This window comes from Petromyzon marinus, chromosome 22, assembly GCF_048934315.1.
Source record: "Petromyzon marinus isolate PM22_M1 ecotype Great Lakes invasive population chromosome 22, UKy_Petmar_22M1.pri1.0, whole genome shotgun sequence".
Lineage (NCBI taxonomy): Eukaryota > Metazoa > Chordata > Hyperoartia > Petromyzontiformes > Petromyzontidae > Petromyzon > Petromyzon marinus.
In genome coordinates this window covers 211,626-283,714 of record NC_133688.1, presented here as the reverse complement: position 1 = coordinate 283,714, position 72,089 = coordinate 211,626, and the positions used below count along the sequence as shown (strand labels likewise).

General features: G+C 48.1%; 1 protein-coding gene and 1 long non-coding RNA gene across 4 annotated transcripts; one reads left to right on the top strand and one right to left on the bottom strand.

The window, feature by feature from the left end:
- Positions 1–12,120: 12,120 nt before the first annotated feature.
- LOC142925614 (uncharacterized) lies at positions 12,121–58,000 on the bottom strand. 2 transcript variants are annotated; one of them, XR_012942558.1, is made up of 4 exons: positions 57,646–58,000; positions 23,853–23,975; positions 17,332–17,453; positions 12,121–13,531 (listed from the first exon to the last, which is right to left on the bottom strand). It is a non-coding gene; the product is annotated as an uncharacterized LOC142925614 (long non-coding RNA). The 2 variants fall into 2 exon arrangements; XR_012942559.1 differs by lacking the exon at positions 57,646–58,000 and adding an exon at positions 27,560–27,955.
- Positions 58,001–63,722: 5,722 nt separating this feature from the next.
- On the top strand, positions 63,723–71,153 carry LOC142925612 (uncharacterized). Of its 2 annotated transcripts, none has more exons than XM_076068661.1 (5): positions 63,723–64,842; positions 65,564–65,752; positions 66,230–67,670; positions 70,145–70,297; positions 70,754–71,153. In XM_076068661.1, exons 3-5 carry the CDS (start codon positions 67,497–67,499, stop codon positions 70,856–70,858), a joined length of 432 nt encoding a protein of 143 aa, XP_075924776.1. In that variant the 5' UTR covers positions 63,723–64,842; positions 65,564–65,752; positions 66,230–67,496; the 3' UTR covers positions 70,859–71,153. Both variants share the same exon structure in this region; 1 of them encodes a protein (XP_075924776.1).
- Positions 71,154–72,089: the final 936 nt, after the last annotated feature.

Sequence of the window (72,089 nt, the reverse complement as noted above, 5' to 3'; positions counted from 1 at the left end):
CACCCACTTACTCAATTTCCCACTCACCCAAGCAGTAATGTGATGGTTTATAATGTGCAGTCAATGGCAACCGCGCTGAGACCATTAATTCACCAGACTTGAGAACCTGCTTTAATCGTAGGTGAATGCCTGGATTCAACCCCATTTTAGTGCTCTGACCTCTGAGCCACTGGACCATTTCTAAACAATCAACACTCCCCCCCCCCCATGTTAAATACATAAGCAGCCTGTTTAGTAAGAAGCATTATTGAAATACTTTGCCAAGACAATTGGTATTGTGGAGCAGTCCTGCAATTGCTTTCTCATGCCTCTGCTGGCAAGAATAAATTACACAATAGAGACCTCTAGAAAGGCGTTTGAACGATATTTTGGTCTATTCTTCCATACTCGTCAGATGATTTTGAAGAGGAAGGAGTACCCACACTTTTACCCACCACACGCAACTTGCCACTCGATTTTGGTGTACCCAGTTGTACTGTTTGGCGGACAGAGGCAGGGGAACTTCAGATACTCGACCATTTGTTTCAACTGCTGTGCCAGAAGGTGGAACCAGCAATCTCTCTATTGCCAGTGAAGTTTACGAGCCATTGCATCACAGCAGCCCCCTCCAGTATGCAATGCTAAACGAGGGTCTCTCTCTCTGCGTGCACATCAGGGTAATATTTAATGAGGTGGTATGGACGTCTCGCTGCTTCGTGATGGATGTGATGGCAGTGGGAAAGTGGAGCAATGGAACAGCGGGGCATTAGGGCAGAGTGGCATCAAAGCAGTGGGGCAGTGGAGCAGAGGGGCAGTGAGGCAATGGGGCAGTGGGCAGAGGGGCAGCAGGACAGCGGAAGCAGCTTGGCAGAGGGGCAGTGGGGCAGTGAAGGGGTGGATGTGTCAGACGAATCGCCTGATGATCTTTTCCCACCACTGCTTGTACACGTTCTGAAGAAGGGCCATTGCCTGAAACTTCTCTCATGACATAGTTGTCATTGTACCGCCGCACACACAGCCGGGACACTGCACACGAGCCAAGGCACATTGAACCAACCCAGGCAGCGCTCACAAGCAATGCAAAGTTACATTGTTTCCTCATAGGTTTATGTCATAAAGTTTATAATAAAAACAACAATGATAATTATTACTTAATGCATTGGATTGATGCTAACTCTTAACAGAGTTAGTCTGTTGGCAGCAGTCAGTGTCCAGTACAGTCCTGGCATCTGCTGCTCAGTTTCCTTCCCCGGCTGCGGTCCCAGTGGCACCTCCATCACCCCAACTGTGCGGTCGACCGGCCGCAACCAAACAGCATCATGCTGCGGAAGAGCGCACGGATCGCGTTCGCCACACGAGCCAGGCCCTTTCGTTCCTGCACTACCACCGCCTCCTGCCACTCTGTCTCCTCCTCTGTCTCCTCCTCTGTCTCCTTCCCCGTCGCCTCCTCTGTCTCCTCCGTCTTCTCTTTCTCCGTCTTTTCGACCTCCTGCATCACCATCTCTTCCACCACCACCACCATCACCACCACCACCATCTTCTCCTTTTCCTCCTCCACAGCCATCTTCTCCTCCATCTCCTTGTCGTCCTCTTCGTCCTCCACCGCTATCTCCTCACTTGTCTTCTCCAACTCCCTCTCCACCTTCTCCATTTCCTCTTTCACCTCCTCCTTCACTTCCTCTTTCATCTTCTTCTCCACAACCTCTCTCTTCTCTTCAACGGCCTGCGAGGATTGCTGCGCTGACTCCGCTCTGTGAAGAGACGCGCATGACACCGTTCAACCTTCCTGCTATGGCAGACATCGCAGTCGTCTCCTTACAATCTGTAGGTGGACTGTGTGGCGGATTAATTCGAATTTAATAACCACACAAAACATCACAATCAGTGAGTACGCTTGGCATTGCAGCTGTCATTCTCTCAATGCAAGGCTAGCACGAAGAAAGGTGCTGCTGAATCAATCACAGACTGCTGTAGTTTCACAGTAGTGGCTGGAATTGCTGTGTAAATCCAATAGAATAACTTGCAGTGACATTTGTATATGTGTACTATAATTGATCCCTGGTACACAATGGCATACTCATTTCCAATGACATCAGGGGAGATTTTTAACGTGTGCTATGAAGGAGAGGGTGTGCGTGTCTTTGTGGTTTACGCAGCAGCACTAATACCCAGGGCAGGACGCCAGAGCTGAACTGTAAGCAGTGAGTGATGAACCCGCTATCGCTGGCCCGCTTCACCCATGCACGATTGTGGAAAAATATCTATAGTGATTCGTGGTCGACTAAGTTGCCCCCTTTGACTTTGATAGCATCTCAGAGCGCTTTACACGTGATGAGCCACTCACATCTTGCATTTCTCGTCTCAATGCATTTGAAAGGGGGCACCCCCTCCTCCCAATGGCAGCTATCCTTGTGCAGTAAAAATACACTTGGTAGTTGGCCATGAAACGGGCATTAGTCTGGCAACAATATAGTGGATGTAGGGTTACATGGTGAATATATTACCGCATTGTTACGTGGTCTCACCCAGAAAGCAATTATGGAGAACATTTCTATCGCCGAATGTACATGTGGGGATTGCATTGTCTGTGTGTTTGTGCGGGTGGCAGAGCTGGAACATCTTTGCCTCATAACTAGAGGGATCTGGGTTCGATTCCCAACTGGGCCACTTTCTCTGTGTGGAGTTTGTTCTCTCCCCCTGTTCTGGGTGGGCTCTGCAGCTTTCTCCCCATAACTCAACCCACATAAGCAATGCAAATCACTCAATTAGGATCGCAAACAACAGTCATTTTGTTCCCGATTACTAACAAAACTTGGCAGGACCCTGCTGAAAAAAAGGTCTTGAGACTCACTGATGCTTATCCTGCGTAAACAATCATAATAAATACACACAGGACACACGCAGAGTTGCTTACCCTGGCTCAGCGGCTCCTTCTCTAAAGACATCTTCTCCAATGTGCAGTGTGATTGGGCCCTGCACAGGAGTGGTAGTGGTGGCGGTAGCGGTAGCGGAGGAGGTGGCGGCGGTGCTGGCGGCGGTGCTGGCGGTGGTGCTGGCGGTGGTGCTGGTGGTGGTGCTGGCGGTGGTGCTGGTGCTGGTGGTGGTGCTGGTGGTGGTGCTGGTGGTGGTGCTGGTGGCCGTGGTCCTGAGGCAGTGGTGCTTCAATTTGGTGAAGCGCTTCTCCTCCTCGAGAGGCTTCACCTCGCCGAGGTTATTCACCTCCCGAATGCTCCTCTGGTTTTTGGGGCGCCTACACTTGAGCTGCTTCTATTCGTGCATATGCGCAACGATAAGCACAGGAACATTCAAACATGCACACACATGCACAAAATAATACCCACACGCACGCAAACATGCATTTCCACCCATACACAAATGCATACTCACACACCTATGCATGGACGCAAACATGTATATTGACTCATCCAAATATGCTGAGCACACACATACATATACACAATCACCCGATGTTAAAACAAACCTTTACCAATCAGTACTTTTGAACACAGCATTAATGTAGCCCTAACCACTAATTCACCTAAACCCTACAAACTAATGATACATGTTACACCCTCATATATTCCCACAGACACCTATCGACCCCACAGACCTCATGAACCCCATTGAGGCCTTGATCAACTGCGATAATTTAATGGCGATTGTTATTAACATTCATCACGGGCAATAGGTGCCACAGAATGTTCCATTGAAAGGATCTAGCTGCCCATAATCTGGAAAAATCTAACAGCAGCACTCATCGTGGGCAACTGGAATAACACCTTCCAATGAGCTCACAGACAGAGGTCGCGTCACTGCCTGAAAAAAAGTCCAATTTATGTGCATGCACGAGTGGGATATGGCGTGACATGGTGGCAAGATGGGGTGATGTCGGGAGATGATGTGGTGGTATTTAGATGTGATGTGTTGGAATGTTATGGAGAGATCGTGTCATGTGATGGTGTAGACACATGGTGAGGTTCTGTGATGGGTTATTGACTGGATGGTGGGGTGGTATGATGGGAAAGGTGGTGTGGAGAGATGGTTTGGTGATGTGATGTGTAGTCATGTTGTAGTTTTATCGTGTGGTGGCATGGTGTGCTATCGTGTACATACGGTGTCCTTGACCCTCACCGACCACATACACACCTTTTGGTCGCCATTCTTGTCACCTTGGTTCGGGAAAGGGTCAACTCTGTCCATAATGTCCCCCCACGTGGTCGTTTGGAGCTGCGACTTCCGGACTAGGGAGCACAGACATTTCATTCAAAGGATGAGTGATGGGTTAGAGAACGAAGCACATGGAGATTTCACAGAACTCATTCTGAGATCCCTCTAGTTACCTCTTATCACACTACAGGCCCTGCTATTGAGAAATATTCATCACATGGCATTAACACTTTACATGTCATATTTTTGTGAGCATGTTAAGATCATTCATTCCATAAACTTGAGACCCTAGTTTAATTATAGGTTGCTGAAACCCAGAGCTTAATAAACGTTCTCTGCCATGCTGGATCAGTGTCTAATCCCTTACCCACCAAGCCAGTTCTGCTGAATGCCATTATTATGGAGTTCTCCTCTGCATTCCCTAGTAATTTGTGAAAAGTAAGTTTATAGCTCATCAGAATTCTCCAGAATATATAAATATTCTGATTCTAACAAACTATTTTATGTAGGTATATGTAACTTACTCTCATAGTGCTCCAAGATATCAGCCCACTTAAGTTGTCTGTCCATGTTGTAGGTGTTGTGTCTGTTTGATGGTGGTGGCCTGGAGGGGTTAGAACAAGGATCAAATTTATCAACTCAATTAATCACTCATCCTCTCAATTATTACCATTTTCCACTCACAGTACCAGTTCACTCACTCTTGTGCATGTTGATTTACAAGCCCCTTCATTTACTTGCTTACTGCCAACTCACTCACTTGTGCACCCGCTCACTCACTCATTCACTCACCCACTCACACATGTTTATTCCAATCCATTATTCCATTGAACATGATCGTCAGACTTAACCATGTTCATGTAGAACCCATTTGTATTAATCCACTGGTTGATAAAGGCCTCTCAATGCCTCATGGATGATGAGGGTTATGTAACCATACTTAAAAACGCTGGTCAGTGTGGGTTGGTGAAGGTCGGGGAGACTGCAAAAGAAAATATATTTCTGCACTGCCCTCCAATGCTCACAATGGCTATTACACCATTTATAGCACGTGGTGGCCACCCAATGCTAGGACATCCAATCACTCCCCAAGCTAGACCCTGCTTAGCTTCTGAGACCTGATGAAATCAGGAACATAACGGGTAATCTATTCAGAGGTCAACCAATCGAATTACCTGAGCAATATCCCTCGCCCAAACATCAAAATACTATTACTCAAGCATAACCCGAACACCTGATAGGCAACCCTAACCCGTCATACCGAACACTAACCCTTAATACACAAACCCTAATACACAACCGTAACTCTAAGTTCTAAACCGTAACTGTATCACACTTGCCCGTATGGCAAACTCCAACCTCTAATTATAACTGTGAACTCTAACCCTTCACTCTATCCCCAAACACTAAAACTCAGCCTGTAGCCCATAACCACAACTTTTCACCCCTAATTATTAACAACGATCCCTGATCATTTTTAAAACGCCCATGTCGCGCTCACTTTTCAGATGTGATGAAGACCAGGCTCACAACTGACGAGATTAACTTTACTTTTATCACCGGTTGTGCATCTTTTAAAAACTAGAATGCGAAATAATCGCGTCCAGTTGCACATTATTTAATTGTAAATGCATTTACATAATTTTGCTTTACAAACAATGTTTTCCATCAATTAAATAATTGTTGAATAACAAGACAAAATGCAGGAGTATCTGCATTATTATGAAAAAACTATTGTAACATTTACAATATTATAGAAATAAGAGAGAAAATAATAAATTGTGTCAAGCAGACGATCATACACTGCAACACGTAAATTAACAATTGGGAATTGTTTAATGATTAATGTTCACCTCTTTTGCATGCCGTTTCTGCTTGAAACTAATTCTCACAACAATGTAAGAAATATCTACATCAATATTAATTCTACCGTCAAGAAGCCAAAGATCACAATATCCACGACATTGTAGTTTGATTTTATAATAACATTTGCTAAAATTATATATTTAAACGTATTTGTTACAACACGTTACCATAAGCTGAGCTAAACCCCCAAACCCCTCATGCTCATGTAGTGAGTGAGACCCCCACACCCTTGAAAGCCTCAATAAAAACCCCATTAACACGCAAACAATCCTTAAACCACCCCTTTCAGGCTCACCGGTTAAATGATGTGCAGGCTGACAACTGCTGAGATTAATTTCAGTTTCATCAACAATAGTGGAGGCTTTAATAACCACGAGGCTAAATAATCTCACGCTTATTTTAGCTGAGACAAGAAACACAGCGACCAATAAACACAGCTCTTCCAATATGAATGACACGTGGTGCATGACGTCATAGATATCATGATGTCAAAGGTACCACCCACATGACTGTGACATCACAGACTGGAGACAACTACGTCATCATCCAGGATCTGACCTGAACAGCAGACCCCTTCCCAATGTCAAATGTAATGTAACTCAGATTATTTCGGGCACAATTGTCCCAGTAATAAGAAAATGATGATTGTGTACATTTTATTCGTAATCTAGATGACTTAAACAGGCTCGTTATCAACGTTTTGAATGGTTACACGGTTACGGTCTAAACAATGTTAGAAACAGCAATATATGAAGTGATATTCAAAGTTACGAATCTAATTGTCTTAATTTGATGGCAGACAATCCAATTACACAATATTATGAATATTTGAGTCTAGTTTGAGGTGACAATGTAAAATTATATTTTTAAAATGGCATCTTATGAAAAAAACTATTGTAACATTTACAATATTATAGAAATAAAAGAGAAAATCATAAATTGTGTCAAGCAGATGATCATACACTGCAATACAAATTAACAATTGGGAATTGTTTAATGATTAATGTTCACCTTTTGCATGCCGTTTCTATTTGAAACTAATTTTTACGTCAATAATCAATCACATAAAACGACAATGTCAGAAATATCCACATCAATATTAATTCTACCGTCAAGAATACAAGAATCACAATATCCACGACTTGCCAGTTTGATTTTCTGATAACATGCTAAAATTGTATATTCAAAAGTATTTGTTACAACACGTTACCTTAAGCTAAGCTAAACCCCCAAACCCCTCATGCTCATGTAGTGAGTGAGACCCCCACACCCTTGAAAGCTTCAATAATAAACCCGATTAACACGCAAACAATCCTTAAACCACCCCTTTCAGTTTGATTTTATAATAACATTTGCTAAAATTATATATTTAAACGTATTTGTTACAACACGTTACCATAAGCTGAGCGAAACCCCCAAACCCCTCATGCTCATGTAGTGAGTGAGACTCCCACACCCTTGAAAGCCTCAATAATAAACCCCATTAACACGCAAACAATCCTTAAACCACCCCTTTCAGGCTCACCGGTTAAATGATGTGCAGGCTGATAACTGCTGAGATTAATTTCAGTTTCATCAACAGTAGTGGAGGCTTTAATAACCACGAGGCTAAATAATCTCACGTTTATTTTAGCTGAGACAAGAAACACAGCGACCAATAAACACAGCTCTTCCAATATGAATGACACGTGGTACATGACGTCATAGACATCATGATGTCAAAGGTACCACCCACATGACTGTGACACAGACTGGAGACAACTATGTCATCAGCCAGGATCTGACCTGAACAGCAGACCCCTTCCTAATGTTAAATGTAATGTAACTCAGATTATTTCGGGCACAATTGTCCCAGTAATAAGAAAATGATGATTGTGTACATTTTATTTGTAATCTAGATGACTTAAACAGGCTCGTTATCAACGTTTTGAATGGTTACACGGTTACGGTCTAAACAATGTTAGAAACAGCATAATATGAAGTGATATTCCAAGTTACGAATCTAATTGTCTTAATTTGATGGCAAACAATCCAATTACCACAATATTATGAATATTTGAGTCTAGTTTGAGGTGACAATGTAAAATTATATTTTTAAAAAGGCATCTTATGAAAAACTATTGTATCATTTACAATATTATAGAAATAAAAGAGAAAATCATAAATTGTGTCAAGCAGATGATCATACACTGCAATACAAATTAACAATTGGGAATTGTTTAATGATTAATGTTCACCTTTTTTGCATGCCGTTTCTATTTGAAACTAATTTTTACATCAATAATCAGTCAAATAAAACGACAATGTCAGAAATTCCACATCAATATTAATTCTACCGTCAAGAATCCAAGAATCACAATATCCACGACATTGCAGTTTGATTTTATAATAACATTTGCTAAAATTGTATATTCAAAAGTATTTGTTACAACACGTTACCTTGAGCTAAGCTAAACCCCCAAACCCCTCATGCTCATGTAGTGAGTGAGACCCCCACACCCTTGAAAGCTTCAATAATAAACCCGATTAACACGCAAACAATCCTTAAACCAGCCCTTTCAGTTTGATTTTCTAATAACATTTGCTAAAATTATATATTTAAACGTATTTGTTACAACACGTTACCATAAGCTGAGCGAAACCCCCAAACCCCTCATGCTCATGTAGTGAGTGAGACTCCCACACCCTTGAAAGCCTCAATAAAAACCCCATTAACACGCAAACAATCCTTAAACCACCCCTTTCAGGCTCACCGGTTAAATGATGTGCAGGCTGATAACTGCTGAGATTAATTTCAGTTTCATCAACAGTAGTGGAGGCTTTAATAACCACGAGGCTAAATAATCTCACGTTTATTTTAGCTGAGACAAGAAACACAGCGACCAATAAACACAGCTCTTCCAATATGAATGACACGTGGTACATGACGTCATAGACATCATGATGTCAAAGGTACCACCCACATGACTGTGACACAGACTGGAGACAACTATGTCATCAGCCAGGATCTGACCTGAACAGCAGACCCCTTCCTAATGTTAAATGTAATGTAACTCAGATTATTTCGGGCACAATTGTCCCAGTAATAAGAAAATGATGATTGTGTACATTTTATTTGTAATCTAGATGACTTAAACAGGCTCGTTATCAACGTTTTGAATGGTTACACGGTTACGGTCTAAACAATGTTAGAAACAGCATAATATGAAGTGATATTCCAAGTTACGAATCTAATTGTCTTAATTTGATGGCAGACAATCCAATTACCACAATATTATGAATATTTGAGTCTAGTTTGAGGTGACAATGTAAAATTATATTTTTAAAATGGCACCTTATGAAAAAAACTATTGTAACATTTACAATATTATAGAAATTAAAGAGAAAATCATAAATTGTGACAAGCAGATGATCATACACTGCTACACAAATTAACAATTGGGAATTGTTTAATGATCAATGTTCACCTTTTGCATGCCGTTTCTATTTGAAACTAATTTTTACATCAATAATCAGTCACATAAAACGACAATGTCAGAAATATCCACATCAATATTAATTCTACCGTCAAGAATCCAAGAATCACAATATCCACGACATTGCAGTTTGATTTTCTGATAACATATGCTAAAATTGTATATTCAAAAGTATTTGTTACAACACGTTACCTTAAGCTAAGCTAAACCCCCAAACCCCTCATGCTCATGTAGTGAGTGAGACCCCCACACCCTTGAAAGCTTCAATAATAAACCGGATTAACACGCAAACAATCCTTAAACCACCCCTTTCAGTTTGATTTTCTGATAACATATGCAAAAATTGTATATGTAAGAGTATTTGTTACAACACGTTACCTTAAGCTAAGCTAAACCCCCAAACCCCTCATGCTCATGTAGTGAGTGAGACCCCCACACCCTTGAAAGCTTCAATAATAAACCCCATTAACACGCAAACAATCCTTAAACCACCCCTTTCAGGCTCACCGGTTAAATGATGTGCAGGCTGACAACTGCTGAGATTAATTTCAGTTTCATCAACAGTAGTGGAGGCTTTAATAACCACGAGGCTAAATAATATCACGCATATTTTAGCTGAGACAAGAAACACAGCCACCAATAAACGCAGCTCTTCCAATATGAATGACACGTGGTGCATGACGTCATAGACATCATGATGTCAAAGGTACCACCCACATGACTGTGACATCACAGACTGGAGTCAACTACGTCATCAGCCAGGATCTGAATGTAATGCAACTCCTATTATTTAGGGCACAATTGTCCCAGAAATAAGAAAACGATGATGGTGAAAATTGTATTCATTTTCTAGATGACATAAACAAGCTAGTTAGCAAAAGTTTAAATAGATACACGCTTGCGGTCTAAACAAAATATCAGGGAATATGCGAAGCAACGAATCTAATTGTAATTTGGTGGCAGAAAATCAAATTATCACAATATCATAACCATTGTAGCCTAGTTTGTGGTGAAAATCAAATTATCACAATATCATAACCATTGTAGCCTTGTTTGTGGTGAAAATCTAATTATCACAATATCATAACCATTGTAATATAACCATAACCGTTGTTTCTCTTCAACGTGAATTTACCGAAAAAACTAAGAATATGAATTACTGCAGTCACGAAAGCTTTAAATCAAAATTCATTGTAGCCTAGTTTGTGGTGAAAATCTCACAATTTTTTTTCATTTTATTTTTATAGCACTACTGTAAAATGTACAATAATATAGAAATAAACGTGAGATCCTCAGAAATTGAGTCGAGCAGACAATCATACACTACAACACATAAATCAACAGTTGCAAATTGTTTCATAATTAACTGTAACCTTCTTTGCATGCCGTTTAAATTTGAACCTTTTTTTACATCAATAATCAATGGCATGAAACGAGAATATAATCAATATTCGCAATAATATGAATTCTACCGTCAATAATCCAAACATCACAATATCCACGACATTGGAATTCGATTTTTTTTAAATAAAATATGCCAAAAAATAACCCGTACCCATGACCCAAGCCGAAACCTACAACCCCTCACTCTTATGTACTGAGAGAGGCCTCCACTTCTTTGAAACCCTCAGCAACAGACCTCATAAATATCCATGAAATCATATTCTTTGGGTCTTTCGGTAGTCACGTAGATAAGTTGAAAGAAAATAATTTTTAAAAATAACAAAAAAACTACGACGTTTTGATCGTCATCAGGAGGAGAAAAGAGGAAAGCTGCTGAGGCAAAACAGTCTGCGACAATTCTGTAAGCAGCCAGGCACTTAAACGAAGGGCAGACCCCTTCCCAATGTTGAATGGAATGCAACTCGTATTATTTCTGGCACAATTATTCCAGAAATCAGAAAACGATGACTGTGGACATTTAATTCATATTCTAGATGCGAGTGGGGACCGGTGGCGCAGCGGTGAGCGCAGTGTGAGAATGTGGAGATTGGTGGCGTAGTGGTTTGCACATTGTGTGAGGGGGGAGTGGTGGCACCGCGGTTAGCACACCGAGTGAGTGGGGAGCGGTGGGCACGGTGGTTAGCTATAAATGCTCCGATACGTGTGGCATTGCCTTTGTACTGTTCGCCTTTTGGCGATCTCTGGTCTGACACTGGTGGTGAGACTGGGTCATAAAGAAGGCTGTCTCTGGTGTAGGCCAATCAGTTTCAAAGACAATGCAAATATTATCAGAGCATGTTTGTTTGCATATTCACCACAAGTACCGTGTGTGGTTAATGCAGACTTGATTCATTGCAACAGGTTTCTAATTGGTTGTTTGAACATTTTAACACCACTTCCTGTTTTACTGCCAGAAAGGGTAAAACCTTTTGTTATTTTTCACACTGATTCTGGAAAAAGGTTCCATGATACAGCTTGTTTGGCTGGATGGGGCTAAATGGATGTGTCATAGGCTAGAAGAGAAATGGAATGATGTGGTACAGAAGGATGTGGATGGAGCTAATTGGACTTTGATGACTTGTACCAACAGTGTCAAAATCGGCCTCTGTGGAGGAGGTTTTCATATAAAGTCTTATAACTGTTTTCACAAGATCCCTAATCTCAAGCAAAAAGCCACCAGACACGAACATGTGACACATTTCAATGTTTATTTACCCGATTGCTACTAAGCATGCATCAATTTCCAATTGCAGTCGACAGACATATTATGGTTTGATGTGGAAAATAGACTGTTGCAGAGTGTGAATACGATCTTCAAATATATATATTTTTGAGAGCAGCTTACAGTCTTTTACATGATGAAGGATCATTGCCATTTATCATCCCGACCAGTAAACCATCTTAACCAATCAAATATGCTATGATTTTTGGAATACCATGAAACACTATTAAAGTGTTCATTTTTGTACATATTTTCATGAAATGTTTCCAATAGATGTTTATATAGTTTTCTTACACGCGTCATGTAGTTCACTATAATAATGGTTTTGATATCACGCCATTTACACAGGAGCGTCTCAGATAAGGGGCGTCTCAGATAAGTGCCATGCAGCACATTTCATGAGGTTATCTAAATTAATTTTTTTGCAGGCTCCTTGTGCAAACCAGTCTTGTTTTCACGTCGTTAGTAAAGCAAAACTCACAAACTCATGGACTGTGTTGACCGGGGGAGGTGAAGATAATCACCAATAACCTTGCCATGGACATACTCTAAGACAACCTCTGTAAAGGACGTTCTCCCTGTGGAACTCATCATCCCTTCTGGATGCCCCGATCATTGCAGTGGTCCCCTAGAAGGCCAATAGACCCCCTCTGAGTACCCCGACTGCTCAACATCCATAGCAATTAATGTATGGGAGATGCGAGTTGATGACCCAGGTGAAAATAAAACAAGAATATAAATGTATCATACGTAGTTTGGACAACACTCACTTTGCTATCATGTATAATCAGGTTGGGCCAAATATTTAGACAGTGCATTCATTGTCCATTGTGTCAGTTTTTAAAGAATTAAGCAACATTGAAAAATAGCAAGCTCTGTCTTCATCTTCTGCCAATGCCAACATCATGCTCATGTTTGCTTTGCCAGGCCCGTTGACATGTGTGGCAAACCCAAAAGTTAAAAACGCTATTGACAACGCATGTAAAAAAAATACTTTTCTGATTTGACCCAAAATCCGTGTTCACTTGGAAATCATTTTTGCATTATGGTGCAGTTAAAATATAGTATTCAGCTCATTAAATTAACCTTTAAACATTAACTTTAAATCAGTTTTTGAAAAATATATTTATTGCCTTAATTAATTATTTTGATGTATAGTTCCCATAATATTTATATCCCTGGTCTATAGTATTCTGCTTGTGCAGAAATGTGTAAGAGACTACTGCATGTTCTGGTGAATCCAGTCCATGAACTTGGCGACGGTGCGCTAGACACCTGGCTGGTAAGCCCGTGCACAGCCAACGCCCCAGCTGGCGATTCCAGAAAGGAACCAGCGGCCGTTTGAGTCCTGGCAAACAAAGGGCCCCCCAGAGTATCCCTGCAACAGACACACACGACACCAATGTTAGAAGTTTACTGACTGACAAGGAGGCATGATGGAGCGCTGATTACAATGACCCAGTATAGGAAATGGCATGTCATGATACCAAAGAAGGCATATCAGAAGGTCCAATAAGTAGGTTTAAATGTTCAGTGCAAAGAGCAGTAGAACTGAGAGGCAGGCTTGAAATGTTGTGGGACTGGGATCCTGAATGAGGACTTTGTTGTGGAAGGCCCATTCAGGACATGGCATTAAAACTCCGCTCTCCTCTTACTTAAAAACAAACAAATGTCACAAAGGGTGATTAATGCACTCAGCAGTGACTTATCTGTGTGCTCCAGTTTCCTTCCACATATATACACTCACTAATTGGCTGGCAACATCTGGACATATATAGAAATGCAGGGCAATTGTTGGCGCAGGCTCACCTCCCTTACAATATTCCAGCTTGGTCTTTGGCTTCTCAGCAATTCTGAGATGCAATTATCATGAACGACGCTATATAAAATGAATCGCTATATATACTTTTAAATAGCTTAGCAAATGTGCTAAATTATCAGTGACAATTTGCTTCATTCGGAAAAGCCACATAGATCAGAAGGCTGGGAATGCGTTCACGTCATGCTGAACAGGGAGCTGTGCGAGTGACTCGAAGCGTGGCTGCCCCTGTGGCGCCCCAGCTGATGCCCGCATCGCTCGTGCCACTCTCCTGGACCACCGAGTCGTGGAACTACCCGCGGGACCCTGAGTCAATGCGACTCGTGTCATTGAGGGAGTGGCCGCAGGGCAAGTGAATGTCGGGTGCCCACAACTTGATCAGCATTATTTTCTATTGGCAAGCTTTAGGCAACCCTGTGATGAATTTGTATGTTTGTCTATAGGATACATTCATCATAGTAACAGGACTTTTCTTACCAAAATTTGTTCTTAATTATCATGGGAACTCAACACGTTCGTAAATAACAATGACCTTAAAATTAAATAAAAATGGAAAAATGTAGACTTTTGGGCAATGGCCCTTTTTCATTGTACAAATGGGAGACGGACCATTGCCCGAAACGTTGCATATAATGTTGTGTCTATTGAGGCCACAACATTACTGACTAATGTGTTGAGCTTTTTAGTTAATTGTTCTTGGGCACCACTGCCAACGCAGCAACAGCATTGCCAAATAATAATGTATCATCGGGTTAACTTATTAGTACTCCATACTGCTCAGTCTGGGTCAGCGAAGCATTGAACCAGTTCAGATTTTGCTTTCCACTGATACTAGCCATGACTGGTTATCAAACTCATGTGGCTGGCTTCCACAGCAGAGCACGCTGAACAACACTGCCATTGCCGTGAATATTACATGTTTATATTATTATTATAACATACGATACTTGTTTCCTACCACGTGTGTTGATTTCGATTTAAAGCTTTCGTGACTGCAGGGATTAATCTTCTTGGTTTTTTCGGTAAAGTCACGTAAAAGGGAAATAATAAAATAATAATAAAACATAATAAAATAAAATTATCACGACGTTTTGACCACAACACAAGCAGCCGTCCTCAGGGGAAGAAACAGAGCTGTCGGAAAGACAGTGCTCCAATGAACACTGCTAAGCTTGGCAGCGTATTTTAAGCTGGATGGGAGGAGCAGAGCACCTTGACAAAGGAGTTTACATATCAACAGAATAATTTTGCATTGAAGTAGCTATGTTAATGTGAGAGATTAGCAGGATGTTAAAGTCAGAAATTAGCATGTAACTGGGAGATTAGCATAATGTTAATGTGACGAATTAGCATGTAACTGGTCACGGAAGTGGCTATGTTAAAGTCAGAGTTTACATATCAACAGAAGAATTTAGTATACATTGAGGGAAAAAAGTATTTGATCCCCTGCTGATTTTGTACGTTTGCCCACTGACAAAGAAATTATCAGTCTATAATTTTAATGGTAGGTTTTTTTGAACAGTGAGAGACAGAATAACAACAACAAAAATCCAGAAAAACGCATGTCAAAAATGTTATAAATTGATTTGCATTTTAAGAGGGAAATCAGTATTTGACCCCCTCTCAATCAGAAAGATTTCTGGCTCCCAGGTGTCTTTTATACAGGTAACGAGCTGAGATTAGGAGCACACTCTTAAAGGGAGTGCTCCTAATCTCAACTTGTTACCTGTATAAAAGACACCTGTCCACAGATGCAATCAATCAATCAGATTCCAAACTCTCCACCATGGCCAAGACCAAAGAGCTCTCCAAGAAAGTCAGGGACAAGATTGTAGACCTACACAAGGCTGGAATGGGCTACAATACCATTGCCAAGCAGCTTGGTGAGAAGGTGACAACAGTTGGTTTGATTATTCGCAAATGGAAGAAACACAAAAGAACTGTAAATCTCCCTCGGCCTGGGGCTCCATGCAAGATCTCACCTCGTGGAGTTGCAATGATCATGAGAACCGTGAGGAATCAGCCCAGAACTACACGGGAGGATCTTGTCAATGATCTCAAGGCAGCTGGGGCCACAGTCACCAAGAAAACAACTGGTAACACACTACGCCGTGAAGGACTGAAATCCTGCAACGCCCGCAAGGTCCCCCTGCTCAAGAAAGCACATATACATGCCCGTCTGAAGTTTGCCAATGAACATCTGAATGATTCAACTCGCCGTGTTTGGAGGAGGAATGCTGCCTATGACCCCAAGAACACCATCCCCACCGTCAAACATGGAGGTGGAAACATAATGCTTTGGGGGTGTTTTTCTGCTAAGGGGACAGGACAACTTCACCGCATCAAAGGGACGATGGACAGAGCAATGTACCGTCAAATCTTGGGTGAGAACCTCCTTCTCTCAGCCAGGGCATTGAAAATAGGTCATGGATGGGTATTCCAGCATGACAATGACCCAAAACACACGGCCAAGGCAACAAAGGGGTGGCTCAAGAAGAAGCCCATTAAGGTCCTGGAGTGGCCTAGCCAGTCTCCAGACCTTAATCCTATGGAAAATCTCTGGAGGGAGCTGAAGGTTCGAGTTGCCAAAAGTCAGCCTCAAAACCTTAATGACTTGGAGAAGATCTGCAAAGTAGAGTGGGACAAAATCCCTCCTGAGATGTGTGCAAATCTGGTGGCCAACTACAAGAAACGTCTGACCTCTGTGATTGCCAACAAAGGTTTTGCCACCAAATACTAAGTCATGTTTTGCAGAGGGGTCAAATACTTTTTTCACTCATTAAAATGCAAATCAATTTATAACATTTTTGACATGCGTTTTTCCGGATTTTGTTGTTGTTATTCTGTCTCTCACTGTTCACATAAACCTACCATTAAAATTATAGACTGATAATTTCTTTGTCAGTGGGCAAGCGTACAAAATCAGCAGGGGATCAAATACTTTTTTGCCTCACTGTATATATAAATAAATAGTGCATATTTAGTGTATCATTGAGTGCATGTTTACGTGCTCTAACCCAAAAATCTCGATTATGGACTCAAAAAACCGCTGGGAGACTTCTCACTCAGACCCATAGCAAGACGATATCTCCCCAATATTCAAATTGTTCAAATATCCCCCGAACCAGCCCAGGATAAATTTAAAGATCATACTCGGCATTCTGAAGGTCCACCGTGTCCTGACAATGATCACGTTGCCATGTTTACGCTTCTTACAAATATTTTTGCCCTGTTGGATCGATCACCAAACCCAAGTGACGGTAATGTTACGGTAAAAAAAACTCAGTGGGTGACCTCTGGGCACAGCATGACCTTGCTAACAGACGACCAATCGAGTGAAATAAACATGGGAAACGCACCTCGATGAACAGGCTGACTTCCCTGTGTGTTCGGACAAACTCGCAGGCAAAACGAACATGTCCCGAATGCCCACGTCCTTCAGGAACTGCATCTGGAGGTGTTGGCACACCAATTGCATCACCTAGCAAAAGAGGAAAACAGCAGGAACGACGTGAATACATCATCGCCATGCAGCAGTCTACGCCCGTCAATTTCTCACAGCGGTAGTAAGGTCCTTAGGTGTCTGGGAGCACAAGGCAGGTGCAGGTGGGTGAGTCATAATTTCCATCCCTGACGCCAATACTTATTTCAGGCTGTGCAAGAGATAATGACATGGGTTGTCACACAAGCCAATTAGAAAGCTGCCATGCTGTTAATGGTTAGTAAACTGAACTCACAGACCAGAGGTCGCTAAATGGGTACACCACAGTTAGCTGATCGGCAAGTCGTGTGTGATGCAGCAAAGTGTGGCTTTCAGCCGGCTCTTCCAACACATCTGGTCAACGTGGAAAAGTAGAATATGGGACCTTCCTGGTGTGGACTAATCAGTTTCAAAGACAATGCATATATTATCAGAGCATGTTTCCATGTTCACCACAAGTACGTGTGGTTAATGCAGACAGGATTCCTTGAATAAGGATTCTGTTTGGTGTTTTAACATCTTGACACCTGTTGTATTGCCAGAAAGGGTAAACCCTATTGTTAAATGGAAAAGTAGACCAAATACTCGTAAAGAGTTCGCTCTCATGAAGGTCTTTTCACCAGCGGTGGTGTGACCAAGCAATTGCAGAGCTGCACTTTTATATAAGTCAGGTCAGAGCCAGATACACATTGGAGGATAAACATCCCACGGTGGCTGGGCAATTGTTGTGCAATAATGTCAGGTCAAACTTACTTAGAATATTTACAGGTGCATTTTATTCATGCCGTATATATTAATGCACACATTGTGTAGTGGTATTATTATTAAACTCACCTTTAATGACGATGACCATAAACATGATTAAGAGTGTGACTATTAATGAATGTGCGACTGTACGATGTGGACGTAGCGGAGGGGCCCCCCACGGTGAGCGGTGACGCAACGCGCGCAGTGGCCCGCGTCACGTGGTTGACACCTCACGTGCACAGAGCGAGGCAGGCAGAGCCAGAGGGGGGCGGCGTTGCCTAGGCGACGTTGGCGTCCTCGCGGTCTACTCCACGGTAAAGCTGCGTGTCACTTGGTGACCCCCCCACCGCCTCTTACTGGACACCTGTGAGTGAGAGCTTGATAGCGCTTCGGATTTCTCCAGGGTCAAAACAGATTTTGATTCCGAGTACAGTGCACAGCACCTGTACGGCGGGTCCTCGTTTAACGCAGTAGATGCGTTCCTGAAAAGTGCCGCGCTAAGCGAAAATATTTCCCCCGTAATGAATGTCCACGCGCAGTCAGAATTGGGTTACAAATAACTTGGGGGGACGCCGCCGCGTTACCGTCTCGTCTCGCTCAACCATGCAGCTCAAGAAAGTAGTTCGGCGTCGACCGCTCACAAGTCGCCTTATGGCGGTGCGCGTTCCCTAAATGAAGGCAACCGCGTTATAGCGTGAACACGCGGGACAGACCCAGTTGTCGTGTGCGGGTCAACTCCCTGAGATAAACTTGCTGCCGACTTCATGCGTTGTATACGCCCAGTGCTCAGCCAATTGTTGTGAGCGTCGCTCCTCTGCCCTCTGTTGTTAATGGAGGGAGACTGCACCCAACTGCCAAGTATCATCCTTCGTGAGCCTCTTCAAAACGCTGATCTTGACACCGCTGGAAGCAGTCATCGGCCTTGACCTCACCCCGCTTGCACCAATCGCACAACATCACAGCGTTGACTCTCAACTGTTACTTGTGTAGAGGGGGTCAGATTGTCCAGACATTCGGTTGATACTAATAGGGTTTATTTGCCAGTATTGTAGATTATTTGAATTACATTTGTTTGGGCGTCAGGGTGGTGCAGTGGTCACGCCCGTGCATGGCATCTTCTGAAGGAGTGCCTGGCTTCGCTTTCCTAATTCTGGTCCCTTTCTCTGCAAGGGTTTACTCCCATAGCAAAACAACAACAAAAACATACACTGTAACTGGTACTAGTCAAACATCTGGGATTGTTTTTGTTATGCTGCCTTGCCCAAAATGGCATTTGGTGATAAAAAATTTTTGGCAGGAATTGATGCACTAATGCAATTTGAACTCTTATATATTTTTATTTCATGACTTGCTTAGCGTTCATATTCTTGGTTCTTTCCGTAAAGTCACGTAAATAGAAAACAAGAAATAAAATTCAAATTAAATAAAAAAATTCAATAAAAAAACAAATAAAAAATAAATTGAAAATAATAAAAGCAAAAAACCCAGGACGTTTCAATCGCAACACAAGCGGTCTTTATTTTATTGTTCTTGTTTGGTGTTTACGTGACTTTACCGAAAGAACCAAGAATATGAATTCCTGCAGTCACGAAAGTTAAGTCAAAATTTGCTTCGCGTTCCTTTACTTTGCCCTCCTATCTGTTTGTATTGTTGTTTGTTGTTGTAACTTTCTGACTCGCCCCGACTGGACATCTGTGAAAAAGAGCTTAATAGCTCATCAGATTCGTCCAGCCTAATTAAAGATTCTGATTCGGACATTAACTGACCCAGTTTTCGCGTGGAGATCACGGCCAGGATGTGGAACAAAGGGACCCCCGGTCACACTCACGTGGAATGCCTAGGGCATTGCACAGCATTTAAATGGACTAGTTTTGTGAGATTGAGTGGTGGCTTAGGGAAGGCCTTTATTCAACAATGTATATCATGGCCGATAAGAATTTTTATAGTCATACACCATAGCCCACGATTTCCTGCACCGTTCATTCACTTGAGGAGACTGCGCATGGTGGAGATGGATGACCCTCGGTATCCTGTCCCAAAGTGATTCCAGTGGTTCAGGTAGTGGAAGAGTTGCTAGAGCTTCTGGTTCTTGCCGAAGCCTTGTGACTTTGGGATGAGAGCGTGGTAGGATGAGTGAAGCGTAGAGCTAAAGCTCCTGGAACATCCTGTACCCAAACAACACCAAACATTCAAAATCTTACAATGCTGCTGTTCCAGCACGAACAACATAACAATGAACAACATATTCTTAGTTTTTTCGGTAAAGTCACGTTGAAGAGAAACAACAAAATAATAAAATATATATAAAACAATAAAAAATTCTCACGACGTTTCGACCATAACTCAAACGGTCGTCTTCAGAACAAAATTCTACTCACCTGGTATCGACAATCAAGGGTATTTCCCTGTCCCCAGACGACCTGCTTGTCAGTTTTGATGTAGTTTCCTTATTCACCAAGGTTCCTGTACCTGACACCATTGCAATCATTGAAGACTTAGTTCATCAAGGACTAAACACTGAGGTACCCCCCCTGGTGAGACATTGTTTAACCAATACATACTGCACTTGGAATGGAACTTTCTACAAACAAACTGAGGGCACCCCAATGGGCTCCCCCCTTTCTCCAGTTATAGCTAACATTTTCATGGAGAAATTTGAGACTGACGCCATCCAGACTGCCACTCTGCACCCAACCTTATGGAAGAGGTGCGTGGATGACACTTTTGTCATGTGGCCACATGGCCGGCCTGCTCTAGACCAATTCTTCGACCACATCAATTCCATACACCCAGCCATCAGATTTACCATGGAAGTCGAAATAGATGGCAAGATACCTTTTTTGGATGTCCTAATTAAAAAGAGACCTGATGGTTCAATGAGCCACTCTGTCTACAGGAAAGCTACCCATACGGATGCTTATCTGAAACCGGATTCCCACCACCATCCATCACAGAAGAATTCTCTCATCAAGACTCTGTATCATAGAGCCCAATGCATATCCGACCAGGAACACACAAGCAGTGAACTCAAGCACGTACACCAAGCTCTTAGGGCTAATCGTTACTCCGACTATACAATCCGCAAAGCTATCACTCAAACCATGAAGAAGAACCCTCTTGAGGAGCCTTTCAAAACCATCACATTACCCTACATTGCTGGGATCACAAAAAAGATCTCCAAAATCTTGAATAAACACAAGATCCAGGTCCGTTTCAACACATTACATAAAATCCGTGATCTGGTTCCGTCTGTAAAAGATGTGATTCCGGACATACAATACCCTGGTGTCTACAAACTAAGTTGCCTCTGTGGTAGTAGTTACATTGGAGAAACCAAACGCCATGTCTCGGACCGCATTCGTGAACACAAAGCAGACCTTAAACACGGTAGGACCAACACCTCGGCCGTGGCAGATCATTGTTCTAATTCAGTAGGCTCACATGCCATTGACTTTTCCAAGACAGAGGTTCTTTGTAAGCCATCTGGCTTCCATGAGAGATTCGTTCATGAGGCTATCCACATATACAAGCACAGAGACAATTTCAACCGAGAAGATGGATTCTATCTTAGCAATCATTGGAAAGATTTGATAAACCATTTCAGGTCTTAATTGATTGTTCACGCTTACAGTGGCTTTCAGACAGCATACATTATACAAAATTTCGTCTCCCCCCTCCTCTTTTCAGAATATAGATGGACTAGTCCTGGGTAAACTGCCAAATCGTTGCGCGTGGCGCTAACGGTTTTTATAAATAAATAAATGCGCCGTTTAAAAATTAATTTATGCGAACCAACACACCTGAAGACGACCGTTTGAGTTATGGTCGAAACGTCGTGAGAATTTTTTTTATTGTTTTATATATATTTTATTATTTTGTTGTTTCAGTTCAACGTGATTTTACCGAAAAAACTAAGAATATGAATTACTGCAGTCACGAAAGCTTTAAAATCAAAATGAACATTTTCACAAATTCAACGTAATGCAGGTAATTGAGTGGCTCGAGGTTAATTTCAATGTCAGAGCACCGAGCCAATGCCATTGAGGTCCTCCGTTCAAAATCCAGTAAGCTATCTATCAACAAACGTTCCTGCGAATTGAGGGCAGGAATGCTGTGGTCTCAACTTGGTCACCAATGGCTGCTCAGTAAACATAATGTCAAATGTGTTTTTGTTCACTGAAGCATATCCCAGCTCTGAGGGTTTGAATTCCATTTGACGTGTAATGAATTATCTTCAGCTTGGATTCCTGGTAAAGCACATCAGTGGCAACTTGTCTCTGAACCACGGGTTCCTTGTTCGACAAACTGAGTTTCTGGAACATTCAAGCATCCTCAAGCGCCGTGGATAAATAAGAGTTTTATCGTTCCACTATTGTTTTGTGCACCGTATCAGCTTTAACAGGATTTGCCCAAAAAGCCTTAGCAAGGAAGGATGAGTCTTTGTAAGTTAGCGAATATAGAGGGTGGAGACCTCAGCATGTAGAGATCTCAACCACAACTCTACCTGGTCTCTGTTATTTATTTAATGAGCCAGCCCTTGCCACAGAGGTTATACGAATGAACCTTGCATGCCACAGACAGGGCAGTGAACGGCAGTTGCTGCTATTGTTTTGGTTGTTTGTAGCTTTTTTTACCCAGCGATGGCAAGCTCGTACTCCGAGTGCCTATAGAAGGAGGCTGGGTCAAAGATCACGGGCCCTTCATTAATCTCTGCAGCGTTCCCAGTCCATAGGTCACCGTGGAGCAGTGCCGGAACCACCTCTACATCCCGGAAAAAAATCCCCCAACCGAAGCTGCACACCACGCAAAAAACAACACCACTTTATTCATGATAACGTTGTTTTCGAGTTAGATCGCATAAATTTACATGCGTCGTACACCCACCTCCAATTTCCATTAGGCAATTGCCAGAAGCCAGAACGCTTCTGGCAATTGCTTGATGATGCTGGGTGTAATCACCAGCGAAAGGTCGTACTCGTTTGAAAATGTTCTGCGTTTCCTCTCTAACACACCAGAGTGCCGAAGCAATAACATAAATGGCACGTTCTGTTCATGTCAGAAACATTACTAATGGGCTGTGTTGGGTGGATGTGGGTGTACGACGCATTTACACTTACGCGATCTAAGCCAAAAAAAACTTTATCATGAATAATATTGGTCGCGAAAGCCTGCGTGTGAAACACCACTTTACCTTTAAAGTCCCCTCGAAAACCCACTGCGATCAAATGGGTTTCCCATATGGCTGTGCACATGATGAGCTACACTGCTGCATGTATTAACTCTTTCCTGTTCCGAGATGACTGCAAGTTGCGGGGTGCATCCCGTTCACCGCTGAATCTCGTGTACGTCATCGGAACGTAATAGGAAGTAAATATTAAATAACTTTATCGGTACCGAGGATCCCACAAGGCCGTGCGGGAAAGTGTGTAGCACAGTTTGGTACCAGCTATAATAGAGTGCTGTCCTGTCGCTACGGTGCTCTGCGGCGAGTACAATGTCTTTAAAAACAACGGCGCTATGCCTCTCTAAATAAAATTACCGCTGAACCGCTTGCGCGTTCCGAGATTCGGTGGTGAACGAGACCCATTCTGAAATGAGCAGTCGTCTCGGAACGGGAAAGGATTAAGGGCGAGAGTGAAACAGCTTACGAACCTGAAGCCGAGACCAGAGCTCGTGGGTTTCCCGTTCACCGTAGTCCTTCTCTATCATGTCCAGCTGAAGCTGCAGTCGCTGCCGTGAGAAGAACGTCACCCAGTCCTCCTGCCACTCATTCAGCTGGTGGCATAAATATAGTTTTATTACGGACATTTAGAAACATAAGCAAATAATACCTACTTTATTTGGCCAATCCTTGACCTAAAACAGTGATATTCACTCATTTTCGGAGGGGGGCCACTTTCGCGAATAAGACATTATCAGTGAAAGAGCCATCTCACATTTGAAACCATTGGGGGGTTTGACAGCATGATGGGGTGTTTTCACTTGTGTGTATTGTCGGGGACTGCACGTCAGAGGTCGCAGTAAAAAGGACACCAGGGACTGCCACCGGCCCGCGGGCCTTGCAATGAAGAACACGGACTTAAGATGTCACCCAGAAACGTTGAATTTTACGTACAAATGGCTGGGTAATTCTTAAGACATAATTCGACACTCATGTTATGTACCGATTATCATGCTGTAGTCTTTGAACATCTCATTTCAGCCACCAATTGATATCCTCATAAAAAAATACAACAGCATTGATCCTAACGATAGGTTCTGCGCTTAATTCCCGCAACTCCGCTTAGCACGGTTGGCTATGTACGGTGGAAAGGAAGTTCAACATACATTCATACAAGTCTGTCAAACCCGGCTCTGAGTGTAATTGGTAATTAGCGAAAACATAACTAATTATGTGAACACTGGTTATGCAAGATCGATCTCTGAGGGAACTTCAGTGACATCTGGTGATGTCAGTTGTAACTGTGTGCCCTGTTATCAATGGTACAACTGTGTGCAATGGAAGAAAATATATGCATTTTTTAATCAGATATATTGTTTTATAAATTTGTGTACTTATGCAAAATTCGTGATCTGATCCCATCCGTGAAGGATGTCATTCCTGATTTACAGTACCCCGGGGTTTACAAATTGAGTTGTACCTGCGGTTATTGCTACATCGGTGAGACAAAGCGACATGTCTCTGACCGAATTCGCGAGCACAAATCAGATTTGAAACACGGCAAAACGAATTCTTCTGCCGTAGCTGATCACTGTTACAACGCTGTGGGGGATCACGATATAATTTTTTCCGATACCAAGGTTCTTTGCAAACCCACGGGCTTTTATCAGAGATTTGTTCATGAAGCAATTCAGATCTACAAACACAGACACAATTTCAACCGAGAGGATGGTTTCAAATTAAGCAACCATTGGAAAGATGTTCTAAATCGAACTAAACATTAAACTAATTTCAATGGTACAGTATATTTTTCGAGTAGTGGTACCCCAAACTTTCGCAGCTCTTATAAATTCCCATTTTCACACCATCAACGGGTAAAATCCCCCTCCCTCCTTTCCCCCCCCCCCCCCTCGCCAAACTGCAAGTCCACCGGCACGTACACCACCTCTTTGCTCGCACACAGGTCCGATGTCTGAGCGTGGTTGTGTTTCGCTAAATTCTCCTGTTTGATGAGTACTAGGTGCCTCGGTGAATGTATATACTCTGACTTTAACATAGCTATTTCTGTGACCAGTTACTAGCTAATCACTAAACTATTTAAATGCTAAATTCTATGCTAATTTCCTTTGTCAAGGGGCACCTCTGCGGATGTGTATACTTTAACTTAGCTATTTCAATGAGCCATTTCAATGCTAATTTATATGCTAATTCCTTTGTCAAAGCCCGTGGTCTTCTTCTTCTTCTCACACAGCTTAAATGTCGTGATCTAAGCGTGGCTTCTTCCACTCCAGCGCTGTCCTCCAGACAGGCTCGTCCCTTCACCTGATGAAGGCCGCTTGTGTTGTGGCCGAAACGTCGTGATTATTGTTGTTTTATTATTTACCTACGTGACTTTACCGAACAGAACCAAAGAGTATAAAATGTACGCCAATCTAGTTCTTCTTAAAATGTAACCTTAAACCAATGTTACCATCATCAGTGGTTAATAGACTATTACACAAAGGACTCTCATATTTCTACGATGTAATACTAATTAGACTGACATCTGAACAACAACTGATTTCACCGCTCCATGATAAAACTAATTTAATCAAGTAAACATTATTGCCGTTCCTATAAAACTTTGGTCACCTAGGCTGTCCTTCAACAAAAGGGTATATTAAATCTATAATATAGTTTTTCTGGGTTAGATCGCATAAAAATAAATGAGCCGTTAAACCCACCACCACCTAACAGCCAATTAGTAAGGTTGTCACGTAAACGGAACATGCCAATCCGCTACTTGTACAGCAAACCGAAGTGATGGAGAGAAAATCCACAACATTTACAATCTGAGTATGACGTTTCGCCAGTAATTACAACTATCATCATTAGGTGGACAGCCAAATTCGTAGAGAAATCCTCCTGTTTCATTCCTTGGAGGGATAGATGTGATGACGTCACTTGTGAGCCCTTCACGAATTGGAATGTTCTGTTTACGTGACAAACCTTACGAATTGGCTGTGTCGGTGGTGGCGGGTTTAACGACAGATTTATATTTCAACGATCTAACCCAAAAAAAACGATATTATGGATGATATTGGCCGCGAAAGCCTACGTGTTAAACGGGTATATTAAAATTTAAATGGGCTACAACCAGTTTCATGACTTTAAAGCGGAGATCACATGTGGGATGTAACCACAGCATATAGCCGTATGAAACCCACATACTCTACACCTCCTGCCCAGGGTCCATACCTGTTGGGAGAAATTAAAGACTGAAATTTTTATCAAAATCTGTAAAGCACATGAGAACCTTAATTTAGCAGTCTCAAACTGACTGGGACCCCTGTCGTGACGGAGCAGCTGAACAATGCACAAAATCATCAACGCATATACAGATATATACCAAGGGTGACCAACCAACAAGCAGACGTCCTCAGATGAAGAAACAGAGCTGTCGGAAAGACAGCGTCTTAATGAACACTGGGCAGTGAACACTGGGCAGTGTTCATTAAGACGCTGTCTTTCCGACAGCTCTGTTTCTTCACCTGAGGACGGCTGCTTGCGTTGTGGCCGAAACGTCGTGAAAATTTTATTATATGTTTTATTTGTATTATTTTATTATTTCCCTTCCACGTGACTTTACCGAAAGAACCAAGAATATGAATCCCTGCAGTCACGAAAGCTTTAAATCGAAAAATAATGCGATTAGCAAAAATATAAAGGGACGCAATGTTGAATGCTCTAAGTCTCCTTTGCAGAAGAGTTTGCCCTGATGGACTTAAATACAGATACTTTTAATAGCCATAATTCATATATTACCCAACATAATTCATATTCTGAAAAGTACATTGCACACACATGAACAATACAGTTCCCTTCATCACAAAGATGGCTAAAACAAAGAGATGAATGTGATTAGGTGTGGAAAATCATGACCGCTGGCTGGTTGGTTGTGTTCATGTATGAAATAATGACAGCATGTGTCTATCTCATTCACTAGCTCAATCACTTGATTTTTACGATTAATAAACAGCTGTATGAAATGTGTGTTTGTTTACACACACATCGCCTGTTTACACATATTCATTAGATCCGATTAGCATGCCTACTCTCAGTGCGAAGGAATGTCAACATAATACATAGTTGACATGATGCTAGGGTTGGATCGGTGGGATAAGTTTTCCACATGTTTTACATTTTCATGATTCAATACCGATAGTTTTCTCTTCCTTGTGAAGCCTCTCTCCAATCTTCCTGTTGTGAAAGTGCATTTCAGCCAGATGCTGCCCCAACAAGCCTGAGCCCCTGTCAGAGTGTACAACACAATAGACCTGTCAAAGAAAACATTAACTTTATCATGCCAACAAACCCCAAGTAATAATTCATATGCAAACTAAAGTACATCATATTTGTCCAGGTGGTCTGTGGCCGAGAACCTCGCTTGAAAATACGAATATATCAGTTCACATTCTGGTTTGGGTGACTCAAAACAATATTCTTCTGGGGTTTATACAATGAGTGTTACTTCCTGGGAAGTCAATCCTATGTAGACTATAAATGAAACCATTTTTTATTTTACCAGAGCTATTTTTCAGAACCGACCTGGCCACAAATGATAGCCTAACGAAGTGGCTTATCACAGGGAAATTTATAGCAGCCAAATGCTCAAAATACTCCTGTTTCTAAATGTGCAGGGAAAAACTGGAGAAACTGGAGAAAAACCTGCACGACCACGGGGAAAACATGCAAACTTCAAAAATACAGCAGGCGTCAAGGTCGGGATCGAACCTACGAAGTTCAATATACCAGGCGAGGTAGTTAACATCTCCTAGCCACCATGGCGCCCCATTCTCTGACTTATCCACCCACCCACCCACTCGTAAAGCCACCCACCCACTCACTCACCCTGCCACGTACCGAATCTCTAAACCAACAACTCAACCACCCACCCACTCATCCAACCTCTCACTTACTAAACCAGCCACTCACCAACCCACCGACCCACTCATCCACCTATTCACTTAAAATAGTTCAACTACAATTGAATTATTTAAAATTCACCAGGTAAGGCCCACTGAGCTATATAGATCCTTGTCGGAAACGACGTGGCAAACAAATGATAGCTCAAAGAAGTGGCTTATCACGTGGACATTTATAGCAGCCAAAGCCTCTAAATGTATATTTCTAAATATGCATGAAAAACTCGGAGGTCCCAGAGAAAAATCCATGCAACCACAGGGAGAACATGCAAACTCCAAATATACAGGCGTCACGATCGGGATCGAACCCACGATGTCTTATACAAATGGCGAGGGAGTTAACATTCCGCTACCCTGGCGCTCCACTCTGACTCAGCCTCCCACCCACCCACTCAAACACCCAGCCAAGCACTCATGAACCCAATCACCGTGGCACCCACTCAATCGCGAAACCCACTCACTCATCAACACACCCAGCCACTCACTTAACCACTTACCTACGAACCCACCTGCATACCCCCCACTCACTAACTCAACGACCCACTCACTCAACACTCCACTAACCCACCCAATCACCTATTCATGCCCCAAATCACACACTGACCCATTCACCCACTTAATCTATAACTCATGCACTCACCCACCTACCTGCTCACCAGCCACTTATCTACTCACCCACCCACTCATCCTGCCACCTACTCAACCTCTAACCCACCCACGCACCGAACTACCCACCTACCCAATCACCCATCCAATAAACTACAACTAAACTATTTTGTATTTTACCAGGTAAGCCCCACAGAGCTATATAAAACATTTTAGAAGTGATCTGGTTACAACTGATACGTGAACGAAGTGGCTTATCAAGCTGACATTTCTTCTAAACAAATCTTGACTCTAAATGCGGAGGGATAAATCTGGAGGACCCGGAGAAAGATCTACGAGGACACAGGCAAAACATTAAAACTCATAATATACAGGCAGCAGGGTCAGAATCGAATACACGATTTCCTGTATACTCAGTGAGGTAGTTAATATCTCACCATAGTGGCACCCCGCTCTCTGACCCACTCACCCAATTACACACTAACTCACCCACTCAACCTCCCACATTAACTTACCCACCCACCAGTCACTCCCCCATTCACCCAACCACCCCCTCACTCACCCAACCACGCACCAACTCACCTACCCACTAACTCACCCACCCATCTTCTCCCGCACTCAGCCAGCCACCCGCTCAATCACGTGCCGACTAACTTACTCACACACTCACCGACCAATACACCCATTCACTTACCCACCCACAATCTCACTAGCCAAGCCAACCACCCAGCCCCTCACTCACCCACTTATTCAATCACTCACTACCCCACACACTCACCCAACCACTTGCTCACTTACCCATACGCTAACCCAACCACTCACTCACCGAATCACCCACCCACTAACTCATCAAAATTAATTCTCAACCACTCACCCAACCACCCACGCAATCTCATACCCACTAACTCACTCACCTACCCATTTATGCACTCACGCACCCACTAACTCACTCACTCACGCACCCACCAACCAACCCACCTACCCATCTCTTCACTCACTCACCCACCCACACAGTCAATCACTCACCTACATACCTACCCACTAATACTCACCCACTAATACTCACCCACTCATCCAACAACGAACTCACCAACCCACCCGCCGACTCACTCACTCAGGTACTAACCCACTCAACTTCTAACCCACACACTAACCACCTAACCACCTACCCACACACTCACTCACTCACCCACACACTCACTCACTCATCCACCCACCCAAACATCCACTCACCCACCCACTAATTCACCCACCCACTCACTCCCTCATCCATCCACTCACCTACTCGCCCATCCACTCACTTACTCAATGAGCCACTCACCTTCTCACCCAGTACTTACACATCAACTGACCCTGCCACCCACTCAATTTCTAACCCACCCACTCACCCAACCAGCTGCCCACTCCCTCAGCCACTCACCTACTTACCCACCCCACTTACACATCCACTTACCCTGCAATCCACTCAATTTCTAATCCCCCACTCACCCAACCACCCGCCCACTCATCTACTCACCCATTACCACGGAATTATTCACCCACCCATCAGTCAACCACCCAATAATTCAACCACTCACAAACTAAATCGCCTATTAATTAAAGCACCCACTAACTTAACCACAGAGCCACTCACCCACTCAGCAAGCCATCCACTACTATATCTCTAACCCAATATCTCACTCACCCACCGCCCACTCACCTACACACGTATGCACTCACTCACACGCCGCTCACTCACCTACACAATAAATTATGTTTATTTTACCAGGTTAGGCCCAATGAGCTACATAGCTCGTTTTCAAAACAACCTTCACCACAAATAAACCGACCATTAAAATTATAGACTGATCATTTCTTTGTCAGTGGGCAAACGTATAAAATCAGCAGAGGATCAAATACTTTTTTCCCTCACTGTACATTGCGGGGGTCACAAAAATATCTCCAAAATCCTGAATAAACACAAGATCCAGGTCCGATTCAACACAGTACAAAAAATCCGTGATCTGGTTCCATCTGTAAAGGATGTGGTTCCAGACATACAGTACCTGGGCGTTTACAAACTAAAGTGCCTCTGTGGTAGCAGCTACATTGGAGAAACCATACGACATATATCGGACCCCATCCGCGAACATAAAGCAGACTTGAAACACGGTAGGACGAACTCCTCTGCCGTGGCAGATCACTGTTATAATTCAGTGGGCTCACATGACATTGACTTCTCCAAGACAGAGGTTCGTTGCAAGCCAACCAGCTACCATGAGAGATTCGTTCATGAGGCCATCCACATATACAAGCACAGAGACAATTTCAACCGAGAAGATGGATTCTGGCTTAGTAACCATTGGAAAGATGTTTTAAACCATTTCGGTTCTTAATTGATTGTATTTTATGGTGATTTTCAGACCGCAGCCCTTTCGCTGGCACTGCCTCTTAATACTTCTCACACCACGGTCAATGGTATGGTTTACAACATGTAGTATAATAATTAATAGTATAACATTGTAATGTTTAACATAACTCATAAGGCAATATATAGCATCGTAATTGCATAATGAATATACATCAGTGTGGTATATAGTTGGGTTCATAGAATAAGACAGTGTAATATCACAAGTCTAATAGTTTATAATCTAAAGTATAGGGTAGTGTAAAGTAACGCATTGTATAATTCAAAAGTGGAATTTGTCTATGATGTGATGTTATACCATGTAGTTTAGATTGGAAGGTATAATATTGTATTATATAGTAGTCCAGTTTACAGCATAGTCATAAGGCAACTCAGGAAACAACAGCGCACCTTGGCTGTTGCACTTGCCCCTTTTCTTGTTTCCTCTCTGCCTGTGTTCCCAGCCCCCTCCCTCCTCCTCTCCGGAGGTGATGCAGGTAACATGCAAATTCATATTTTAACTCCGCCCACACAGCTTAATAGACGCGGTCCTTGCATGTCAGCGTTCATTCAAGCTCTGTCTTCCGGACAGACCTGTCTCTTCACTTGAAGAAGGCCACTTGTGTTGTGGCCAAAACGTCGTGATAATTTTATTGTCTTATTTTATTTTATTATTTTATTCCCATTCTACGTGACTTTACCGAAAGAACCAAGAAGATGAATCCTTGCAGTCATGAAAGCTTTAAACTGAAATTTACTTTTTATTTCACCAGGCAAGGCCCATTAAGCTATATAGATCCTTTTCAGAATAGACCTGGCTACAAATGAAAGATATACGAGTGGCTTATCACAGATACATTTATTGCAGCCAAATCCTCTAAACGCATGTTGCTTCTAAATGCAGAGGGAAAACCCTGAGGATCTAGAACAAAATCCAGGCGACCACGGGTGAGAACTTGCAAACTCCAAATATACAGGCGACAGGGTCGGGATCGAATCTACCACCTCCTGTATACAAGGCAAAATAGTGAACATCTCACCACCTTGGCGCCTCACTCTCTGACTCAACCATCCACTCACTTACACGCTAACTTACCCACTCAATTTCCCATGTTAAATTTCGATTTAAAGCTTTCGTGACTGCAATGATTCATCTTCTTTGGTTCTTTCGGTAAAGTCACATAGAATGAGAATAAAATAATAAATTGATAAAATAAAATAACATAACACAATAATATTCTCACGACGTTTCGGCCACAACACAAGCGGCCTTCATCAGGTGAAGGGACGAGACTGTCTGGTAGGACAGCGCCACTCCACTGGCCGAAACGTCGTGAGAATATTATTGTGTTATGTTATTTTATTTTATCAATTTATTATTTTATTCTCATTCTACGTGACTTTACCGAAAGAACCAAAGAAGATTCCCATGTTAAATTACCCACCCAGCCGTCACTCACCCATTCACTCACTCACCCAACCCGTCACTCACCCCTCCGCTTACCCACCCACTCACTCATTAACTTGCCCACCTATCTTCTCAACCACTCACCCAGCATCCCACTCAATCTCATACCAAACTAATCTACACACACACACCCACACACCCACTCACTGACCCACTCACCCAGCCACCCACTCAATCTCGTACCCACCAATTCAATCACTCACCCCCCATCCAAGCATTCAATCACCCATTCACTCACCATTTAAATCTCCCACTCATCCAATTACCCTCCCACTCATCCAATCACCCACCCACTAACTCAAACATAAACATCTATTCACTCACCCAATCCTCCGCTCACCTACTCAATCACATAACCACCAACTCAATATCTAACTCAAACACTCACCAACGAACTCTCAACCTCCCACACTCATGCACTCACCCACCTAACCAGTAACTCAACCACACAAATCCACTAATTCACCCCTTTGCTCAGCCAATCAATCACACAACCACCCACTCAATCTATAACCCATCCACTCACTCAACGACCCATCTTCTCACCCACTCAGACAACCACCCACTCAACCACACACTAACTGATCAATCCACTCATTTACCCACCCACCAACTCACCCAACCTCTCACCTCCACCCACCCAACCACCCACTCTCACCCTACTACTCAATCACCCACTCAATTTACAAACTCAATCACCGACTCCATCACCCATCCACCCATATTGACCCACCCCCTAACTCACCCGGACACCCACTCAGCCACCCAATAATTCACCCACTCACTCACCCCAATTATCCAACAACCTACCCACTCAACTCCCCCACCCCTTCACTCATTCACACACCCACTTAACTTCCCACGCTCACCCACCCATACAACCATTAAATTACACATCCACTCACCCCCTCAACCTCCCACAATCATCCACTCACCCACCCACTAACTCATCCACACACTCACTCACTAAACCACAAACACTCATTCACCTACCCCTCCGTTCAACCATTCAATCACACGATGATTGATTAAATCACTAACCCGCCCACTCGCTCCCCCACTCACTCCCCCACCCACTTACGCACTCCCCAACCCACTCACGCACTCCCCAACCCACTCATCCTCTCACTTACCCAGCCATGCACGCACTCACTGACTCACCGAGCCATTTACACAATTAACAATGCACTTACCAAATCACCCACGCATCCACTCACCCACTCAAACTCCCCCACCCACTCACCATCCGTCTCACTCACCCAATCGACCCCCCTCACTCACCCACTCGACCTCCCACACTCACCCACCTACTCACCAACCCACTCTCTCATCCAACCATTCATTCACCCCCTCAACCTCCCACATTCACCCACTCGGCCACCTACCAACTAACTCAACCACATACACCCGCTCACTCAACATTACCCACTCACCCTCTACCCACGCAATCAATCAATGCCTCCTTCACTCACCCAACCTGTCACTCACCCAACCCCTCAGCCACCTACCTCCGTCTCAAGCCTCGTGCAGTTCAAGCTCCAGGAGGGCCTCCTCCTCCTCGATCCCGCCGAGGTTGGGTCCCGTGTACGTGCCCTCGTGGCCCCGCACGCTCACGCGCACACGGGGTCGCGCGTTTGTTCTCGCCACGCGAACCTCGGCCGTTATCTCCCACCCGAGTCCCCGCCGACTGGGACCCCATTAGGGTCCCCGTCGGGGGGAACAATGAGGTGTCCATCCGCTGTGTCTCCTCCCCTCTCGACCCCTCTAGGACCCCCTGCGCCGCTCACGATATCCCCCCAGGAGGACCCTGTCCCTCCTGTTTCCATCTCGCGGGGTCGCCTCTCCGCACTCCCGCGCTTCAGCAGGCTCAGTGCTTGCACCACCATGCGGCGCTCCTCAGAACCTGCGGGGGTGGACGAGGGTGGGGGGGATCATCATCGTCAGCAGCAGATGCAGCATCATTATTATTATAAGCAGCTACAGCAAGTCGCAGTATCATAATCATCATCTGAATTACCACCACCACCAGCAGGAGCACTATCATCACCATCTTCAACTTGCCAAGCCATCATCATTACATCATCACCAGATTAATAGATCTCTACCATCACCATGCATAAAGACATTAGCATTATATTCACTATCTCCTGCATATGCTAATCTCAACATAAGTATCGTTAACATTATAATCAAGATCATATCGATCAACGCACCGGTGTAAATTGTTCTAGTTGTATTCAATACAAATCAGTTAATATTTGCATCACTCGAACGTGCCACACCACTGCTCCACTCCTCACTGCCCTTCTCCATCCTCCCCCTTGCTCCTTGGCCCCTTACCATCTGCCAACTGCCCCCTTGCTGCCCGGGCTCGTGGGTACCCTCAGAGGATTTGTATTCAGCTGTAATATCGAGGCTAGAATACATTTCCGCGTGATAAGCCACTTCGTTGAGTTATCATTTGTGATAGCCAGGTCGCTTCAGAGAAACATCTATGTAGCTCAGTGAGCTTTACCGGGTAAAATACAAAATTGTTTAGTTTTTTGTCTGATGGTAAGGTACCACGCAAACCACCACCATCATGACTGCTGTCAGGCTCCGTAGAGCAGGGTGCGTGTTTGTTGTCATCGTCTACAAGAGCTACACGTGGCAAACCGGGGGTGCTGTCGCATGGCTCGGCGATTGCGCATTTGCAGAATTAATCTGGCAAGGGTCACATGATCAGAAAAGGGGCAGTCCAGCAACATGAACCCTTGCACTGTGCCGCTCCCCACACCTGCAACCAACCAGCGTGGTGAAGTATGGTCAAATACACCGCAACGATCCGCTAGGTTGTGGCGGTCCCCATACAGCAGCGGAATCGTGAAAGGGCCATAGCGTGGTCGCACATCCATCGTCCCACGTGATACCACCTGCGGGGCACGCCTCGCAACGCTCAGGTGAGCGTTACCTGCACTCGCTTCCTGCCGGATAGCTTCAACCACCTGCCAGCCATCGTATCCCGAGGGGAGGTCGGGTCGCTTCATTTGCTCGTCGCTCCACAATTGGAAGTTCCTGGCAAAGGTGCGCGAGGTGGGTGAGCTGGAGTCCTGTCTGTGAGCGTGTGGGTTTAGCACGCTGCGCTACAATGAATCCGGCGACCCGAGCTCGATTCCCGCTTACAGCCACCATCACCAGTACGTCCTGGATCTCGAGAGGTCGGTTCAGCCTTAAATTAGTATCTGGTACGATGTGTACACATCGCAACTCGGGAGAAAAAGGCAGCTGAGGGTGGTCCCGGCCACCCACACAGAACATTTGTGAAACCCAGAGATTATGCGTGAAACACGTGCAGATCATTAGAAAAACAGGCAAATATCTGGAGTGATATCAAATATGGATCATGCGTAAAACACATACCGATCATACGCAAGAAACACACACTCAGGCAATGTATGAAAACACACTCATATGCTGCTGTAGGATACGTTGGTTCAGCAGATGTACAGGGTGATGGATTACAATGTTAAGTTTTTTTTTAAATGGCGATGAAGAATATTGTCCATTCATTTGCAGTCCAGCCGTACACTCATTCATTCACGTGCTATCTTTTCGTCTATGCATCGGTCAATCCGCAAGTCAATTATGCAAGAGGACTCAGTCCCCCCCTGCCCCGCCCCCCTCTGCAAGTAGTAGCAGCTCCCTGCACCACCCAGCTAACCCCACACTGCATGCCGCGTTCTGCGCGATGCCTCAAGTTCAAGGTCGTGTGGGTAACACATTACCGTGGTGATTATTTGAAATGTAACTTTTTATTTTACCAGGTAAGTGAGCCATATAGCTCTTTTTAAGAAGCGATCTGGTCACAAATGTTAGTTTTAACGGAGTGGCTCATCTTGTGGAAATTTATAGCAGTACAATACTCTAAACCAGGGGTCTCAAACTCGCGGCCCGCAGGCCAATTGTGGCCCGCGGAACGATATTTTGTGGCCCACTATTTGGCACCAATTATTTATTTATTTATTGTTATATTTTTTTACCATAGCTCAGGCTCGTGACAGCTTCCGGTGTTTGTTGACAAGTTAGCCAACGCGAATTAGCAACGTTAGTCACTTGGTTGAAACGTGATTCCGGAGTGACACCAAGTGGAAGGAAAATATATCCTGTCACCCTGTGCAAGGTACAGAGGACTTAGGAAGTGGGCGGACTCAACAAGTGTAATCAGTCACCTAATAAAGACAACAGAGTGTTGCAATAGGAAAGGGAAAATAATTACATGGATAGCAAATAGCATGAGATGGGTGGCAAGAAAAAAAGCCAAATGTTGGTTAGAACCTGAATATTATAAAGAAGTTATAGATTATTATTACAAGAGAAACAAAGAAAAGGAAAAAGGACAGATATGTGCAATCGCAAAAGAAAATAATTTACCAAGAACAATTTAATCAAAAAGAGCAAGAAATTAAAAGATATAAAACATGAGACAATGCACTTGATGTTAAGAATTAAGACAGGTGGAGTAACATGGACACCAGAGTTAGCTCAATGGCATCCAGAGAGATTCGTTAGAGCAGAAGGATATGTAGGATGTGAACAAAAAGAAGAAAATCTAGATCACTTTATTTATGAATGTGAAAGGTATAAACACCTGAGAGAGAACACGATTGATGAATTAAATAATGATAAGAAAAACGAAGTGCTCAAAAAAGCATGAACAATGATAAAGTTTTCAAATACCTCTCAGAATATATAGAAAGGGCATACTAAATAAGATCCCAAATACTCAGGTATTGGGATAAAAACATGTAAATATATCACCCCCACCTTCCCTGAGCTTTCCAGGATGTTCAAGCGGACCATGTGCCTTTTTGGGAGCATATATCTGTGTGAAAAGCTCTTTTGCACCATGAACTTTAATAAGTCAAAGTACAGGTCCAAACTTACTGATGAGCATTTCAAGCCATACTGAGGGTCTCAATTGCTTCCTCCCTCAAGCCAAATGTGGCTCAGCTGTGTAAGAAGAGCAAGCGCTGCCAGGTCTCTGGAAGCATGGAGTAGGTAAGAGAAGCCTATGTTCTGAAGAACCGTTCATGTTCTGAACTGTTATTAATAAAGATTGAGAAGATTGGATTACTTGCACTTTTTTTGTAATACTTGATGCGGCCCAGCCTCACCCAGACTCTACCTCCAGCGGCCCCCAAGTTGAGTTTGAGACTCCTGCTCTGAACGCATGTTTCTAAATATGGAGGGGAAAACTGGAAGACCTGGAGAACAATCCACGCGACCACGGGAGAGAGAGAGACATGCAAACTCCAAATATACAGGCGTCAGGGTCCGGATCGACCACACGACCTCTTGCATACCAGGTGAAGGAGTTAACATCCCACCACCGCGGCACCCTTATGTACCAGGTTACACAGTCACGGACTCAAATGAAGACACAGTCCCTTCATTTAACAGTCTGTTCGATAAATACGTGCTGTTAGCGAGCACCTATTAAGGCTAGCATGCCACACGAGGGGGTGGGTGGTCAGTTTTACCCAGGATAGCCCTACTGGCTCTTTTCAGGAGGGTTCTACCACATTTCCCAGCAATGATTACTAGGCACAGTATATTCCAACTGGGTAATTTGCGGGCAATTGTATTTAATTCGGTTAATCTGGTCCATGACGCTGGGATCTTCAACGTCCACTGAAGCAGACGGCACATGGTGCCTTTGCGGTGAACACGCCTGTAGCATTAAACAGGGCGGCCGCTGGATTCAAACCGCGAACATCTACGACAAGCGGCACACGTACAACTGCTACAGACACACGCCGAGTGTGTAATCACTCAATATGTGAGTGATTACACGCAACATTGTTGTGTGATTAAACACAACGTTGTTGTGTGTGTAATCACACACAAAAATATTGATGAGACGCAACGACGTTGTGTTGAGTGTAATCACAAACAACAACGTTGTGTTGAGTGTAATCACTCAAAACGACATTGTGTTGAGTGTAATCACTCAAAACGACATTGTGTTGAGTGTAATCACTCACAACGACGTTGTGTTTAGTGTAATTACACACAACGACGTTGTGTTTAGTGTAATCACTAACAACGACGTTGTTTTTAGTGTAATCACTAACAACGACGTTGTGTTTAGTGTAATCACTAACAACGACGTTGTGTTGAGTGTAATCACTTACAACAACAGCGTTGTGTTGAGTGTAATCACAGGCAACAATGTTGATGACACACAGCGTCCAACAGAGGGCGACGTAGTCGTGCCATGGGGAGGTGGCGAGTGATGAACGCCACTGCGGCGCCGCAAAGAGATCAGAGCCGTGATATTTATTTGTACACTGGAGGAGGAATCCGATGAGCTACGAAGTTCTTTATCACAAACGTCCAGCGTCTTGGCCGTCACGACAGAACGAGGCCGATAAACGTGGAGGTATAAATGAGGGTGATGCTAAGTCGGTGTGCCGTGCCCTAAGTGAGGTTGCCATGGGCGTGTGTGTTGGCCGTGTCAGGAGCGGGTGAGGAGGACGAGGCAAGGGGTGAGGAGGACGAGGTGAAGGGTAAGAAGAACGAGGTCAGGAGGTGAGGGGTGAGGACGAGATGAGGTGTGAGGAGGACGAGATGAGGTGTGAGGAGGACGAGGAGAGGGGTGAGGAGAACGAGTGAAGAGAACGAGGGGTGAGGAGGACGGGGGGTGAGAAGTAAGAAGAACGAGGTGTGGGGTGAGGAGGACGAGGGGTGAGGAGGACGAGGTGAGGGCTGAAGAGAGCGAGGCGTGAGAGCGAGGGGTGAGGAGAGCGAGGGGTGAGGACAGCGAGGGGTGAGGAGGACGAGGGGTGAGGAGGTGAGGAGCAGGGTGCGGTGGACGAGCGAGGGGTGAGGACGGGGGGTGAGAAGAAAAACGAGGTGTGGGGGTGAGGACGAGGGTTGAGGAGAACGAGGGGTGAAGAGAGCGAGGGGTGAGGAGAGCGAGGGGTGAGGAAGACCAGGGGTGAGGAGAGCGAGGGGTGAGGAGGCCGAGGGGTGAGGAGGCCGAGGGGTGAGGAGAGCGAGGGGTGAGGAGGACGAGGGGTGAGGAGGACGAGGGGTGAGGAGGACGAGTCGAGGGGTGAGGAGGAAGAGGTGAGGGGTAAGAAGAACGCCGTGTGGGTGAGAAGGACGAGGTGAGGGGTGAGGTGGGCGAGGCGTGAGGATGACGAGGCGCGGGGTGCGGTGGACGAGGTGAGGTGAGGGGTGAGGAAGACGAGCTGAGGGGTGAGGAGAACGAGGGGTGAGGAGAACGAGCGGTGAGGAGGACAATGTGTGAGGAGGACGAGGGGTGAGGAGGGTGAGGTGAGGGGTGAGTAGGACGAGTCGAGTGGTGAGAAGGACAAGATGAGGGGTAAGAAGAACGAGGTGTGGGGTGAGGAGGACGAGGCAAATGGTGAGAACAGCAAGGGGAGGGGAGGACGAGGAGTGAGGACGAGCTAAGGGTGAGGAGGACGAGGCAAGGGAGAGGTGAGAAGGACGAGTTGAGCGGTGAGGACGACGACGGGTGAGGAGGACGACGACGGGTGAGGAGGACGAGCTGAGGTGAGAGGACGAGTCGAGGGGTGAGGAGGACGAGGTAAAAGGTGAGGCGGACGAGGGGTGAGGAGAGCGATGGGTGAGGAAGATGAGGCGAGGGGTGAGGAGGACGAGGGGTGAGGGGTGAGGAGGACGAGGGGTGAGGAGGACGAGGTGAGGGGTGAGGAAGACGAGCTGAGGGGTGAGGAGGACGAGGGGTGAGGAGGACGAGCTGAGGGGTAAAGCGGATGAGCTGAGGGGTGAGGAAGACGAGGTGATGGGTGAGGATGAGGTGAGGGGTGTGGACGAGGTGAAAGGTCAAGTGGACGACCTGAGGGGTGAGGACGAGGTGAGGAAGACGAGGTGAGGAGGACGAGGGGTGAAGAGGACGAGCTGAGGAGGACGAGGTGAGGGGTGAGGAGGACGAGATGAGGGTGAGGAGGATGAGCTGAGGGGTAAAGATGACGAGGCAAGGGGTGAGGAGGACGAGGCGAGGACGAGGTGAGGGGTGAGGAGGACGAAGTGAGGGGTGAGGAGGATGAAGTGAGGGGTGAGTACGAGGCGAGGGGTGAGGAGAACGAGGGGTGAGGAGGACGAGGCGAGGGGTGAGGAGAACGAGGGGTGAGGAGGACGAGGCGAGGGGTGAGGTGAAGAGGACGAGCTGAGGAGGACGAGGTGAGGGGTGAGGAGGACGAGGCAATGGGTGAGGAGGACGAGGTGATGGGTGAGGACGAGGTGAGGAGAGCGAGGGGTTAGAGAAGGACGAGGTGAGGGTGAGGAGGATGAGCTAAGGGGTAAAGATGACGAGGCGAGGACGAGGTAAGGGGTGAAGAGGACGAAGTGAGGGCGAGGTGAGGGGTGAAGAATACGAGCTGAGGGATGAGAAGGACGAGGTGAGGGGTGAGGAGGACGAGGCGCCCCGAGCTCGATTCCCGCTTACAGCCACCATCACCACTGCGTCCTGGATCTCGAGAGGTCGGTTCAGCCTTAAATTAGTATCTGGTACGATGCGTACACATCGCAACTCGGGAGAAAAAGGCAGCAGAGGGTGGTCCCGGCCACCCACACAGAACATGTGTGAAACCCAGAGATTATGCGTGAAAAACGTGCAGATCATTAGAAAAACAGGCAAATATCTTGTGTGATATCAAATATGGATCATGCGTAAAACACATACCGATCATACGCAAGAAACACACACTCAGGCAATGTATGAAAACACACTCATATGCTGCTGTAGGATACGTTGGTTCAGCAGATGTACAGGGTGATGGATTACAATGTTAAGTTTTTTTTAAATGGCGATGAAGAATATTGTCCATTCATTTGCAGTCCAGCCGTACACTCATTCATTCACGTGCTATCTTTTCGTCTATGCATCGGTCAATCCGCAAGTCAATTATGCAAGAGGACTCAGTCCCCCCTGCCCCGCCCCCCTCTGCAAGTAGTAGCAGCTCCCTGCACCACCCAGCTAACCCCACACTGCATGCCGCGTTCTGCGCGATGCCTCAAGTTCAAGGTCGTGTGGGTGATTATTTGAAATGTAACTTTTTATTTTACCAGGTAAGTGAGCCATATAGCTCTTTTTAAGAAGCGATCTGGTCACAAATGTTAGTTTTAACGGAGTGGCTCATCTTGTGGAAATTTATAGCAGTAAAATACAGGCCAATTGTGGCCCGCGAAACGATATTTTGTGGCCCACTATTTGACACCTATTATTTATTTATTTTTAAATTATTATATTTTTTTTACCATAGCTCAGGCTCGTGACAGCTTCCGGTGTTTGTTGACAAGTTAGCCAACGCGAATTAGCAACGTTAGTCACTTGGTTGAAACGTGATTCCGGAGTGACACCAAGTGGAAGGAAAATATATCCTGTCACCCAGTGCAAGGTACAGAGGACTTAGGAAGTGGGCGGACTCAACAAGTGTAATCAGTGACCTAATAAAGACAACAGAGTGTTGCAATAGGAAAGGGAAAATAATTACATGGATAGCAAATAGCATGAGATGGGTGGCAAGAACAAAAGAACCTGAATATTATAAAGAAGCTATAGATTATTATTACAAGAGAAACAAAGAAAAGGAAAAAGGACAGATATGTGCAATCGCAAAAGAAAATAATTTACCAAGAACAATTTAATCAAAAAGAGCAAGAAATTAAAAGATATAAAACATGAGACAATGCACTTGATGTTAAGAATTAAGACAGGTGGAGTAACATGGACACCAGAGTTAGCTCAATGGCATCCAGAGAGATTCGGTAGAGCAGAAGGATATGTAGAATGTGAACAAAAAGAAGAAAATCTAGATCACTTTATTTATGAATGTGAAAGGTATAAACACCTGAGAGAGAACACGATTGATGAATTTAATAATGATAAGAAAAACTAAGTGCTCAAAAAAAGCATGAACAATGATAAAGTTTTCAAATACCTCTCAGAATATATAGAAAGGGCATACTAAATAAGATCCCAAATACTCAGGTATTGGGATAAAAACATGTAAATATATCACCCCCACCTTCCCTGAGCTTTCCAGGATGTTCAAGCGGACCATGTGCCTTTTTGGGAGCACATATCTGTGTGAAAAGCTCTTTTGCACCATGAACTTTAATAAGTCAAAGTACAGGTCCAAACTTACTGATGAGCATTTCAAGCCATACTGAGGGTCTCAATTGCTTCCTCCCTCAAGCCAAATGTGGCTCAGCTGTGTAAGAAGAGGAAGCGCTGCCAGGTCTCTGGAAGCATGGAGTAGGTAAGAGAAGCCTATGTTCTGAAGAACCGTTCATGTTCTGAACTGTTATTAATAAAGATTGAGAAGATTGGATCAGTTGCACTTTTTTTTGGAATACTTGATGAGGCCCAGCCTCACCCAGACTCTACCTCCAGCGGCCCCCAGGTAAGTTGAGTTTGAGACTCCTGCTCTAAACGCATGTTTCTAAATATGGAGGGAAAAACTGGAAGACCTGGAGAACAATCCACGCGACCACGGGAGAGAGAGAGACATGCAAACTCCAAATATACAGGCGTCAGGGTCCGGATCGAACCCACAACCTCTTGCATACCAGGTGAAGGAGTTAACATCCCACCACCGCGGCACCCTTATGTACCAGGTTACACAGTCACGGACTCAAATGAAGACACAGTCCCTTCATTTAACAGTCTGTTCGATAAATAAGTTCTGTTAGCGAGCACCTATTAAGGCTAGCATGCCACACGAGGGGGTGGGTGGTCAGTTTTACCCAGGATAGCCCTACTGGCTCTTTTCAGGAGGGTTCTACCACATTTCCCAGCAATGATTACTAGGCACAGTATATTCCAACTGGGTAATTTGCGGGCAATTGTATTTAATTCGGTTAATCTGGTCCATGACGCTGGGATCTTCAACGTCCACTGAAGCAGACGGCACATGGTGTCTTTGCGGTGAACACGCCTGTAGCATTAAACAGGGCGGCCGCTGGATTCAAACCGCGAACATCTACGACAAGCGGCACACGTACAACTGCTACAGACACACGCCGAGTGTGTAATCACTCAATATGTGAGTGATTACACGCAACATTGTTGTGTGATTAAACACAACGTTGTTGTGTGTGTAATCACATACAAAAATATTGATGAGACGCAACGACGTTGTGTTGAGTGTAATCACAAACAACAACGTTGTGTTGAGTGTAATCACTCAAAACGACATTGTGTTGAGTGTAATCACTCACAACGACGTTATGTTGAGTGTAATTACACACAACGACGTTGTGTTGAGTGTAATCACTTACAACAACAACAACAACGATGTGTTGAGTGTAATCACAGGCAACAATGTTGATGACACACAGCGTCCAACAGAGGGCGTCGTAGTCGTGCCATGGGGAGGCGGCGAGTGATGAACGCCACTGCGGCGCCGCAAAGAGATCAGAGCCGTGATATTTATTTATTTGTACACTGGAGGAGGAATCCGATGAGCTACGAAGTTTTTTTTTATCACAAACGTCCAGCGTCTTGGCCGTCACGATAGAACGAGGCCGATAAACGTGGAGGTATAAATGAGGGTGATGCTAAGTCGGTGTGCCGTGCCCTAAGTGAGGTTGCCATGGGCGTGTGCGTTGGCCGTGTCAGGAGCGGGTGAGGAGGACGAGGCAAGGGGTGAGGAGGACGAGGTGAAGGGTAAGAAGAACGAGGTCAGGAGGTGAGGGGTGAGGAGGACGAGATGAGGGGTGAGGAGGACGAGATGAGGGGTGCGGAGGACGAGATGAGGTGTGAGGAGGACGAGGGGTGAGGAGGACGAGGGGTGAGGAGGACGAGGGGTGAGGAGGACGACGGGTGCCGAAGACGAGGGGTGAGGAGGACGAGGGGTGACGAAGACGAGGGGTGAAGAGAACGAGGGGTGAGGAGGACGGGGGGTGAGGAGGACGAGGGGTGAGGAGGACGAGGGGTGAGGAGGACAGGAGTGAGGAGGACGAGGGGTGAGGAGAGTGAGGGGTGAGGAGTAAGAAGAACGAGTTGTGGGGGTGAGGACGAGTTGAGGGGTGAGAACGAGGTGAGGGTTGAGGACAAGTGAGGTGGACGAGGTGAGGCGTGAGAATGAGGTGAGGGGTAAAGAGGGCGAGGTGAGGGGTCAAGCGGACGACGTGAGGGGTAAGGAGGACGAGGTGAGGAGGATGAGGAGCGGGGTGCGAAGGACGAGCGAGGGGTGAGGAGGACGAGGGGCGAGGAGGACGGGGGGTGAGAAGGAAGAAGAACGAGGTGTGGGGGTCGAGGAGGACGACGGGTGAGGAGGACGAGGTGAGGGCTGAGGAGAGCGAGGCGTGAGGAGAGCGAGGGGTGAGGAGAGCGAGGGGTGAGGACAGCGAGGGGTGAGGAGGACGAGGGGTGAGTAGGTGAGGAGCAGGGTGCGGTGGACGAGCGAGGGGTGAGGACGGGGGGTGAGAAGAAAAACGAGGTGTGGGGGTGAGGACGAGGGTTGAGGAGAGCGAGGGTTGAAGAGAGCGAGGGTTGAGGAGAGCGAGGGGTGAGGAGAGCGAGGGGTGAGGAGAGCGAGGGGTGAGGAGAGCGAGGGGTGAGGAGGACGAGGGGTGAGGAGAGCGAGGGTTGAGGAGAGCGAGGGGTGAGGAGAGCGAGGGGTGAGGAGAGCGAGGGGTGAGGAGGACGAGGGGTGAGGAGAACGAGTCGAGGGGTGAGGAGGACGAGGGTTGAGGAGAGCGAGGGTTGAGGAGAGCGAGGGGTGAGGAGAGCGAGGGGTGAGGAGAGCGAGGGGTGAGGAGAGCGAGGGGTGAGGAGGACGAGGGTTGAGGAGAGCGAGGGTTGAGGAGAGCGAGGGTTGAGGAGAGCGAGGGGTGAGGAGAGCGAGGGGTGAGGAGAGCGAGGGGTGAGGAGAGCGAGGGGTGAGGAGGACGAGGGTTGAGGAGAGCGAGGGGTGAGGAGAGCGAGGGGTGAGGAGAGCGAGGGGTGAGGAGAGCGAGGGGTGAGGAGGACGAGGGGTGAGGAGGACGAGGGGTGAGGAGGACGAGGGGTGAGGAGAACGAGTCGAGGGGTGAGGAGGAAGAGGTGAGGGGTATGAAGAACGCGGTGTGGGTGAGAAGGACGAGGTGAGGGGTGAGGCGGGCGAGGCGTGAGGATGACGAAGCGCGGGGTGCGGTGGACGAGGTGAGGGGTGAGGAAGACGAGCTGAGGGGTGAGGAGAACGAGCGGTGAGGAGGACAATGGGCGAGGACGAGGGGTGAGGAAGGTGAGGTGAGGGGTGAGTAGGATGAGTTGAGTGGTGAGGACAAGATGAGGGGTAAGAAGAACGAGGTGAGGGGTGAGGAGGACGAGGTGAGCGGTGAGGACGACGACGGGTGAGGAGGACGAGCTGAGGTGAGAGGTGAGGACGAGTCGAGGGGTGAGGAGGACGAGGTGAAAGGTGAGGCGGACGAGGGGTGAGGAGGACGATGGGTGAGAAAGATGAGGCGAGGGGTGAGGACGAGGGGTGAGGAGGACGAGGGGTGGGGAGGACGAGGGGTGAGGAGGACAAGGGGTGAGGAGAGTGAGAGGTGAGGAGTATGAAGAATGAGCTGTGGGGGTGAGGAGGACGAGGTGAGGGGTGAGAACGAGGTGAGGGTTGAGGACAAGTGAGGTGGACGAGGTGAGGGGTGACAAAGGGGTGAGGGGTCAAGAGGACGAGGTGAGGGGTCAAGCGGACGACGTGAGGGGTAAGGAGGACGAGGTGAGGGGTGAGGAGGATGAGGAGCAGGGTGCGGTTGACGAGCGAGGGGTGAGGAGGACGAGAAGTGAAGAGGACGGGGGGTGAGAAGTATGAAGAACGAGGTGTGGGGGTGAGGAGGACGAGGGGTGAGGAGGACGAGGCGAGGGGTGAGGAGAGCAAGGGGTGAGGAGGACGAGGGGTGAGGAGATGAGGGGTGCGGAGGACGAGTCGAGGGGTGAGGAGGAAGAGGTGAGGGGTAAGAAGAACGCGGTGTGGGTGAGAAGGACGAGGTGAGGGGTGAGGCGGGCGAGGCGTGAGGATGACGAGGCGCGGGGTGCGGTGGACAAGGTGAGGTGAGGGGTGATGACGAGCTGAGGGGTGAGGAGAACAAGGGGTGAGGAGAACGAGCGGTGAGGAGGACAATGGGTGAGGAGGACAATGGGTGAGGACAATGGGTGAGGAGGGTGAGGTGAGGTGAGGGGTGAGAAGGACGAGTCGAGTGGTGAGGAGGACAAGATGAGGGGTAAGAAGAACGAGGTGTGGAGTGAGGAGGACGAGGCAAATGGTGAGGACAGCGAGGGGAGGGGAGGACGAGGAGTGAGGACGAGCTAAAGGTGAGGAGGACGAGGTGAGCGGTGAGGGCGACGACGGGTGAGGAGGACGAGCTGAGGTGAGGACGAGTCGAGGGGTGAGGAGGACGAGGGGTGAGAAGGACGAGGGGTGAGGAGGACGAGGGGTGAGGAGGACGAGGGGTGAGGAGGTGAGGAGCAGGGTGCGGTGGACGAGCGAGGGGTGAGGACGGGGGGTGAGAAGAACAACGAGGTGTGGGGGTGAGGACGAGGGTTGAGGAGAGCGAGGGGTGAAGAGAGCGAGGGGTGAGGACGAGGGGTGAGGAGGACGAGGGGTGAGGAGAGCGAGGGGTGAGGAGAGCGAGGGGTGAGGAGGACGAGGGGTGAGGAGGTGAAGGGTGCGGAGGACGAGCTGAGGGGTGAGGAGAACGAGGGGTGAGGAGAACGAGCGGTGAGGAGGACAATGTGTGAGGAGGACAATGTGTGAGGAGGACAATTGTTGAGGAGGACGAGGGGTGAGGAGGACGAGGGGTGAGGAGGACGAGGGGTGAGGAGGGTGAGGTGAGGGGTGAGTAGGACGAGTCGAGTGGTGAGGAAGACAAGATGAGGGGTAAGAAGAACGAGGTGTGGGGTGAGGAGGACGAGGCAAATGGTGAGGACAGCGAGGGGAGGGGAGGACGAGGAGGACGAGCTAAGGGTGAGGACGAGGCAAATGGTGAGGACAGCAAGGGGAGGGGAGGACGAGGAGTGAGGACGAGCTAAGGGTGAGGAGGACGAGGCGAGGGAGAGGTGAGGGGTGAGGAGGACGAGGTGAGCGGTGAGGACGGCGACGGGTGAGGAGGACGAGCTGAGGTGAGAGGTGAGGACGAGTCGAGGGGTGAGGAGGACGAGGTGAAAGGTGAGGCGGACGAGGGGTGAGGAGGACGATGGGTGAGGAAGATGAGGCGTGAGGGGTGAGGAGGACGAGGGGTGAGGGGTGAGGAGGACGAGAAGTGAGGAGGACGGGGGGTGAGAAGTAAGAAGAACGAGGTGTGGGGGTGAGGAGGACGAGGCGAGGGCTGAGGAGAGCGAGGGGTGAGGAGGACGAGGGGTGAGGAGGACGAGGGGTGAGGAGGACGAGGGATGAGGAGGTGAGGAGCAGGGTGCGGTGGACGAGCGAGGGGTGAGGACGGGGGGTGAGAAGAAAAACGAGGTGAGGACGAGGGTTGAGGAGAGCGAGGGGTGAGGAAGACGAGGGGTGAGGAGAGCGAGGGGTGAGGAAGACGAGGGGTGAGGAAGACGAGGGGTGAGGAAGACCAGGGGTGAGGAGAGCGAGGGGTGAGGAGGTCGAGGGGTGAGGAGGACGAGTCGAGGGGTGAGGAGGAAGAGGTGAGGGGTAAGAAGAACGCGGTGTGGGTGAGAAGGACGAGGTGAGGGGTGAGTAGGACCAGTCGAGTGGTGAGGAGGACAAGATGAGGGGTAAGAAGAACGAGGTGTGGGGTGAGGAGGACGAGGCAAATGGTGAGGACAGCGAGGGGAGGGGAGGACGAGGAGTGAGGACGAGCTAAGGGTGAGGAGGACGAGGCGAGGGAGAGGTGAGGGGTGAGGACGAGTCGAGGGGTGAGGAGGACGAGGTGAAAGGTGAGGCGGACGAGGGGTGAGGAGGACGATGGGTGAGGAAGATGAGGCGTGAGGGGTGAGGAGGACGAGGGGTGAGGGGTGAGGAGGACGAGAAGTGAGGAGGACGGGGGGTGAGAAGTAAGAAGAACGAGGTGTGGGGGTGAGGAGGACGAGGCGAGGGCTGAGGAGAGCGAGGGGTGAGGAGGACGAGGGGTGAGGAGGACGAGGGGTGAGGAGGACGAGGGATGAGGAGGTGAGGAGCAGGGTGCGGTGGACGAGCGAGGGGTGAGGACGGGGGGTGAGAAGAAAAACGAGGTGAGGACGAGGGTTGAGGAGAGCGAGGGGTGAGGAAGACGAGGGGTGAGGAGAGCGAGGGGTGAGGAAGACGAGGGGTGAGGAAGACCAGGGGTGAGGAGAGCGAGGGGTGAGGAGGTCGAGGGGTGAGGAGGACGAGTCGAGGGGTGAGGAGGAAGAGGTGAGGGGTAAGAAGAACGCGGTGTGGGTGAGAAGGACGAGGTGAGGGGTGAGTAGGACCAGTCGAGTGGTGAGGAGGACAAGATGAGGGGTAAGAAGAACGAGGTGTGGGGTGAGAAGGACGAGGCAAATGGTGAGGACAGCGAGGGGAGGGGAGGACGAGGAGTGAGGACGAGCTAAGGGTGAGGAGGACGAGGCGAGGGAGAGGTGAGGGGTGAGGACGACGACGGGTGAGGAGGACGAGCTGAGGTGAGAGGTGAGGACGAGTCGAGGGGTGAGGAGGACGAGGTGAAAGGTGAGGCGGACGAGGGGTGAGGAGGACGATGGGTGAGGAAGATGAGGCGAGGGGTGAGGAGGACGAGGGGTGAGGAGGACGAGGTGAGGGGTGAGGAAGACGAGCTGAGGGGTGAGGAGGACGAGGGGTGAGGAGGACGAGCTGAGGGGTAAAGCGGATGAGGTGAGGGGTGAGGAAGACGAGGTGATGGGTGAGGATGAGGTGAGGGGTGTGGACGAGGTGAAAGGTCAAGCGGACGACCTGAGGGGTGAGGACGAGGTGAGGAAGACGAGCTGAGGGGTGAGGAGGACGAGGTGAGGAGGACGAGGGGTGAAGAGGACGAGCTGAGGAGGACGAGGTGACGGGTGAGGAGGACGAGGTGAGGGTGAGGAGGATGAGCTGAGGGGTAAAGATGACGAGGCAAGGGGTGAGGACGAGGCGAGGACGAGGTGAGGGGTGAGGAGGACGAAGTGAGGGGTGAGGAGGATGAAGTGAGGGGTGAGTACGAGGCGAGGGGTGAGGAGAACGAGGGGTGAGGAGGACGAGGCGAGGGGTGAGGTGAAGAGGACGAGCTGAGGAAGACGAGGTGAGGGGTGAAGAGGACGAGGTGAGGGGTGAGGAGGACGAGGTGAGGAGGACGAAGTGAGGGGTGAGGAGAACGAGGGGTGAGAACGAGGGGTGAGGAGGACGAGGCGAGCGGTGAGGAGGAGGCGAGGGGTGAGAACGAGGGTTGAGGAGGACGAGGCGATGGGTGAGGAGGACGAGGTGATGGGTGAGGACGAGGTGAGGAGAGCGAGGGGTTAGAGAAGGACGAGGTGAGGGTGAAGAGGATGAGCTAAGGGGTAAAGATGACGAGGCAAGGGGTGAGGACGAGGCGAGGACGAGGTGAGGGGTGAGGAGGACGAAGTGAGGGCGAGGTGAGGGGTGAGGAATACGAGCTGAGGGATGAGAAGGACGAGGTGAAGGGTGAGGAGGACGAGGCGAGGGGTGAGAACGAGGGGTGAAGGTGAACGGGGTGAGGAGGACGAGGCGAGATGCGAGGACGGGGTGAGGACGAGGTGAAGGGTGAGGAGGAGGTGATGTTTGATTCGTGACAAAACATGTAATAAAGTTATTAATAACAATCTGAATTATAGTCAATTATTCACGTCTACTACATAGAGTGCAGGTAGCCGTGTGAGGATGAGGTGAGAACGAGGTGAGGGGTAAGGACGAGGTGAGTAGAACGAGAGACGAGGGGTGAGAACGAGGTGAGGGTTGAGGACGACGGGTGAGGTGGACGAGGCGAGGGGTGAGGATGAGGCGAGGGGTGAGGATGAGGCGAGCGGTGAGGACGAGGTGAGTAGAACGGGGGTGAGGACGAGGCGAGGGGTGAGGAGAACGAGGTGAGAAGATGAGGGGTGAAGAGGGCGAGGGGTGAGAAGGGCGAAGGGTGAGGAGGGCGAGGGGTGAGGAGGGCGAGGGGTGAGGAGGGCGAGGGGTGAGGAGGGCGAGGGGTGAGGAGGGCGAGGGGTGAGGAGGACGAGGGATGAGGAGGTGAGGAGCAGGGTGCGGTGGACGAGCGAGGGGTGAGGACGGGGGGTGAGAAGAAAAACGAGGTGAGGACGAGGGTTGAGGAGAGCGAGGGGTGAGGAAGACGAGGGGTGAGGAAGACGAGGGGTGAGGAGAGCGAGGGGTGAGGAAGACCAGGGGTGAGGAGAGCGAGGGGTGAGGAGGTCGAGGGGTGAGGAGGACGAGTCGAGGGGTGAGGAGGAAGAGGTGAGGGGTAAGAAGAACGCGGTGTGGGTGAGAAGGACGAGGTGAGGGGTGAGTAGGACCAGTCGAGTGGTGAGGAGGACAAGATGAGGGGTAAGAAGAACGAGGTGTGGGGTGAGAAGGACGAGGCAAATGGTGAGGACAGCGAGGGGAGGGGAGGACGAGGAGTGAGGACGAGCTAAGGGTGAGGAGGACGAGGCGAGGGAGAGGTGAGGGGTGAGGACGACGACGGGTGAGGAGGACGAGCTGAGGTGAGAGGTGAGGACGAGTCGAGGGGTGAGGAGGACGAGGTGAAAGGTGAGGCGGACGAGGGGTGAGGAGGACGATGGGTGAGGAAGATGAGGTGAGGGGTGAGGAAGACGAGCTGAGGGGTGAGGAGGACGAGGGGTGAGGAGGACGAGCTGAGGGGTAAAGCGGATGAGGTGAGGGGTGAGGAAGACGAGGTGATGGGTGAGGATGAGGTGAGGGGTGTGGACGAGGTGAAAGGTCAAGCGGACGACCTGAGGGGTGAGGACGAGGTGAGGAAGACGAGCTGAGGGGTGAGGAGGACGAGGTGAGGAGGACGAGGGGTGAAGAGGACGAGCTGAGGAGGACGAGGTGACGGGTGAGGAGGACGAGGTGAGGGTGAGGAGGATGAGCTGAGGGGTAAAGATGACGAGGCAAGGGGTGAGGACGAGGCGAGGACGAGGTGAGGGGTGAGGAGGATGAAGTGAGGGGTGAGTACGAGGCGAGGGGTGAGGAGAACGAGGGGTGAGGAGGACGAGGCGAGGGGTGAGGTGAAGAGGACGAGCTGAGGAAGACGAGGTGAGGGGTGAAGAGGACGAGGTGAGGGGTGAGGAGGACGAGGTGAGGAGGACGAAGTGAGGGGTGAGGAGAACGAGGGGTGAGAACGAGGGGTGAGGAGGACGAGGCGAGCGGTGAGGAGGAGGCGAGGGGTGAGAACGAGGGTTGAGGAGGACGAGGCGATGGGTGAGGAGGACGAGGTGATGGGTGAGGACGAGGTGAGGAGAGCGAGGGGTTAGAGAAGGACGAGGTGAGGGTGAAGAGGATGAGCTAAGGGGTAAAGATGACGAGGCAAGGGGTGAGGACGAGGCGAGGACGAGGTGAGGGGTGAGGAGGACGAAGTGAGGGCGAGGTGAGGGGTGAGGAATACGAGCTGAGGGATGAGAAGGACGAGGTGAAGGGTGAGGAGGACGAGGCGAGGGGTGAGAACGAGGGGTGAAGGTGAACGGGGTGAGGAGGACGAGGCGAGATGCGAGGACGGGGTGAGGACGAGGTGAAGGGTGAGGAGGAGGTGATGTTTGATTCGTGACAAAACATGTAATAAAGTTATTAATAACAATCTGAATTATAGTCAATTATTCACGTCTACTACATAGAGTGCAGGTAGCCGTGTGAGGATGAGGTGAGAACGAGGTGAGGGGTAAGGACGAGGTGAGTAGAACGAGAGACGAGGGGTGAGAACGAGGTGAGGGTTGAGGACGACGGGTGAGGTGGACGAGGCGAGGGGTGAGGATGAGGCGAGGGGTGAGGATGAGGCGAGCGGTGAGGACGAGGTGAGTAGAACGGGGGTGAGGACGAGGCGAGGGGTGAGGAGAACGAGGTGAGAAGATGAGGGGTGAAGAGGGCGAGGGGTGAGAAGGGCGAAGGGTGAGGAGGGCGAGGGGTGAGGAGGGCGAGGGGTGAGGAGGGCGAGGGGTGAGGAGGGTGAGGGGTGAGGAGGGCGAGGGGTGAGGAGGGCGAGGGGTGAGGAGGGCGAGGGGTGAGGAGGGCGAGGGGTGAGGAGGACGAGAGTGAGGAGGACGAGGGCTGAGGAGAGTGAGGGGTGAGGAGTAAGAAGAACGAGTTGTGGGGGTGAGGACGAGGTGAGGGGTGAGAACGAGGTGAGGGTTGAGGACAAGTGAGGTGGACGAGGTGAGGGGTGAGAATGAGGTGAGGGGTGAGAATGAGGTGAGGGGTCAAGAGGACGAGGTGAGGGGTCAAGCGGACGACGTGAGGGGTAAGGAGGATGAGGTGAGGGGTGAGGAGGATGAGGAGCAGGGTGCGGTGGACGAGCGAGGGGTGAGGAGGATGAGAAGTGAGGAGGACGGGGGGTGAGACGTAAGAAGAACGAGGTGTGTGGGTGAGGAGGACGAGGCGAGGGCTGAGGAGAGCGAGGGGTGAGGACGGGGGGTGAGAAGAAAAACGAGGTGAGGACGAGGGTTGAGGAAGACGAGGGGTGAGGAGAGCGAGGGGTGAGGAGGACGAGGGGTGAGGAGAACGAGGGGTGAGGAGGACGAGAGGTAAGGAGGTGAGGGGTGCGAAGGACGAGTCGAGGGGTGAGGAGGAAGAGGTGAGGGGTAAGAAGAACGCGGTGTGGGTGAGAAGGACGAGGTGAGGGGTGAGGTGGGCGAGGCGTGAGGATGACGAGGCGCGGGGTGCGGTGGACGAGGTGAGGTGAGGGGTGAGGAAGACGAGCTGAGGGGTGAGGAGAACGAGGGGTGAGGAGAACGAGCGGTGAGGAGGACGATGTGTGAGGAGGACGATGGGTGAGGAGGACGAGGGGTGACGAGGGGTGAGGTGAGGGGTGAGTAGGACGAGTCGAGTGGTGAGGAGGACAAGATGAGGGGTAAGAAGAACGAGGTGTGGGGTGAGGAGGACGAGGCGAGCGGTGAGGAGGAGGCGAGGGGTGAGAACGAGGGTTGAGGAGGACGAGGCGATGGGTGAGGAGGACGAGGTGATGGGTGAGGACGAGGTGAGGAGAGCGAGGGGTTAGAGAAGGACGAGGTGAGGGTGAAGAGGATGAGCTAAGGGGTAAAGATGACGAGGCAAGGGGTGAGGACGAGGCGAGGACGAGGTGAGGGGTGAGGAGGACGAAGTGAGGGCGAGGTGAGGGGTGAGGAATACGAGCTGAGGGATGAGAAGGACGAGGTGAAGGGTGAGGAGGACGAGGCGAGGGGTGAGAACGAGGGGTGAAGGTGAACGGGGTGAGGAGGACGAGGCGAGATGCGAGGACGGGGTGAGGACGAGGTGAAGGGTGAGGAGGAGGTGATGTTTGATTCGTGACAAAACATGTAATAAAGTTATTAATAACAATCTGAATTATAGTCAATTATTCACGTCTACTACATAGAGTGCAGGTAGCCGTGTGAGGATGAGGTGAGAACGAGGTGAGGGGTAAGGACGAGGTGAGTAGAACGAGAGACGAGGGGTGAGAACGAGGTGAGGGTTGAGGACGACGGGTGAGGTGGACGAGGCGAGGGGTGAGGATGAGGCGAGGGGTGAGGATGAGGCGAGCGGTGAGGACGAGGTGAGTAGAACGGGGGTGAGGACGAGGCGAGGGGTGAGGAGAACGAGGTGAGAAGATGAGGGGTGAAGAGGGCGAGGGGTGAGAAGGGCGAAGGGTGAGGAGGGCGAGGGGTGAGGAGGGCGAGGGGTGAGGAGGGCGAGGGGTGAGGAGGGTGAGGGGTGAGGAGGGCGAGGGGTGAGGAGGGTGAGGGGTGAGGAGGGCGAGGGGTGAGGAGGGCGAGGGGTGAGGAGGACGAGAGTGAGGAGGACGAGGGCTGAGGAGAGTGAGGGGTGAGGAGTAAGAAGAACGAGTTGTGGGGGTGAGGACGAGGTGAGGGGTGAGAACGAGGTGAGGGTTGAGGACAAGTGAGGTGGACGAGGTGAGGGGTGAGAATGAGGTGAGGGGTGAGAATGAGGTGAGGGGTCAAGAGGACGAGGTGAGGGGTCAAGCGGACGACGTGAGGGGTAAGGAGGATGAGGTGAGGGGTGAGGAGGATGAGGAGCAGGGTGCGGTGGACGAGCGAGGGGTGAGGAGGATGAGAAGTGAGGAGGACGGGGGGTGAGACGTAAGAAGAACGAGGTGTGTGGGTGAGGAGGACGAGGCGAGGGCTGAGGAGAGCGAGGGGTGAGGACGGGGGGTGAGAAGAAAAACGAGGTGAGGACGAGGGTTGAGGAAGACGAGGGGTGAGGAGAGCGAGGGGTGAGGAGGACGAGGGGTGAGGAGAACGAGGGGTGAGGAGGACGAGAGGTAAGGAGGTGAGGGGTGCGAAGGACGAGTCGAGGGGTGAGGAGGAAGAGGTGAGGGGTAAGAAGAACGCGGTGTGGGTGAGAAGGACGAGGTGAGGGGTGAGGTGGGCGAGGCGTGAGGATGACGAGGCGCGGGGTGCGGTGGACGAGGTGAGGTGAGGGGTGAGGAAGACGAGCTGAGGGGTGAGGAGAACGAGGGGTGAGGAGAACGAGCGGTGAGGAGGACGATGTGTGAGGAGGACGATGGGTGAGGAGGACGAGGGGTGACGAGGGGTGAGGTGAGGGGTGAGTAGGACGAGTCGAGTGGTGAGGAGGACAAGATGAGGGGTAAGAAGAACGAGGTGTGGGGTGAGGAGGACGAGGCAAATGGTGAGGACAGCGAGGGGAGGGGAGGACGAGGAGTGAGGACGAGCTAAGGGTGAGGAGGACGAGGCGAGGGAGAGGTGAGGGGTGAGAAGGACGAGGTGAGCGGTGAGGACGACGACGGGTGAGGAGGACGAGCTGAGGTGAGAGGACGAGTCGAGGGGTGAGGAGGACGAGGGGTGAGGAGGACGATGGGTGAGGAGGATGAGGGGTGAGAAGGACGAGTCGAGGGGTGAGGAGGACGAGGTGAGGGGGGAGGAAGACGAAGTGATGGGTGAGGATGAGGTGAGGGGTGTGGACGAGGTGAAAGGTCAAGCGGACGACGTGAGGGTTGAGAGGACGAGCTGAGGAGGACGAGGTGAGGGGTGAGGAGGACGAGGTGAGGAGGATGAGCTGAGGGGTAAAGATGACGAGGCAAGGGGTGAGGAGGACGAGGCGAGGACGAGGTGAGGGGTGAGGAGGACGAAGTGAGGGGTGAGGAGAACGAGGGGTGAGAACGAGGGTTGAGGAGAACGAGGCGATGGGTGAGGAGGACGAGGTGATGGGTGAGGACGAGGTGAGGAGAGCGAGGGGTTAGAGAAGGACGAGGTGAGGGTGAGGAGGATGAGCTAAGGGGTAAAGATGACGAGGCAAGGGGTGAGGACGAGGCGAGGACGAGGTGAGGGGTGAGGAGGACGAAGTGAGGGGTGAGGAGAACGAGGGGTGAGAACGAGGGTTGAGGAGAACGAGGCGATGGGTGAGGAGGACGAGGTGATGGGTGAGGACGAGGTGAGGAGAGCGAGGGGTTAGAGAAGGACGAGGTGAGGGTGAGGAGGATGAGCTAAGGGGTAAAGATGACGAGGCAAGGGGTGAGGACGAGGCGAGGACGAGGTGAGGGGTGAGGAGGACGAAGTGAGGGCGAGGTGAGGGGTGAGGAATACGAGCTGAGGGATGAGAAGGACGAGGTGAGGGATGAGAAGGACGAGGTGAAGGGTGAGGAGGACGAGGCGAGGGGTGAGAACGAGGGGTGAAGGTGAACGGGGTGAGGAGGACGAGGCGAGATGCGAGGACGGGGTGAGGACGAGGTGAAGGGTGAGGAGGAGGTGATGTTTGATTCGTGACAAAACATGTAATAAAGTTATTAATAACAATCTGAATTATAGTCAATTATTCACGTCTACTACATAGAGTGCAGGTAGCCGTGTGAGGATGAGGTGAGAACGAGGTGAGGGGTAAGGACGAGGTGAGTAGAACGAGAGGCGAGGGGTGAGAACGAGGTGAGGGTTGAGGACGACGGGTGAGGTGGACGAGGTGAGGGGTGAGGATGAGGCGAGGCGAGCGGTGAGGACGAGGCGAGAAGATGAGGGGTGAGGAGAACGAGGGGTGAGGAGGGCGAGGGGTGAGGAGGGCGAGGGGTGAGGAGGGCGAGGCGTGAGGAGGGCGAGGCGTGAGGAGGGCGAGGGGTGAGGAGGGCGAGGGGTGAGGAGGGCGAGGGGTGAGGACGAGGGGTGAGGAGGACGAGGCTAGGGGTGAGGAGGACGAGGCTAGGGGTGAGGAGGACGAGGCTAGGGGTGAGGAGGACGAGGCTAGGGGTGAGGAGGACGAGGCTAGGGGTGAGGAGGACGAGGCTAGGGGTGAGGAGGACGAGGCTAGGGGTGAGGAGGACGAGGCTAGGGGTGAGGAGGACGAGGCTAGGGGTGAGGAGGACGAGGCTAGGGGTGAGGAGGACGAGGCTAGGGGTGAGGAGGACGAGGTGAGGTCGGTAAGGGAGGTGTCCGTCTCCGGAGTGTTGCATGATATTTGTTGCTATGCTCGATGTTTGGTTGGTGACATAACATTCAATAAAGTTCTAAATAACATCCTGAAAGATAATAAATTACTCGTGTCTGCTGCATAGAGGCCAGGTACCCGCGTTTGCCTTCTGCGTGTGCGTGTAGATAAATCAGAATCTGTATTTTACATGAGTTTTGACGTTCTCATTCACACACGTCCAGAAGGGTCGGGTTAGCCAGTTGCATCAACAACAAAATGCAATTAAAGATACTCGAGTAAGGATTGAAAAAATGTAGTCAAGTCACGAATAAATGTCATGTAAAATCAAACTGTGCAAGCTCATACCTTCTTGTAGATTTGTCAACATCAAATCCAAGCTTGGGCAAGATGGCAAAACACCAACAGTCAAAGTACCATACCAAGACAGTGGCCTCGATTAAATTGCATTCAAACATTGAACTCTCGACACGTGGGTGAAGAGGTTCCGAGTTTCAAATCGCAGACGCAAAAGCCGCGTCGAGAACTTTGAGCACTGGCTGATACGGAGGCAGCTTCCTCTGCCCCCATAGGGTGCCTGGGGGCACGTGATCTGGCTCCGCCCATGGTAGGCGGGGCCAATTGCGTCACTTCCTGCGCACTCACCTCCGGCCCCAATGGGGTTACGTCACTCCGGCAGGGCGAGCGAGCTGAGCGGCTGCGTTTGTCTCTTGCGCCCCCAACAGGAGCCATGAAGTTCTTCAAGAGACGGCAGCAGATGCAAGCGACGCTGGAGACTCCAAATTCGTCAACAGTGGAGGTGAGTGGCGCCACCTCTTGCGTTGGAGTTATACGAAGTAACAAATAGAGTACTGCGATCACATCGAGAAAAAATATTATTTTTTAAAATATTTAAATTTTACTTTAAATTGAGCGCTTGATGCGTGGGTAACGAGGTTCATAGTTTAAGATCACAGATTGAGAGTTTCATCAAGGATTTTAGTCGGAGAAAGCTTTCTCTGGGCAGTTGGTCCTTGTTTGCGTTGCCAAGGTGATAGCATCTCGTGTCAACTGCCATTTCCCAGCAGCTGTGCCTGGGGGTCATGTGACGTTTGGTGACGCAATAAGGCCCGAGCCATTGGCTCCGCCCTTTTTGGGTAAAGCCAGTGACGTAATCACTGCCATAGATGACGTCATCACTGTATTCGATGCCTTCTTCACTGAAATTGACGTCGTCACTGTAATTGATGACGTCATCACTAATCGATGTCATCGCTGTAGTCGATGGCGTAATCGCTGCATCTGATGACGGCATCGCTGCATTTGATTACGTCAGCGCTGCGGGCTCCTTATCGCTGCGTGGTGGCCTGTAATTCGGGCAAAGCCAGCGATCTGAGCACCTGTGTTTCTTTATCTGCGTCGGCAAGAATATACATGATATTCTTCAACAGACCACAGTTGAGAAAGCAACACATGAGACAATGAATGTGTCAACAGAGTAGGTGCGTAGTGCCACCTCTTGGGGGCCGTCCATAAATGACGTCACGCACTTGGGGGGTTGGCAGACATTTGTGACGATGTGTGACGGGGGGGGGGGGTTTGAGAAATGTGATGTCACATCAAAATGCGCAATTTTAAATAAAAATAGACAACACGTTCTACTTAATTAAATATTTTTTAGTAAATGTTCTACAACATCAGAGTGCAGCACCACATTAATACGCACAATGGCAATAGTTTAATATGTTTGCTTGTTCATGTTTTTTGTTTGTTGCGGGTGCACCCGATTCAAGGGCTGAATGGCTCACAGGGCTATACCAAATAAATGGAACTGTGAACTAAAGCGATTTGAAGCATGTTTTTTTTTTGGGGGGTGGGGGGGGTCTGACTTTTTGTGACACCGTGTGACAAAGGGGGAGGGGTCCAAAATCGCATGACGTCATTTATGGACGGCCCCTTGTGTTTTGATGTCAGAGGAGTTGTACTCGGTAAGAGAGGTAGGGGACAGACAAATCTAGGCTGGAGTGGAGGCCACCACTCTGCCACTTACCAGCTAAAATGCACACGTGTATGGAATGATAAAAAAAAGCTTTGCCCCAACACCAGATTGACACCTTTTACAAGGCAGCAAGTCCGCATGAACCACAAATACCTGCTAACACCAGTGGCGAGGGATATCTGAGCCAGTGTTGGGACTCCCCTATGTCGACTTAGGCTGAAATGAATACAGGCAGTCTCGCTTAGCGCTCAAGATGCCTATGTGGAGAAGTGAGCATTCAGGAAATCAGCGCGAAAAGGGTTATACCATTATATATGGGGATGACTTCTCGACAGCGTTATCTCTTATGAACAATAAATGAGGGCTTCATTGGAGTATCAGCGCTATTTTATAAGAGTAATAAAACAGATGGTAAACATTCCATCAAACGAATTTTTTTTTTAATAATAGCATCAGGAAGTATTATGTACTGTACTCACCAGTGTAACCGCCATATGCTCACTCACCTCGACCGGCCTTATCACTGGCATGTTGACATTCCCAGACATTTTGGGGCTAAGGCAGAGAGACCAAGGAGGAGCAAACACGTCGGCGGACGAGTTTGTCTTTTAAAAATTGGCGAGCGCTGTGTGGCTCAGAGCGTACTGTGATAAAACTGAATATCAAATTAACCTTATGGCGGGACCCCGAGGTCCCGAATAAACGTAAGTCATTGGCTGAGCGAATGTAAATGAAGATGATGTGGGTGCGTTTCCTAGGCCAGCGCTGCTGCGCATTCTACCACTCTGTTTAGGCTGTGCGGGGAATCGTGGTGTTGCCTTTGCTTGGGTGTGTGGGTGTCAGCCCATCTGTCCTATGTGTGTATACCTGTGTATTAGGCACCTCACTTGCCATGTGCCATGGTGTTGTCTCCACCATCCGATGGCGAATGGCATGTCACGATGCGATTGAAGGCAGGATTTACGCTGGGAGGAGCTAACGTGCCCGTGCCATGTGCCCTTGCTCCCGTCGCAGTTGGAAATGCCGGAAAAGGAAATGCACCACCTGTCCCGGGAGGTGTCGACCCTGCGGGACAATCTGAGCAGGGCAAGAGCGCAGTTCGCCACCCTGCGTGGCTCACTGAGCCAGACAGAGAAGAGTCTCCTCGAGATGCTGCACCAACTCAAGAAAAACCATGCTGAGGAGGTACTGTGGCCACCACCAACCCCCCTGTCCCCTTGTTACACGGAGCACGGCTAAAGTGAAACTTCGTTTGTCAAGATTTCGCCGATCTTACATTTACATGCAAATTTCATCAAGCCCTGCCCACTGACCCTTGAGCTACACCCATCTCAAACCTTTTTAACTCCCTACCTTAGCAGCGCTCCCGCCATATATTTTTTCCTGCCTCGGCAGCTCTCCTGCCATATCCTTCACTTGATGACGATTGCTTGTGTTGCGATCGAAACGTCGTGATATTGTTATTATTTTATTATTTTTGTATCTACATGGCCTTACCGAAAGACCCAAATAATGTGTTCACGTTGTGAAGCTGCGTGGCACACAAGCAGAGATAACAAAACCTCAACATATTCCTCAATAACGCTGCAATGGATATTGCTTTGACTTCTCTGATGTGATGAAGGCCCATTGCCTGAAACATCACCTTTTAGAAGCTCTGCCCTATTAAGTGCATCATTATTGATTCATGCGTTGAGTTTTTATTCAGAGTTACGATCTGAACGTCAAGGAAATGGCACATTAAATGAGTGCATTCTGGGAGGTAGCTAGGTGCCCCAGGGGTCAGACATGCTGTGCCAGCATGGCTGAGATGCCAGGATTGAATGTGGATTACAGCTGCCCAACCACAGTGATTAAACCGGATTCTCAAGCATAGTGGTCTCAGCCTAGTTGCAAATGAGTGCACAAAAAACCCATCGAATTATATTTTGGTTCCGTAATAAATTTTGCTAAATTCACTGTAGCGAGTGGTCCATGGTTTTATTCCCAATAATGTTGAAAACGAAAGATAAAAGCAGATCAAACTAAATTTTTGTATCATAGCATCTCCCCACATAATGTGCATGTATTATGTTTTATTGATTAATACATCTGTACGGTGCTGACCAGCATGGGGAAGTATAGTCAAACACATTCCCATGACCGACATGGTGTGAGGAGGCGTTGTGAGTTATTTGTTTTGAATATTGACTCAATTTGAAGATGAACATTTGGGTGCAACGAGTTTCTTCATTATCTTATGATGAAGAACGTTGCCATGTTGTATGCACGCTTACCAATCGTTGATTGATGTATACAATGTATCATGGTTCTATTTTTTGACTTTCTATTATCATTCTAAATATTTTAAACGTGATTGTGGTATGTTCAATAAGACCACAGGTGTTTACCTTGCATATTTTTGTAGTTCTTGATTTGTTTACAATAGAATCTCAATTTCTTATTTTCATCTTGAAAAGCATTCACTGCACGTGTGCGTCCGTCTGCATGCGAGGCGCCTGTATGTGCGTCTCTGTACTCAATGCCCGTGTCTCCGCATTCTTATCTTGTCTCCCTCTGCATGTTCTGCCTTTGGCTATGTACATCTCTCTCCACATGCACTGTCTTTCCATAATGTGTCCAAATTTGTATGACTTGCTTGTGTCTTTGTGTGTATGTCTCTGCATCTGTAATTTATTTTCTTGTGCCTCCTGCCCATGTCTATAGTCTCTTATCTCTCTGTACAACTACATGCTCCGTGTGTCTGTATGTCTGTACCTGTCCTCATCTGCACGCTGCATGTGTCTGTGATGAAGGGCTGCCCACCTATGCATGCACGTGCCTGTGACACTGTGCCCTTCTGCCCGTGAGCAGCTAATGGCACACTCGCAGGCCATCAACAGCCTGCAGGTGGAGTTGGAGGCAGTGCGGTGGGGCGAGCGCGAGGAGCAGCTGAGGCGTGAGCACGATGCGACTCTGCATCTGGCATACATAGAGCTGGCCGAATATCGTGCATCACATATGCACGACGATTCAGAGTACGACGCTCACGTTGTGCACATCACGGTCCTCCAGAAGGTGAGGCCTCCACTCTCGCAACAGCCACCCCCCTTCTTGCAACAGCAATGTGTCCTGCCCAAGCCCACTTATTTTCTCAATATTTTGGATGAATGCTAAACAATTTATTAATATATTCAAATTACATGTTGTAATTACGTGTAATTTAGATGCTGCCCGTCTCCGCCCGCAGGCGCTGAAGGAGCGTGACGAGCTGCTGCGGCGCTCAGAGGCAGACCTGGTGGCGGCGCGGGAAGAGGCGCGAGAGCGCGGGACTGAAACCGAGCGGCTGGGCACCGAGGTCGCGGAGCTGAGAGCGAACATGCGCGACCTCTTTACCAACCAAGAGGTGCAGCAGACCGAGGTGGACAACCTGCGGCATGAAGTACTGGAGCTGCAGCAACGACTGCAGGAGGCTAACGCTTGCTGCGAGGAGACCGGTGGGTAGGGGCCTGTGCTCCAAAATCTTTCTGAATCCACGGACCCATTGAACACTAATTTTTGTCGAGCACTGTGCACCAATAACTTCTTTTTACGAGTTAAAACGAGTAATTCCTCGTTTTTACTTCATTTCCCACGTGGACCACTTCCGCTGTCTAACATAGGACTGCACTGGGTTTACTAACTGCTCTCTCACTAGGCCCTTCCTGTGCATATATTATTATTCTGGACCCTGTGTTTGCATGCAAGCTGGTGAATAGGTCTGAGGGACCTCAGACCTATTCTGTCTGCTACTACTCCCGCTGCTGGTACTCTTCCTCCTGAGCTGCTGCTCCTTCTCTGTCTGCTGCCACTGGTGGCTGTACTGTCTTCATCGCCATGGTTTTGTGTCCCTTCCGACAGGCAATTCTCTGGAGCAACAGACGGACTTTCTCAAGGCCGAGCTGGGAGTCTCCAGGGCAGAGGAGGCCGCGAGGGCACAGGAGGTGGTGCAGCTGCAGCACACACTTCAGCACACGGATGCTGAGATGGAGTGCATGCACGGCCAGATCGCCGGGCTGCAGCACCAGGTAACCAGAGCCTTATGCGGCAGCCCCCCCACCTCCATGTGTGTGCATGAGGCCTGTCCTCATCGCCTGAGCAGTGCACCATCGCATGTTAGAGAATGTTTTTTTAGGTAAAGTCACGTAGAAATAAGAAATAATAAAATTAATAATAAAACACCAAAGAATAATTCCTGCAGTCACGAAAGCTCCAAATTCAAGTTTCATTTCGATTTAAAGCTTTCGTGACTGCAATGATTCATCTTCTTTGGTTCTTTCGGTAAAGTCACGTAGAATGAGAATAAAATAATAAATTGATAAAATAAAATAACACAATAATATTCTCACGACGTTTCGGCCACAACAACCTGATGAAGGCCGCTTGTGTTGTGGCCGAAACGTCGTGAGAATATTATTGTGTTATTTTATTTTATCAATTTATTATTTTATTCTCATTCTACGTGACTTTACCGAAAGAACCAAAGAAGATGGTTCAAGTTTCATGTTAGAGAATGGTTTGCAGAAGCATAAATCACATAACTACTTCTGAGAAATATTTAAGTGCCCTCTGGTACCCACACAATAGGAGGAAATACTTTGATATCTGCCCTGCTATGGAGAGTAATGAGTAATGTTCATCACAAAACAGTCTGATCTTTGGTTTTCAGAGCTGGAACTTAGCTCGATTTAGTGTAAAGCCGACATTGTTTTCATGGGCTTTTCTGTGAAGTCATTGATGATCAGGCTGAGATCATTAACTCACTGCACATGTGAACCTGGCTTAATCACAGGTGGCTGAAACCTGAAGTGGTTATATAAGTAATATGGATGCAGCCAGGAGGGCAGACAGCCAGAATGGTTTTTTTTTCGAATGTAGTATGATAATGCATTTCTATATGGCAAAAGGTATAATTGTGACCACAGGATCGGTCCTCCCCTCATGGCTCTTAATTTTGTCTGCAGATAGGTGAATGTTGGATGAGGTAATTACACTAGACAAGGCAATCCCTGACTAGGCCTTTAACTAATTCACTCCCTCTCACAATTTGTCATGATTCAGAGTTGCGAATGTATTTTCTCACATTTTAATACTTTCAGTTAGAATGAATACAATTTAATTATGAAGTCAGCTGCAGTTTACAGGACTTTTTCTAAAATGTGATTGGCTTGCATTTGTTAGAGAAACAATATAGGCTTGCAGACACACAGCTATATGCACACCACAGAGTTTAAATGACTTAAGTGGTAATTATTTATCTGTTTGCAAGCCGGGCTTAATTACAGCTGGGTCTTTTCCAACCCAGAAAATATTTCCACATTCTGCACACCATATTCAGTATACCTCCCCAGACATGAATCCAACATTGTGGAACGTGTGCGTGCCTGTAGCTGAAGGAGTCGGAGGGGCACGTCCAGGCACTTGGGATGGAGAAGGCGCAGCAGCAGGACGCGCATCGGAAAGAGGCCTGCGAGCTGGCGACAGGGCTGGAGGAGGTCCGGCTCACCCTTACCGATGCTTTTAAGCAGTTCGAGCGCAACTCCAAGAAGGTATCGGCTCGCAAGGGCACGCGTGGTGAAGCCGCGATTGGCACTGAAGAGGGGCGCCACGGTGGCGAGATGTTAACTACCTCACCTGTATGCAGGAGGTTGTGGGTTTGATCCCAACCCCGACACCTGTATATTTGGAGTTTGCATGTTCTCCCTGTGGTCACGTGGATCTTTTCCGGGTCCTCCGGTTCTTCCTCCACATTTAGAAACGTGCGTTTAGATTCTATAGCTGCAATACATTTCCACATGATAAGCCACTTCGTTGAACTTTCATTTGTGGGCAGGTCGCTTCTGAAAAAGAGCTATATAGTTCAGTAGGCCTTAGCTGGTAAAATAAAGATAATTAAAGTTTGAGTTTTAAGACATTTGTGGCAGCGTTCACAAGAGGAGGAGACCCTTGTGCGGCGAAATATTTATGATGATATACAACGTATTAATTTACTGTGATGAGCCTTCTGCACTCTGAACCAAGCTGTCCGAGTTTGATTACCAACCATGGCTAGCATTGGTGGCCAGTGAAATCTGACCCAGTCTTGGGTGTACCACTTCGTGCTGACCAGTGTGATGAAGTATGATCAATTAATTCCCATGACCGGTATGGCTCAGGGAAACTTTCATCCAGCAGTATCACAAAAACACATTCAGCGGTGGACGGATCATGGCTGTTCATGATGATGATGGTGATGATTATGATGGTAAAACGAACGTTGCCTGTATTAAGGCTCAGGAGGACGAGGACACAATCACTCGGCTGAGGGAGGAGCTCAAGGCGAGCAAGGAGGAGCTCGCAGCGAGTGAGGCGGAGCGCGCCAGTGCCCAGCCGGAGCTCTCCACCCCCCAACAGGGACTGTCGGCGCTGCAGGATCAGCTGACCACGTCCCAAGCTGAGAATGAGGACACTCTGCGTCAGGTAATGCTCCCAGCCTCGTTCCCACGGCCGCTGAGAACCCAGGCTCTCCTGGCCCCGGAACGGCCCAGGTCTGACCGTGACACAGCACTTGAGTCGTCAGGCTGTGTAGGGTCTGACCATCTGCTCCCCTCTGCTACGTGCATGTCCATGCCCTCCCTGTCCTGGTTTGGGAAGCGATTTTAATCTGACCTTTTACTGCAGATTTTGGGTTACTTAATCCATATATGTGGGCTTTTATAGGCGTAATCATGGGTTGTGTGCATGATGGTCTGACAAGATTGGGTGCATCCTGGGTGATTTGGTCAAACATGGGGTATGGACATCTGTGAAAAATATTTTCACAGCTCATCAGACTCCTCCAATATGAATAAAGATTCTGGTTCTAAATGTGTCTGTTGTTGCATCTGTATGTTCTACAATAACCGCACACAGTCGTTAAAATGCTTTTCTCTGTCCCTCTGCCTGTGGCCCAAGCAGCTGTTCGAGAGGAGCCAGGAGCTGGGATCCCTGCATGCGAGGATTCTTTGGTATCAGCGTATGCTGGCCGAGCTGCACACAGAGCTGGAGCAGTACCGCGAAAACGCACAGATCGGACGCTCACAGCTGCAGCATTTGGACATGCTGCGCCAGCAGAGCGAGGCGGAGGTGAGTACACTGCATTCGCACGTCGCAGACAAAGACTCCCCGTATAGCCTTAATAGACTGTTGGGGAAAGTACTGTTAGTGAGCAGCACCTATGAAGGCCGGCATGGCACACAAGGGGGTGATTGGCCAGCACCATGCCTCGCTGCCTTTGTCTCTCCAGTGGTGGTGTTTACACATCGCACCAGGTACTCATTTGAGGCTGGGTCGATCTAGGGGACGCCCAGGACCGGTTCACATAATCGTCACTGGTGTTGGCCATGAACGGGAATCGAACTCGGGTCGCCGCTTTCGAAGGCTAATCGCTACACTACCGCTCCCCACACATTCACTTTCATACACATAGACACGTGCGCGTGCACACACACACTTATAGGCAAACACTTGCTCCAAGCGCCATCCTGAATTATTACATGTCGCGGAGGATTGCTCCACTGAACAAAATAGTGACGCGGTTCAATTTTCAAGTGCAAGTTCGCGTTTAAAGTCAATGTTATAAAATATATATTTGATGGAAGCAGGTTCGTAAGTGCAGGTGTTTGTAAGTTGAGGACTGCCTATATATACACTTATTTTTCACACAGATGTGTATATGCGCACTGGGTTACTGAGCATCCTCTGTTTAGGGACTGTACCACATTACAATCCACCATCCCACCTCTAGTAAAAGTACCTACTACTACTAGAACATCTGCTCCCCTCTGCTACGTGCATCTCCATCCCCTCCCTATTTTTGGTTGGGAGGCAATTATAATCGGACATTTTAAAGTAGCTTTTGGGTTAATTAATCCATATATCTGGGCTTTTATAGGTGTTATCTTGGGTTGTATGGATGGTGGTCACCCATCCAAGTACCATAAATGTTCAACCCTGCTTTTCTTCCAAGATCTTATAATATTGGGTGCATTCCGGGTCATTTGGTCATAGGTGGTGTGGTGTATGGACATCTGTGAAAAAGAGTTTCATAGCTTATCAGATTCCTTCATTTAAAATAAAGATACTGGTTCTGTATGTGTTTGTTGGATTTGTATGTTCTTTAACAACTGCACGCAGTCGTTAAAATGCTTAGCCATGTCCTTCTGCTGCCGTTTGTCCGTGGCCCATGCAGCTCATCGAAAAGAATGAGCACCTGGGATCCCTGCAGGCGGGGATTTTGGGTTACCAGCGTGTGGTGGCAGAGCTGCACGCTGAGCTGGCGCCATGCCAAGAAAACCTGCAGAGCATTCACTTTCAGCTCCAGGATCTGCAAGTGCTGCACCAGCAGAGTGAGGCGAAGGTGAGCAAGTGCTGTTAGTGAGCACCTATGAAGTCCGGCATGGCACAAACGCAGATATATACAGTAATACCATTATTTACGCCGTCCCGTTGTACGTACTTTCACTATTAACGTACTCAAGTCATTGATAGCCAATTGCATGTTATGTACTGTGGTACCTTGCCATAGCGTACTTGAGATTTACGAACTTTACTATAAAGACCCAAATAGTTTACGCTGGATGGCGACAGTAAGGCACCAGATGACGCCCAAGCGTTTGCATCTCTGACTACAGTAGTCACTTTCATGTGTACATGTGTAGTGACTAACTCAGAGACAGTAAGACTTTTAGGCGCTTCTTTTATTTAACGAGCACCATTGGGATAATACAGACACCCTACGTGGGTACACACTATTACCGTTGCTGGCCTATACAAAACACTAACCATCTAACACTGACAGCACTGAACGGAGACAGCGAACACCTATCTAGCAGCGTAATATCGAGTGAAGACGGCAGCGACGATGGCGACAAGACGACAGCGACGAGACGACAACGACGATGACGAGATGGTGACGACGACTATCTTATATATACGAACAGCACGACGAGGATCCCACTTCCAGCAACAGCCACAAGGTCCCTCACAGGGGCCCTTCTTATACTCTCAGCGTGGCCTCGCTCCGCCACGGCCACGCCCCCTCTCTGGAACCTACTAGCGGGTTCCCGATGGCCCCCCCTCTGTGACCTTTCCCCTAGATGTCCCCCTCTCGTGTCTATCGTGGCCTGCTGACGTGGGTACTACCATACACCGCAGTTACCCTTTTTTACCAGCAGCCAGCGCTATGCCACTACACATACTCTATCAATATTTTTTCCCCACATACCGGATTTATGGTGAATATTTTTCAAGTGTAAACTAATTTTACATGATAAACAACTAATAATACACATAGTATAATAGACAAATGTATCAATAATATGGCAGTCCTCGACTTACGAACGCATTTAGTTCCTGAGGCCCATTCATAAGTCGGAACGGTTCGTAAGTCGGAATACAATAATGTGCGATATTTAAATTCCCATATTGTCAGTGTTATAAAATGTGTTAAGGTTCAACAAAAGAGTCAAGCATTGTTAAACTCGTAAATAAGAAATCATGTACATTTGCATTAACACTAAAATTATAGTGTATCGTAAGTAATACATAAAATGTAGTAAAAATATTTTTTATTTTCACTCACCGCTTTCAAATCACAAGCGTGCTCACCGCTATACTTCCGATCCGCACAAAGATCCACCGTGTAGCTTTAATAGGCTGTTGGGGCACGTGCTGTTAGCGATAGCCTATGAAAGCCAGCACGGCATGCGAGGGGTTGTGTGCCAGCACCACACCCAGCTGCATTTGTGTCCCGAGTGGTGATGTTTATACAGCGCGCTAGGTGCTCATTTGAGGCCGAGTTGACCTACGGGAGGCCCAGGAATGGTTCAGATAATCGTCACTGGTGTTGGCCGTGAGTTGGAATTGAACTTGGGTCGGTGGGTTTGTAGCGCAGCGCGTGAACTGCAACACTACCGCTCCCCACACAATCACTTTCACATATACGCACATGTGCGCGTGCACGAGGCTGACTCATGACATCTCGTGGAGGATCGCAGCACTGAACAAAATAGTTCTGTGGTTCAGTTTGGAAGTGCAAGTTCGCGTTTTAAAGTCAATGGTAACCAAAAATTAATACATTTCATAGAAACAGATTCGGAAGTCGGGTATCCGTAAGTCGGGTCTCCGTAAGTATGGTGTTCCTAAGTCGAGGACTGTATGTATACACTTGTTTTTCACACTGATGGTTGTACAGAATGGATGCGCACTAGGTTACTGAGCATTCTCTGTTTAAGGACTGTACCACGTTACGATCCACCATCCCACCTCTAGTAGAAGTACCTACGACTACTAGACCATCTGCTCCCCTCTGCTACATGCTTCTCCATCCCCTCCCTCTTTTTTGTTGGGAAGCGATCTTAATCTATTATTTTAATCCAGATTTTGAGTTAATTAATTCCTAAAAAATGTTTAACATAAAACTTTCGTGACTGCAGGAATTCATATTCTTGATTCTTTCGGTAAAGTCACGTACTTTTTTTTAATAATATAAAAAACCCACGACGTTTCGATTGCAACACAAGCGGTCTTCATCATGCTTTTATAGGTGTTATCTTGGTTTGTATTGATGGTGGTTGCCCATCCAAGCATTTGAAGTTCAACCATGCTTTTCTTCCAAGATCTGAGATGATTGGATGCATTTCGGTTTATTTGGTCAAAGGTGGTCTATGGACATCTGTGTAAAAGAGCTTCGTAGGTCATTACATTACTCAATTATAAATAAAGATCCTGGTTGTGTGTGTTATTATACCTGTATGTTCTGCAATAACCTCACGCAGTCGTTAAAATGCTTTCCTGTGTCCCTCTGCCGCCATTTGCCCATGGCCCACGCAGCTCATTGACAGGAATTGGCAATTGGAATCTCTGCAGGCAGAGATTCAGTGGTATCAACGTGTAGTGGCGGAGCTGCACGCTGAGCTGGCGCCCTACCGCGACAACGAGCAGAGTGCACACTCGGAGCAGCAGCATCTGCAGAGCGAGGTGGAGGTGAGTGCACAGCACTCGCGCATCGCACACACACACACGTATATAATTTGCGTTTAACGTAAATAATAGATTCATGCACACACGATTCAGTGTATTATGATAATGATGAGCTGGTCTAACCATCACGTTAAGCCGTCATGGTCCCCGTTTACAAATACAGATTATCTATCTATAGACAATTTCATTATTGCTGGACACAGTGATAACGATGAGAATGATTTAGCACCTTTCTGTACACCGGGGCATCTCAGAGCGCTTTACATCACATCTCATCTCAACACGTGTGAAAGGGCACCCCCAATGACAGATGTCCTGTGGGCACAAGGTGACTCAGCACCTGGTGTGCAATTGGCATTTGTCTGCCAGTAGGGGGTGCTGATTGTTGTGTGTAATCCCAGTTGAGCTGGTAGAAGTACTGAGTTGTGTGTAGTGTCTAATGGGTCAGTATGTCCACAGCTTGTCACGGTTGAGGAGGAAGAGGACATCTCTGGCTGCTCACTGGAGCCCGGCATTCAAGAAGCCTCCCAAGACCTGCCCCCCCAGGCCTCGAACACCCTCTGAGCATCTCACAGCCCCCCACACTTCCAGCACCACCCACCCCCACCAGCACCTCCCCTTCCTTACAAGGCGTCGCGTTTTAATAATAAATATTTGTATCTAATACTATCGCCTCGTCTCAATTCTTTTGAGTGTTTGGGACACGCGAGTGGCTCACATTTATAATGCTAAGGGCTGTCTACATCCACAGTGTGGCTGTTGCGGAGCTTCTAGAAACCAAATGTGAGGCAGAGTTCTGTGTCCCTTGGGTAATGCCAGCCCTCCAAGGGGTTTGCACTGAGTTTGAGTTGGGGGCGACAAGCACAAGGTTGTGGAGGTGGTGATGGTGGTGGAAATTTAGGAGGATGGCAAGGAGGAGATGCCCATCAATAAACTAGTTGGCCACGGTGAAGCCAGCAACCATAGTCGTTCCTACGTCCCCTGATGTGAGCGGCAGTGCTGGAGGGCAGTTCCACAGTCTCAGACGGACGTGGATACTCATTACCATAATCGCACAGTTATCTTACCTTGGGCAAAGTATTTCAACCAAGAGATTCAGATAGAAATCATCTGTGTGAATAATGTAATTTCTAAAGCAATAATTACCTTCTATATTATATCCCATATAAATATATAAAATTAAGATGATGCTGAAATTGTGATGTTTGCCTAATATGTGAAACTGCCCTACATGTAGTGCCAAACACTGACGCTCTGAAAAATATTTCTGCAGCAAATCTGTAGCCCTATCCCTAACTCCAAGCCTGAATAGACTATGGAATATATGAAAACTCAATGTCCAATTCACAAATTCGGAGGCATCATCACAGCGATGCACCAACTCTACTTCTTACACAATGATCTGGCTCAACCACCTCAATCCAATATAGTTGTTGCTCTACATAAACGTCGACCATACGAAGAACATGACTCCAACCCCTGTTCGTCCCCTTGTGCTAATTCATTGCTCAAGACAATGCGTTTCCATGTAGTTCTCCCCTCTTCGGGTTTTGAGAGATCCTTCTTCCCATGATGTGTCCCCAGGTTGTGTACGTCACAGATGGCAACTCTTATCCTCGTACATGGACGGTCACGTTGCGTCCCTTGTCTCCTCCCATCACCCATCACTTGCCATCCCTCCCCCCCCACCCCAATGTAATCACTCAAAACCAACTGTGATTGACTGCAGCAGTGTTTTTAACAGACACCAGTCGTGTTACGGCTATTGGTGTTGTTATCGTTTATTGTAATAAAC

Bases quoted from the DNA above. Each gene is read 5' to 3' on its own strand.
- LOC142925612 (XM_076068661.1), top strand. From the start codon at position 67,497: ATGCAGCTCATCGAAAAGAATGAGCACCTGGGATCCCTGCAGGCGGGG. The intron at 67,671-70,144 runs GTGAGCAAGTGC...TGGCCCACGCAG, and splicing joins ACCAGCAGAGTGAGGCGAAG to CTCATTGACAGGAATTGGCA. The intron at 70,298-70,753 runs GTGAGTGCACAG...GTATGTCCACAG, and splicing joins ATCTGCAGAGCGAGGTGGAG to CTTGTCACGGTTGAGGAGGA.